Source organism: Setaria viridis, chromosome 5, assembly GCF_005286985.2.
Source record: "Setaria viridis chromosome 5, Setaria_viridis_v4.0, whole genome shotgun sequence".
In the NCBI taxonomy this organism is placed as follows: Eukaryota; Viridiplantae; Streptophyta; class Magnoliopsida; order Poales; family Poaceae; genus Setaria; species Setaria viridis.
This window is the reverse complement of record NC_048267.2, coordinates 33,583,945-33,653,562: the sequence shown is the minus strand read 5'-3', so window position 1 is coordinate 33,653,562 and position 69,618 is coordinate 33,583,945. Positions and strand designations below refer to the sequence as shown.

The following is a 69,618-nucleotide window of genomic DNA, read 5'->3' as shown; positions in this document are numbered from 1 at the left end:
ACTATATTGTTAAACACCTTAACTGCGCCTCATAGATTTGTGCTTTAGTGCTTGAGTTTTTCCCATGCAGACAAACAAATGCCAAGAAAGTATACACAACTAGCTTCTGCGAACTTTTCTTATAAAAGATCTCTTAAGTCAATTTTTTTTCTCAGCAGAATATCTCGTGCATGCACAAATTCAACAAAGGATAAGATAAAATGATAGTATTCAAAATAATTGGAAAGCAGTGCAGTACCTCCAATGTATTCACCTATTTTGGCTTGGCACCACAATCAGTTCGTCACCGTGCGGTGCTCCATCATTTGTTTGACCACTTAAACCAGCAACTGCAGAAGCACATGGGAAATGGTTATTAAGTAAACATCAATCTTTGCAACAGCTAGACAAAGTATCCGCTAAAACTCAGTGATACCTTCTGGGTCTTCCTGTAACCAATCTTGTGCACACACTAATCCCTGAACCGTTGAAGGGTCCATAGTACTGAGATACTCATTTAGTGTACGGGCTTCACTGTCCAAAGGGATGATAGATACAGGAATAGCTAAAATATCACGAGCCATTTGTGAAAGTACAGGATACTTGGCTGCAAAGGTCTTCCACCATCCCAGGATGTCAAAATTATCCTGATTTCCCTCTTTTTGACGATAAACTGCTTCCTCAAGATACATATCCAAGTCAGACTTCAAGGATTGGCCTGATGATGTCTCTTGTATATACTGATCAAGTCCTCGTCGAGCATCAGATAATGTGATACGAGAGAAGGTCTTCGAATCATCCCCATTGCTGTACATAGAGCCCATGCCAGAGCTACTGTTTCTAGAGTAACAGAGAACAGATGGATTCTTCCATGAATCTGATGACTGGTGTTTGTAATCATTATACAAATTGTTAAAAGTATTCTGGATGACATCTAGCATTGTCTTCGCTGTAAATTGCTCATCAGCATAAATGAGCCGAAAGAAGTATTCGAGGGACTTCATCTTGTAACGAGGATCAAGAATAGATGCAAATGCCATTACAGGCCTTGTGAGATCCCAGTAGCCCTCAAATTTAGAAAGCATCTGACCAGCGACTTTGGCAACAACAGGAGATGGACTATTGCGCCAGGTTCTCAAAAGCACATGGATCTCGCACATCTCATTAAAATAGAGGTTTGCAGTTGGATTTTCCACCGGAAACTTCTCCATAGCATGGTAGACTACATCTAGTATTTCAGTGAGGGCTTTCACATCAGCCCAGTCAGAAGCAGCCAGAAAAACATCATAGTGCCCTTCCTGTTCTGCCAGGCGCACAAGCACATCATGATAGTAACATGCTGACTCAAACATTATGTAAAGGGACGACCAGCTATCAGGAGAATCAACAACTAACAGCTTTTGATCCATATGCAGTAGCTTTGAGATATCTTGAAACTTTTGGAACCTTTCAAACTTGACATAGTTAATCATCTTGCGAACTCTATCGGTTATATCCGATGCATGTTCCCAGCTTTCTTGGACAGTGAGATTTAGAATATGCGCACAAGAGCGTACTTGGAACAAATCTCCATTTAATAGAAGTCTCCTGGGCTGCAAAACTCTGAGAAGCTCTCTGGCAACAAGGTCACCACCACTGCAGTTGTCTAGTACAACAGCAGCTAGTTTTCTGTCAATACCCCAACTATGCAACTTCTCTACAATGAGATTAGCAATCTGATCAACTGCAAAAGGTGCCTCCATATGCACAAAGTTAAGAATTTTTTTCCTAATTTTCCACTCATCATTGGCATGATCAATGTAGTGGCAGGTCAAGCACATGTATTCCATCTGTGTATTTGACTGCCACATATCAACTGAGATGCTAACCCGGCAGGGGATCTTCAAGAGAGAATCCTGTAGCTTAAGCTTCTCACCTTCATATATTTCCATGCTATCAGCCCTCACCATGTCATACGACACCATCCTAAACTGAGGCTGAAGGTTCTTGACAAACTTTTGGAAGCCCACATCATCTACCATAGAAAACCGGTAGCCATGCTGAACAATCATGTGCACAAGGTCTCGGCGGCTGAGTTCTTGATCAAAGTGTGTGCCCTCATTATCATTGTCCTCGCCCGAGGCATGGCCCTCACCAGATCGCCCATCAGCAGAGGATTTGTTGTGGTGAATACGGCGCACGACAAGCTTCCGGCGCTTACCAGCACGTCGTGTGGAGGTAGTCATGCAGATGGCGAGGTGGTTGCGGAGGTGCGTGGTGCCTGACCGGCTAGTCGCCGTGAGCTGCTTCTTGCAGTGGTTACAGACAGCGACGCAGTTTCCATCGGCACGGCGCTCCTTTGTGAAGTCCTGCCAAACCGCAGACCGCAGCTTGCGCGCACGAGGATTGTGAACCGCAGGCGCAGGCACCACCACATTGCTCACTGGGCCAGCAATCGGCACTTCCATTGCTACTGGCTCCAGCATTTTACCGCGTACACGATCACCCACTGCAGCAAATCCAGAGAAGCACATCATATAACAATAGCAAAGGAAAAAAGCTCTCAATTTTCTCTCTTTACCAGAAAAAGAAGAGCAACAAAATCCAATACTGAATGCATATATCCAACTGTACCTTTTGTCATACACTGGAACGCAATTGGTAGCCTTTCACCCATAATAACCAGACCAAAATCTTGCCGAGCTCCCTCCTAACTCACGCAAAGCTAGCTTGAATGCAAGCACATAGCTACGTCTCTGCAGAGACTGCTGGTATGCTTAGCAAGCACATTGCACAAGCACTACTGAACGCCTATGACACCAGAGACACCATTAATGTTTGCTCCAAAAATGCAAGCTGCCATGCAGTTTAGTGGAAGAGAAAAAACACAAGCACCCCCACCAAATACACCTTACGCATCCCGCGCAGATCCCCAATCCCACAAAGCTACCACACAATCAACTACAGCAAGCAAGCGGCCTCGCATTCCCCCGCCAAATCGAAGCCCAGAGGGTCCAATCCCCACACACTCGAACAGTCAAACCCCAGGAATCGGGCGTGAAATGGCCCGCAGACCGTGCCTTTTAGCTAGGGTTTATGGCCCGGGTAAGCGGATCCGGTAAGGGGGGAACAGGCAGGAGGAGGAGGGAGAGGATACCGGGTGGGGGGAGTGGGAGACTAACCTCGGCGGTGGCGGCCGGCGGCGAGCGGTGGTGGATCGGGGTCGGGGGGAGGCGACCCGTAACCCGATCCGGCGGAGGACTTAGCAGATCGGAGCCGGGGGCGAGGCAGCGTGGGTTGCGACCCATTCGGGCGTGCGGGGTCGTTGGTTTTGCTTGCGGCGGCGGGTTTCGGGTCCGGGCCTGCGCAAACGGACGGCTGCGATGCGACCCAGGCGACCGCGATGTGGTACGGTGGTTGGGTGCTCGGGTTGGGGCTGGGCGCACGCGCGGAGGCGCTGCAAACGGAATCCAAGCCCGTCGACGGAATAGTTTGGGTTGAATCGGATTCAACTAGGTGCATTTGGTTGGTTCGGAACTTCGGATGCCTTCTAGTTAATCTGTGCATTTGGTTGGTTCGGAACTTCGGATGCCTTCTAGTTAATCTGTGTTCGGTATTAGTATTAGCAGTGGACCCTAACAATTTCTTGTTAGTAGGTTATAATTGGAGACATGCCATTATAAACTGCTGTTGAACGCAGCAATTTCGTACCAGTTAAAACTGGTGTTGCACGCAGCAATTTCTTAACTAGGTAAATTATCGTCGAGTATCTACTGGATTCACGAACTGATGCAATGTTGCCTTCGGCAAACAGCATGAAATAGTTACCCGTTGCAGAAAGCCTTATCCTAGGCCATACATATCACTAGTTCAAACAAAAACATCATAAAAGCAAACCTACACATGCGGAAGACACAACAAGTCGAAACCACGTTTACATCTTCGCATTAAGATAAAATGGCCATTGAGAGCATAATAGGAAAACTTGAACCAAATACAATAGTGCAAGTAGGCTACAGGACAGAGACTTGAAGCAGAGGTCTAAGGTTACATTGCCGAGAACAAAATTTTGAAGTGTTTTAAAGTGTCTCTAGCAACATCGCTCTGATTTTGGCCCTCAGCTCACTCGGCACTTCAGTTACTCCCTGAGAAGATTGAGCAGTGTCACCAGGTCGCTTGTCTGATTCAAGCTTAGCACCTGATGTGCTCGGGGATACTTCTAAGCGACCTTGAGTCTGTTCACTCTGATCTTGCTCTTCCTCGTGTTTCCATTTAGAACCAGAGCGATGTTCCCTCTGGTGCCTACGTGACCTGTTATGCTCTTCATCATCTGAGTAGCGATCATCATCCCTGTGCCTATTCCTTGACTTGGAACTCCGATGCTCATGCTCATCTTCTGAAGAGCTATGCCGGTGCCTACGATGTCCGGATTCTCGGTCCTTGGAGTGCCTCTTGTGCTTATGTTTGTGGGCATCCTTACTATGCCCTCTTGAATGCTCCGAACGGTGCCTCTTCCTCGAGTGCTTATAGCTTTCTTCTGATTCATCTTTCTCCTCGTCGGACTCTTTGTGATGTTTCTTTCTATACTTCCGCACTCTGTTCTGTTCATCATCAGTGTCTTTCTCCTTTGTCACGTTTGAAACATCAAATTCAAACGGAGCAGAGCTACCTTCACGTTCCTTAGCCTCAGGTGGTGCATCAAGTCCAGAGGCATTTATATCAGCAGGTGTGGCCTCGGAAGGTTCATCCGTTTGATCAGATACTGCAGCCAAATCATTCATCTTGTTTCCTCCACCCTTTACGATTGCAGCAAACATCTTTGCACGCCGTAGCCTCTCAGCTTTCAGCTTCTGCTCCTTGGTCATGGAAGCTTCAGAAGAATCTGCCTCTTTGGAAGCTGCAACAGCAGCAGCTTTCGCAATAGTGTTTGCAATCCAATCATCATCAATAATTCCAAAACCTTCCTTTTTAAGCTGTCCACTACTTGTAAGTGAAGTATCTGCCTCACTATTTGAAATGTGTTTCGACAGTGCATCTCGGTCCTGTAAAGATGAGAAACTTCCAAAGCTGGAAGAATGATCATTACTACCACGGATGTGAATATCTTCCTTCTTTCCTTTTATGGTGTTAAGTGAGTCATTGGCAGCACCAAGCCCACGAGTAGCCACCATTACAATAGCAGCAGCTTCATCTGCAGTGACCCTCCGAGGAGGTTCCTTTTTGACCCCACGAACAGGATGGAATATACCCTTCTTCCCTTGTTGATCATACAACTGCTTCTCTGATGGCCCAGCTGAGCTTCCGTCAGAAGCACTGGAGACCATGCCAGTAGTTGGTCGTGCATTGCTTCTGGTTCCTTCCTTGCCATAACTGCTGCCTTTGTGCTCCATCGAGCTTCTTCTGTCGTCACGATCACGAGAGCTTCTGTCGTCACGATCACGAGAGCTTCTGTCGTCACGATCACGAGAGCTTCTTCTGTTGTCACGCTCACGAGAGCTTCTTCTGTCATTGAGCTCACGGGAGCTTCTGTCGTTGTGCTGACGAGAGCTTCTTCTGTCGTCGCGTTCGGAAGAACTTCTTCTGTCCCTTCGGTCAGAAGAACCTCTTCTGTCATTGCGATCAGGACTTCTACCATGTGACTTGGACTGCATAATAAATAAAAGATAGAGAAACAAACCACAGTTAAAATTTGCGAAGGGATTGTAGCCAAAAGGATAGATTGCCTAAGTAAAAGAAAACAATACTCATTTGAAAACCTGACAAGCAAAGTAAAAAAGAGATGCACTAAAGCAACAATTAACCAAGGGAATTGATTCTAGTAAACAAAATAGCCTGTGCAAATCATGTCCATCAAGATGAGGAACCTTCCCAAAACAAACAGAAAATATTTCTTATGTAGTGCTTCAACAAGTATGGCACAACATAGCTACACTAAATCATGAGCTGGGTGTCCACGTTACAAGTGCCCCATAAGACATGGGAGAACATTAAAAAAATAGACATTATAAACTTGAAAAAGCAAAGCAATAGCAAAGAGATGCAGAAAGCAGCAATTAAACCAAAGAAAATGATTGAAGTGAACACAAGACAGTAGTCAGCACAATATAGATGACCGATCTTGTAGTTAAGATAAATATTTTTGTAGTTTGTGATGACATCAACAGAAACGAGAAGAAAAAGGCTAAGTGGTGCATCAGTGATTAATACTTTCCACATGTGAACTTACCTGAAGTTCAGAGATCAAGTGTAAGACATCATATGCACTCTGGGGTAAAAGAAGGCACTTTTGGCAAAAACAAACCCATCAGAAATTGGAACAGCAGTACAAAAACATATCTCAATTTTGAAGATTTCATTTTTTATTAAGCAACCAGGACCAAAAAATGAAAACCAATCGCCGGACAAAAGGGACACTAGAACAATAGCAGAGTAACATGACATTTCTGAAGATGAATGCACATCAAGGGTACTCAAGATGGATACAAAGCAGCTAAGCTTACCAATAAGGCAACTATTTAAACAGGAAAGCAGCTTGATTAATGAAGAATATAGGGCCATTTTTTAAAAAAGTACAATATTCCTATCAATTGTGCAATCTTTCGAAGTAATTGTATAAGAAATAGCAACAAAGAGGGTACAATAAATTTCTTTTGGGAACTTCTACAACATGCTAACAGGAAAGGGGGTAATAATACAAATCTTTCAAGCTTAAAGCATAAGCAAGTATGCTTCAACTTACCTCTTGTGATTCCTGGAGGAATCTGAGATAATAAGAGTGGTATGGATTAGATGACAGGAGAAACGGGAACCTCCCAGTAGTTTTGTCTTGCTCAATGAGTTTTGCCTCGAACTCCTTCCCATTTGTCAGAATAAATTCAACTATTTTCTCCATCGTGCGCTTCATGAAAGATGGTGGTTCAAGGATCATTTCTTTTGTTTCAGACAAGCCTGAATTGGTGATTTGTGACTTGGCAGTAGTTGATGCTGTAATTGCATCTTTAACCTCTTCCTGCTGAGCAGCAACAGTGATGTTCCCAGTAAGCGCTGGATTCTTCTTTGCCAATATTGGTTTGCTCTTAACTGAAGCTGCTGCTTCTGAGAATGCATTCTGATTTTTCCCAAGTTCTTTGTTATCAGGTATAGTGGATGCAGGTTTTACATGTCCCAGAGCATCAGGTGTCATGCTATTTCCAGGATCCGTGCCTTTCGAAGCAGGCAGAAGTGTGCCTTCATCCTCATCTCCTGAGTCATATGCAGTCCCAAGCAATGATAAGGCCCCGCCAGATGAAGCGTGCTCACCCTCAACAATTTTATTGCCTTTATTTGTGTCAAAAGAATCAGCACCATCTTTCAGCAGTTGAGGATGATCAACAAGGTACCGGAAGTAGCTGTGGAGATTATGATCAGGCATTAAGAATCCAAATGTAGGATTATTTCCCTGCTTCACCCTTAACACAATCTCTGACTGCCCCCCATGTTCACTGACAAATAAAGCCGTTCTTGCAATTATCTGATGTGCCTTCTCAGAAGGAGGCTGTAAATTTAAAACATGGTAGAAAAACATTGCCTCAGTAATGGCTAGAGAGCACAAAAGCACAAAATCATGTCTAAGCAGAATGAATTAGTTTATAAAAAAGACAGAATGAATTAGTATAAAAAAACAGGTATATTGTATAACAACCATCCCATTCAGTTTGTTATAGGTAGCATTTGAATCATTCTAATCCCACCTGCCTATTCCTTACGTCAAGATACATTGCAAGGAAACAATGTGGATCACTAGTAGGAACTTCATCTCTGCTCGAACCATCTGAAACAGGCATTTAATCCTTAGAAGAACATATGCACCTTGGACAATTATTGCTGGATCAACTGAAGAAAATTAATAGAAGGGTCGAAGAAATAAATTTCTATCATATTTGTGGGAAAAAAGAGAAGTTAAAAGTGAGAGACCAAAGCATATACTAACCAGCTTATTCAACAAGCTGTCTGGCACATAAAATGATGGGCGATAATACGATCCCAATGAATTTGGATCGTCTGAACCAGCAGAACTCCCATATGAGAAAGGAACAGAACTACAATCACTCTGTCTGGTATCTGTCCCATTTCCTGGATAAGCAAAATATCTCAGCTAAACAATTGCTATAGAATAATAAAAAACAAAAAATCAGGAGTGGGGAAGAAAACATGCAGGCACAAATTACATCTTTCAAGCAATAGAAGAAACAAGAAACTCTTACTTGAACTGATTAAAAGATGCTCATCAATTAAATCAAAGCATCCTTCCTGCAAACTTGCAAACATGCACTTGGGGAAAAAAAATATGGGTACAGTAAACAATGCTAACCTTAAGCGTGTGCCTGTGTTACTGCTAATAGGCACAACTATGTACTTTATGAACTCTTTTGCTTGCATATTACTTTTAATTTTAGGTGATCAGCTTGGAGGTCATAGAAGGGAGTAATATCTGAGAAATTCCTTCTACAGTTTGAAAATGTTGCTTTCATTCAACAGGCTTCGATCGGAACGATGTGATTCGAACAAATTGCATGGACTTATTTTGCGTTGCATTGAGGCTTCATTCAGATGAGTCCGAAATGGTAGCGTTAGGAGTCACTGAAACTGGGCCGCGACAAAACATAAAAAAGACTAAAAGAGAAAGATTCAGTTGCCAAATCACATGATTCACACCCAAACAATATTTAGAACATGGGCCATGCGTGTTCTTAAACGTTCGTTAGATATTTGTGTACTGATATTTTAACATCATTGTGCGTACCACCTCTGTTCCTACTAGATTCCAAACCAATCTCTTCTATCTCGAACAAAAACTCATTCTACCACATCACAGACAGATGACAAACATAAGACCTCCAGCTTCTGCAAGGTGCACCAGGGCTAAGCGTGCATTCAGAACAACATTTCAAAATGTAGAACAATACATACTTCTGAAAATATAGCAAACACACAGCGAAGGGCAAGGCAGAAGCTGACAGTTACGGATACAGTAGCGCAAAATACAACAAGAACAGAGAGTAGAGGCAGGACAAAAGGAAAGATATAAATACCTGAGGGGGCCGCATCTCCGGAACCCTCGTCTTCGCCGTCGCCATCGGCGTCGGGGAGGTCGAGGTAGCGCTCGCGATCGAGCTCCGCCTCCGAGACGCCGTCGGAGGAGGGGACGTATAGGATGGCCGCGGAGTAGGCACGGCGCGGTCGAGGGGGCACACAATCTAGGAGGTGGCGGACATCGTGGCGGTCGAGAAGGAGGTCCGCCGCGCCGATGGCCGCCCAAGGGACGAGGGAGCCGCCGGAGTTGACGACCTCCGCCGTCGCGTCGTCGTCGAACAGTAGGGCGTGCCGACCCACTATCTCCAGATCCATAGTTGAGGTGTGGCTACCGGCTTCCTCGGCCTTCCGCTTTTTCCCCGAGGCGGCGACTCTGGGGATCGGAAGCTCGGCGGAGCAGTTCTAGGGTTTCGGTTAAGAATGACAAAGGCGGAGGAGATTGGGGCTTGGGCGCCGCTGGCAATCCAAGTTTACGCACGCCTTCATGTTTTTGCATTTGACCCCCTGCAGTATCTGAAAAATAGAGGAAACGTGTCCTGCCCATTCAGACGGGAATTGAAAAGCTAGCCCGGCCCAGTCCAAACGAAGGCCCACGAATGAGATGCATAGAAATTGGGCTATCCAACTGGGCTTAGAGCTAATCGAAGCCTCTTCTGTGGCCCAATCACGTGCATTTCCAAATTCCAACGAGCCGGCCACTTGCTATGCGGGCCCACAAGGCGCAAACCACGCCCATGCCAGCGCACTACCAAATCGCGGAGAATCTGGTGAGTGGGTGACGCCGTCCGTGCTCCGTCGCCCTCCGGCACCAACTTCCTCGCTACGAAAGAGCTAGCCCTCACACTGACACCTGGTCCCACCAGGAGAGCACGCCGCCCATCACGCTGGCGCTCCCATCAAACGGCTCCTGTGACTGACAGGAGTGGCCGCGGCGCGCAACCTACCCCACCCGTCATCGGCGCAAGGCGAAACCACCCTTCCAGATATTTCTCAACCCTCCTCACCAAGCACAAGCAGAGGAGGAGAGGAGAAAGAAGCCTCGCCTTTCTCTCCTTTTCCATTCCATAACCTTTCCAACCCGCACCCCGCCGCCGCCGCATCAATCGCACGCGCAGAAATCACAAGCGCAAAACCCACCACTTCCCAATGGAGAACGGCGACGAAACCCTCGCCTTCCCCACCCCCGCCGCCGCCGCCGAGAAGACCGCGCCCAACGGCGGCGTGGCGGAGGAGGAGCAGGCCCCCGTGACCCACCCCGCCAAGTCCTACGCCGCCGTCGCCGCCGAGAATCCCGCGCCCAACGGCGGCGTCGCGAAGGAGGAGGAGGGGGCCGCCGGCACCCACGCCACCGCCAAGTCCTACGCCGCCGTCGCCGCCCACGCCGAGATCGAGGACCTCCGCGCCGCCAAGCTCGACCTCGAGGGGAAGCTCGCCGAGGCCCAGCGGGAGAACGAGGCACTCGCCAAGGAGGCGCACCGCATGGAGGGGATCTTCACGCAGTCCCGGGAGGAGGTCACCAGCGCCGAGTTCGCCGCCGACTCCGCCGAGAAGGAGGCCGCCTCGCTCCGCGCCGAGGTCGAGCGCCTCCAGGCCGCCCTCAAGATCGAGAAGGGTGAGCACGAGCTGGACAAGCGCAGGCACGAGGAGCTCGCCAAGGAGGTGGAGGCCGTTCGCCAGGAGAAGCTCAAGCTCGAGGAGGAGATCAAGGCCCTGAAGGCTTCCGCCGCCACCACCACTACGAAGGAGAGGGAGGCTGCTCCGTCGGCTGAGGCCCCGAAGGAAGTGGAGGGCGTGTGGCAGGCTATGGCGGTGGCCGCGGCTATTGGCGCTGCCGGCACGGCTGCCGTCGTGCTGATCGGTCTCCGCCTCATCAAGAGGTAATCTGGTGCTCGGTTCCGCAGGAAGTTTTGCTCGGTTGCGCAGGAAGTTTTTGCGGTGATGCTGCTCGAACTGAACTGGGAGTGATGTGACTTCTATGGGTAGTTGCTTATTAGCCTACAGAAACATAGGGATCTGGAGACTGGTTATGTTTCACTGCTGTTTTTCTTCTACTAGTATCATTCTACATGCTTTTGGTGGTGACATAAAAGATGTTCGTGCGACTGAGTAACACTGTATGGTTGGTTATCTTCACGTTTATGTTACTGCTGCGGAGCAGCCCCTTATCTCTGTTTCGATCTAATAGTTTGTGCTCTGCTGGTGAGTGTGCTTAATTGAAATTATTGGCTTGGTGATGCTGTCCCTTTTGTGTGTTGGTGAAATCATGAAATTACCTCAGCAGTTGACATGTAAGTTTGTTTTCGGATTATGCTTCTTGAGGCTTGTTGGAGGACGTCTATTATGCTCATGGATTCTGGTCGTGATTCTAATACTAGTAGTATATGTTTCATCACTCGTTCCTCTGCATAGACACAGTTTCATTATTTAGAGAGTATTTGGCATGGGTGAAAATGGTTAAGTGGGCGAAAATGCAGCGTATTTTCATTCTTTTTGGCCAGTTCAATCTATAACAAATACCATTTTACACTCATGGTGTTCTTTTAATGTGGTTTTAAGTGAGGTCATAATCTTTTCATCCATTTGGAATCAGCATCTATGAAGAATGAAATGATGCGACTAATTATGCGACTAACAAAATGCAGCATATTTTTTTGTATTCTTTTAGGGATCTGATGTTCGATTACATTTCGTTCCTTCACTAGTATCATTCTTTGTGATTCTGGTGGCGACGCTAAAATGTTTGGGATGCATTGTTGACTGAGGAAATGGTCATCTTCTCATTTAAGTTATTGCTTCGGCTCTGTTTTCGCTCTATTTGTTTGTGGTTTGTAGATGAACGTGCTTATGCACGGAATTGCTTCATGGTTTGGTGATTTTGTCCCCTTTTAATCTGTTGTTGACATGACGTCAAACTTTTACTTGTGATGCAATTCATTACTGCCCTAGTGTGCAGAAGCATTTTATGATACTTATTCGTGGTTGGGGCAGACTTGGTGAATTTTATGATACTTATTCATAGTTGGGGCAGAGTTGCGGTGAATTCACCCCGTAACTACAATGTGATACTTACATCATGTGGTATATTGTGTGGAAAGTTTATGTCTGAGCAATGTGTATGCCTTGTATGTTCTTTTGGCCTGTGCAAGCTGACAGCTAAAACCATATCTCGAATAATAAGATGATGTTGGCAATAGGCGCTATTTCCTTTTGGAAATATTTAGTTTGGGTGCTATTGTTTTCGTAGGCTCATGTTTTAAGAGGTATTAGCTTTATTGTTCTTTGATTTTGCGAGCAACATATTTGACGAGGAAGTTGCGGTTGACAGCTATAGATTGGTTTCCTCTTTGGTGGGTCCATAATTTGTGTGGTTTCCATTGCTGTTCTCTGTCCACATCACATTCGATGCTCGAGACAACCGTGCAGTATGTTTTGCCATCATTGATCTAACAAGTGAGTGGATTTTGTGAACCTTCTACACAGGGTTAAGGAGGTGTCAAAAATTTAGATCCATTTCTGCTTATTATGATCCATTTCTTTACAGTCCGTACTTGTTGGTTTTATCTAAACAGTAGTACTTGTTGGTTTTATCGCCTCTTCTGAACCTGGTGACCTTTGCGGAATTTTTTATTTTAATATTTTGCAAAAATATATGGTCCAACAAAAAAATTGCAAATCTATACATGTACCGCGGTTTGGAATAGGGAAGGAGCATAGTTTGTTGCAAATCTATACCTGTACCGCGGTGAAATGAAGGAGGACGGGAATCGGCAGAAGGAGTAGCACTTTCCTTCTCTTGGCGGTACACTTTCAAAAAATCATAACTAATTCATATGAATTCGGATGGATTTCAAAAAATCATAACTAATTTATATGAACTCGGATGGAGATAATTTTATATGAAAATTGTAGATCTCGACGAGATTTATAAAGTTATAGTTCAAACTTTTTTTATTTGGTGTCATCTTAGTGCTCAAATAATTGATACAAGTTTCAGATCTAAAATTCAAATTTAAGATCTGAAACTAGGCAGCATACATTTAAAAAGTTATAACTAATTCATATGAACTCGGATGGAGATGTTTTTTGAACGACAAAGTTGTAGATCTCGTCAAGATCTATAGTTTTCATATAAAGTTTATCTCCATCCGAGTTTATATGAATTAGTTATGATTTTTTTAAAGTGTACTGTCCAGAGGAGGAAGTTACCGTCGCGGTAACTTGCTACAACACACCCTCCGCTGTTATAGTATAGATTTGCAATTTTTTTTGTTAGACCATATATTTTTGCAAAATACTAAAATAAAAAATAAAAAAATTCTTCATGGTTGAGAAATGTTTGTTCGTGTGCAACTAGTGGTGGGCCAAAGTTTGATGTGAATGTGATCAAAATACTTCATAACTAGAATGGACTGTTGCGAGGCTGGCTGCGTGGGCAGTGATGCTCGGGACGGCATCAGTCGTGGCAGGTCAGGCTGATACACTTTTTCACAGGATACAGTATATCTCGGAGTGTCGTGGGCTCGTGGTCTTTCTCCATTTGATGTCCATGCAATGTGCAATTGCGGCATTACATATTTGGCTCCAACAGATTACTTTCCCAGCCGAAATTACAAGTTCTACATCAGACGGGGTTCTTTTGGTGACAGCGAGTAGCCGAGTACGATCCGAGACTATCACCTTCTTGTAATTCAGCCACTAGCCGCTGCACTAACTCAGCCGCTATCAAATTACCCTTGCTAATCTAACTTTCCGCTCAAGTCATGCCTGCCTAGCTGGTACAATTCTGATTCTCTGACATTCTGGCCCTACTGCCACAGCTTCTCCAACGTTCCTACAGCATTTCCAGTACAAAACCCCACGAAAACCCCCTCAGCCCCCCACCCCAAGGCCACCTCCAATCCAAGCCGAGCGCGGAGCCCACTCGGCCACTCCAATGGAGGACATCTTCGAGAACCCCATCGTCGTGGCGGTGATCGAAGTTTTCAGCGGCCGCCTCGCCGACGCCGACGCCATCGAGGCCGTGCAGCGCTTCATCGACCTCGTCCGCGCCGACATCCACCGGAACGCCGCCCTCCACAACGAGGCGGCGGCCCAGCTCGCGGTCGCCCGCGAGCGCTACGCTGCGGCGCTGCTCGAGGCCGCCTCCGAGCTGGGCACGGAGGACGTGGCGGTGGTGGGCAGCCCGGAGCTGGCCGCGCGCGCGGCCGCGTACGCGGAGCTCAAGGACCGCATCGAGCGCGCACTGCGGCTCCAAGCGGTCCTGGTCCAGGCCTTGGGGTTCCTCATCTTGCTCCGTGCCGCCGCCTACGCCTGGTCCCGCGCCCCGCTCATCCCCGGCGTGCTCGCGACGGCCGCCGCGGCCTACGCGCTCGCCTACGCCGCCTCGGGCGGCGCCGTGACGCCGGGGCCCGCGAGTCTCGTCAGGATCGCCGTCCTCCTGCTGGTTTTCCTCTTCGGGTTTTTGGGTTGATGGCCCGGCGCATCCGATTCGACCGGCCGTTGTTCTTGCCTGCTAGTGCCCGTCTTGGTGGTGGTGAGTAATGTGGCTTAGGAAAGGGTAATTGTCTTTAACTGATCGTTGCTTGTGAAGTTCGATCATTTTTTGCTGATATGCTGATATAGACATTGGTTGTAATTGCTGGCGTATGTGCTCCGTAAAAGTTGATGTAGCTTTGGGGAAGTAACGCGAGTGAGGCTTTGTGAAATGTGATCTCGTTGATTAGTACTGTTTGTTAAGCTCATTAAATTTGCACATCTTAGTTTTGCGCACTTTGTATACAGATGGTAAAATGAAATAATCCTTGTACGATCCACTGATTTTTTTTTTCCTTTTTGGAGATGGATCCACTGAGATTGTTGGGTTCATGGTTCATGAACCTGGGTACTGTTCGGCGCTCATGTCTATGTCTGGTTGCTGTTTTTTTTGAGTTCTCGTGTTATAATATCGTGGTGATTGTGTGTTTTGTTGTGTGATGTTAATATCGTGGCGGGTTATGTGTTTCGTTGTGTAATGTAAGCTTTGGCGATGCGCATGGCAGTATGGCACAACTGAATGCCATGATGTTCTTGTTTTTTGCTTGTTTGTTATGGTGCGGTATTTCAGTAACTAATGCTGAATGGTTAACATTTTAAAATTTTATTTTGGTGCATCAAGACTTTTGAGTTTCGGGGACATATCGGGCACGTCGCAATATGTATTTGCTATGTTCCTTGCCTCCTTGGCTCCAATTGATCATTTAGGTCCTGAATTTTGCAGCAAGTGCACGGGACTTTGAGAAGGTCACCTCCTTGTAAATCAGTCATTAATTGGTCGGGGTATAGTATGACACAATTACTGTAGCTAATCTTACGTCTCTTCCATTTCCAAGTCATGCCACATGCCCACATTGCCAGGTAGTACCAGTTCGCCGATATCCAGGCGGCCCCAGTGCCCCACGATCCCAATCTCCGTCTCCAACCTTTCGTACTACTTTTCCAGTTCCAAAACCCACCAAAGCCCCCCAACACCGAGAACCGCCCGCTCCAATGGCGAACCGAATCCTCCGTCGGGACCCGTCATCGCGGCGGTGGTGAACAACCTCAACGTCACCCTTGCTAACGTCAACGCCGTGCAGCGCCACCTTGACCTCATCCGCACCCAGATCGTTGAGAACAGCGCAATCTACGCTGATGCGGTGCCCCAGCTCGCGCAGGGCAGCCGGCGCCTCACCGAGGCGATGTTCGCTCACTTGTCTACCGCCGCCCGCCATGCGCCACTGTTGTCGGAGTCGAAGTCGGAGGAGGAGCAGAAGACACCCATGCTACCGGCGGAGGAGCCCGATGAGGAGGAGATGGCAGAGCTGGTGGCCGCGCTCACGACGAAATTCGCACAGGTCACGGCCGACATCGTGCAGGACATGCAAGAGGAAGGGAGGCGGTGGTGTGGTTCGAGGTGGAGGATCCTGAGGTGGCCGCGACCGCGGACGACTACCTGGGGATCGCGATCCCCATGGAGCGCTGCCACCGGAAAGACCGGATTCTGGTCCAAGCCCACGCGTTCCTCCTCCTCTTCCGAGCTGCTGCCTTCGCCATCACCCGCGTCCACCTCCTCCCCGGTGTGCTCGTCACGGTTGCTGCCGCCTACGCGCTTGCGTACGCCGCGTTGGGGGGTGTCGTGGTGCCAGGGTCCGCGAGCCTGTTGAGGATCTTATCAGTAAACGCGGTACGCTACTCACTAGCGCACAAGAATATAACCGCATAAATAGGATCACTTGTGAGTAGATGATCATAGATTATACCTTCACTTCTCGCGCATCACAACGGAAGTCTTGATGAAGCATGAGTAGTCGATCCGATTGACGTCGAGAAAGTAGTCGTACGATCTGACGAAGTGCGCAACCTAGTGACACCTCTACGACAGTCCACACGTACAGGATGGGACGATGAACCGAAGCGTGCTAGCACTCCACGGCATGTACTCGGAGATCCCCACGATCAACCTTTGATCCGGGAGGGAAGACTGCAAGTGCGTGCGGCGGCGGTGCACTAGAAGGCGTGCGGCAGGAGCCTGGCTTGCAGTTGGAGGCTGTGCGGTAGGGTGGATTGGCCATTAGGGTTAATCACCTGATTAGCATTTATAACCCTTGCATAATGGGCCAGCACATCCTTATTGGGCTAGGCCCTCTTGGGCATCTCCAACTGTCTCCCACTTACACAAGAGTTAATTATGCAAGTATCCATGTGTTCCAATCCCTTAAGTGTGTGGTCCCGTAGGTTCATGCAGCCAACGGACATGACTCGGAAACCATTTCCAATCAATAGTTAGCATTGGCCTCTAGCAAGGTGTACTGACTTCCGAAGGTTCACGAAGATCATATCTTGCATAACCTTTAACACTCCCCAATATTATATCCTTCTGCCACACGACACCTAGCCAAGTATAAGGCGAGTGAAGTGCTACCCTTATTCTTAGCCATTTCTTGCTCAGTGAAGAACTTTTCTGATCGACTAACCTTTAGTCGAGGCATGGCCATGCGCTTTCAGTTCATCACATCGAGAGGGCCCAGAGGAGTCTCTCCCTGAAATGGGAGGGGCAGATTCCTTCTTGACTCGGTACACCCTGCGACTTGCTTTAACCATATCAGAAAGTTGTTTTTATAACTACCTAGTTATGGAATAGCATTTACCAACCTCAAAATGTGATGCTCCACAATCCGGGACTCTACACCGATCTCAGGTCAGAGGATGTAATATGCGTATCATTACGAGACTCACTGATAGCAGTGTATTCGTGGTGTCTCGTAGTGGGTCTATCCGGCACTGTGTTCCTAACATGTGCCTACATTGTTGGCGCAATATCCCATATTGTCATGACTTATGAAACAAGATCATCCACCCAACACATGTACCAGCTTATCTCTATGTCACAGACCCGCATTACGGATGGAAACTGGGGATCATTTTTTGTACAATGTCAATATTGTGTCATGGAGTTTTACTAACGAATCACGTATTTGCTAATCATGTATAATGACAAAGTCTGGGAACATATAACTGAAAAATGCAGATTACAAACATTTACATGATGTCATCATCTTATGACTACCTTTATGGAATACATCATCATAAGCCTCCCACTAGTGCTAGTCAGTTATGCCAGCATCTCATGCCCATTGACTTCGTATGCATCTCATGCTTTGCTTGTGGGAGTGGCTTAGTCAATGGATCTGCAATGTTCAGGTCGGTGTGCACCTTGCATATCTTCACATCTCCTCGATCGATGATTTATCGAATCAGATGATATCGTCGTAGTATGTGTTTGGACTTCTGGTGCGACCTAGGCTCCTTTGCCTGTGCAATAGCACCACTATTGTCACAATAGAGGTCTATTGGACTGGAGCAACTAGGGACCACGCCCAACTCAGAAATAAATTTTCTGATCCATACAACTTCCTTTGCAGCTTCCAAAGCTGCAATATACTCAGCTTCTGTTGTCAAATCTGCAACTGTCTCTTGCTTGAAACTTTTCCAGCTCACTGCCCCACCATTGAGGCAGAAGACATATCCTGATTGAGATTTGCTACCGTCCTGGTCAGTTTTGGAGCTAGCATCAGTGTAACCATTTACAATGAGCTCCTCCGAACCTCCATAGACTAGGAACATATCCTTAGTTCTTCAAAAGTACTTACGGACATTTTTTACTGCAACCTAGTGACCATCACCCAGGTTGGATTGGTACCTGCTTGAAACACTTATAGCATACGAAATGTCTGGGCGCGTGCACAACATGGCATACATGATTGAGCCAGTAGCCGAAGCGTATGACACCCAACTCATCCTTTCTTGCTCATCAGGCGATGACACACACTGAGGCTTGCTCAAGGTTACACCATGTGACATAGGTATGAATCCTTTCTTGGAATCATTCATGTTGAACCTATTCAACACCTTGTCAAGGTACATGCTCTGGCTTAATCCAATTAAGCATTTAGACCTATCTCTATAGATCTTTATGCCCAATATGTAGGCTGCTTCTCCAAGATCCTTCATAGAGAAACTGTTTCTCAATGAGGTCTTGACATCCTCCATAAGCGGAATGTCATTCCCAATTAATATTATGTCATCCACATACAAGATTAGAAACACGAGTGCGCTCCCACTAGCTTTCTTGTAAACACATGCCTATTCTTTATTCTGTGAGAAGCCAAATGATTTGACTACCTCGTCAAAATGAAGATTCTAGCTTCGGGATGCTTGCTTTAGCCCGTCTATAGACTTCCTAAGTCTACACACTTTTCTCGCATTTTGCTGATCGACAAAACTTTTAGGCTGTGTCATGTCCACATCCTCACTTAGGCTTCCATTAAGGAAAGCCATTTTGACGTCCATTTGCCAAATCTTATAGTCATAATATGTGGCAATCGTTAGAAGGATCCGAATAGACTTCAGCATGGCGACGGGCGAAAATGTCTCATCATAGTCAACACCTTGAATTTGATGAAAACCTTTCGCTACCAGTCGTGCCTTATAGATGTGAACCTTTCCATCAGCATCTATCTTTTTCTTGAAAATCCATTTACACTCAATGGCTCTCACGCCATTGGGTAGATCAACCAGGTTCCAAACCTGATTCTCTCTCATGGACTCCATGTCGGATCGCATGGCATAAAGCCATCTCTCAGACTCTGGTCCCATCAATGCTTCTGTGTATGTTTTAGGCTCCTCATTGTCCAACAATAAGATGTCCTGCTGCCTGTAATCAGTAGTGTGTGCTTATCAGGTGCGCGACGTGCCCGTATTGATCTTCGTGGTTGAGGTTCATCATGTTGGTCAACGACCATCGCTGATTCATCATGCTGCACCTCATCAATGGGAACAGAAACATTTTCTTATGTTTCTTGAACTTCTTCAAGTTGCACTATGCTCCCACTAATTTCTTTCGAGAGAAACTCTTTCTCAAGAAAGACAGCGTTTCAAGCAACAAACACTTTGTTCTCTTGACAGTTATAAAAATAGTATCCTTTGGTTTCCCTAGGATACCTCACAAAGACACATTTATCAGATCTGGGCTCGAGTTTAGTGGGCGTCAAATGCTTCACGTAGGCTTCGCAGCCCCAAATCTTCAAGAACGACAAACTGGAACGCTTCCTAGCCCATTTAGATGGCACACGGTTTAGTGTGAACGCGGCAGTCTCTAGTGCATAGCCTCAAAAATAAAATAGAAGATCAGCTTGACTCATCATAGATCTCACCATGTCCAACAAGATTCGATTCCTCCGCTCGGACACACCGTTCCACTGCGGTGTTCCTGGTAGATTCAGTTGTGGAACAATTTCGCAACTCTTCAGATGATCGCTAAACTCATGGCTCAAATATTCTCCACCATGATCTGATTGTAGGAATTTAATTGTCTTGCCGGTATGATTCTGTACTTCATTTTGAAATTCTTTGAACTTTTCAAAGGATTTTACCTTATTCCTCATCAAATAGATATATCCATATATACTCAAGTCATCAATAAAGGTAATAAAGTACTGAAACCACCTCTTGTGACCGAGTTCATTGGACCACATACATATGTATGTACTAGGCTGAATAACTCGCTTGCTCTCTCACTTTTTCCAACAAAGGGAGTTTTAGTCATTTTTCCAAGTAGGCATGACTCGCATGTCTCAATTGATTCAAAATCAAAAGGATCGAGAAGACTATGTTTATGGAGCCTCTCTATGCGTTTCTCGCCTATATAGCCTAAACGACAATGCCACAAGTAAGTAGGATTTGAGTTATGTACGCGAGTTCTTTTAGTACTAATGCTATTGATTTCTGCATCTTCTAGATCAAGAATGTAAAGCCTATTCACAATGGGACGTCTCCCATAGTACATGCCATTCATAAAAGTGGAACAACACTTGTTCTTTATTATGAATTCATAACCATAATCCTCTAAACATGATGAGGAAATGATGTTCTTATTCAATGCAGGAACAAAATAACATTTATTGAGTTCTAGCACTAATCCAAAAGGCAATGACAATGGATAAGTGCTGACGGCCAACGCAACAACCTTTGCTCCATTCCCGACGAGCAAATCTACTTCGTCTCTCGCAAAGCGTCTAATTATTTTCAACCCCTGCAACGATTTGCAAGTGTGAATCATTGCACCAGTATCAAATACCCATGCATTATTAGAACACGTAGCATGATTAATTTCAATAACATTAATAGCTTGAGCGGAGGTTGCACCTCCTTTCTTCCTTTTATCTTCCAAGTACTTCTTGCAATTCCTCGACCAATTCCCCTTTACACCACAGTGAAAGCAAGCATCGTCAGGAGAGGCACCAACTTTCTTTTTGGCCTTGGACACCTGCCGGGAAGTCTCACTTTCGGCAGGTTTCTTAGCCTTCGCTGGGCGCTTACGCTTCTTACCCTTCTAGACTGTCATCACATGACCAGGAGTCTTTCTAAGACTCGCCTCTACCGTCTTTAGCATCCCATGCAACTCAGTCAGCGATTTTTTCAAACCATTCATGTGATAATTCAGGATTAATGGCTCAAAGCTAGTAGGCAGGGACTGCAGTATCACATCGGTGGTGAGATCGTCATCGAAGGGAAAACCCAGTCTCTGCAAGCTCTCAATGTACCCAATCATCTTAATCGCATTGAGGGCTGACTGGAGCACCTTCAGCAAGCTTGCAACCAAACAGGACCTTTGAGGTATTAAATCTATCAACCCTTGCCTGGTTTTTTAACATACCACGTAACCCCATGATTATATCGTACGAGTTAGTGCTCTCAAATTGCTTCTACAGCTTAGAGTTCATGCAAGCAAGCATCAGGCACTGCACATCCACTGCATCATCAGTATGCTTCACATAAGCATGATATGCACTAGTGGTGTGCGCGACATTCTGAGGCTCTTCTGGTTAAGGCGTATCAAGAACGTACTCTTTTCTCTGTTGTCTGAGAACAATTCTCAGGTTCCGATTCCAATCAACAAAGTTTGTTCCATTTAGCTTTTTTTTTTATCTAGGATCGATTGCAGATTGAAATTTGATGCACTTGATATTTTCTACAATAGTAAGATATGCAACAGTTAGCACTTGTTTTATTAACACTTTTAATAAAAGAATTCCTGCCATGTTGTGCGAACGTCCCCGGCGTTGCATAGCAGGACGAGATCCAACGTTCCCTGTGATACTAGTGAGCTTTGGCATCACCGGTAGCATCATAGTGAACAAGGTAGGCAACACTTGCCAGTCACATCCAATGCTACTCTCGTTTGTTGGGCGACATCATATGTCTAGGCTCCCAACACTTATGCCCCAAAGCCCAAGTCCGACTTGATAGCTCTGTCAAGCAAACCAACACTATGCTGTTGTGTTGTGTCCGACACCACCTAATGAATCAAGGTAGAAGATGACACCCTGCTTTGGCAAACCCATCACCTACTAACAAAACCCCAAAGATGCAGCTTTTGGAAGGGCATAAAATCTTAATTTTTCATGAGGGATTCATCATTCGTGAGGGATTTATCATGCTCATCACAGATAGTGCATAATAATAATCATCACAAATAATCAAATTATTGTGATACTATGGCCTTTCTTCGTCTAATGAAAATCAGTACATGTCGACAACCGCTAGTGTGCACGCCTACACCGAGACATCGCATCTTGGGCGCCTTCTCCAATGTACGACGGTCGCCGAGTCACTTCGCTCGTGTCGATGAATTACATAATCTAATTCAGCTAATACACGCTAGTAGCTAAATTAAAATTATAAATTACATCACAGGAGTGGCACGCATGTCGAAAATGAATAGCCTCAACCCGGCTGTAATAATTTGTGACACGCAAGCCACATGAATTTATTACACACAGATCATCATATGATTTTGAGGCTATACCATCACATCATTCTCTGCAAAAACGAGTTAGGCATTTCTACGAACGATGCAATGCATCCCTTTTTTTATTTAAAACACGATATGGTCTCGTCAGCTGATAACGAATAAAACGGATTTTTCGCATGCTGCCAGCAGGCTAACAGACATGACGTTATAGTCGACTAGCCATTCAGCCGCGTATCGATTGTTTCGCTACATGAACTCACAACCTCGTGGTCAGCCGCGTGACGCTCGCACGTCATCATAAAGACGGCTAGTTAGCCAGTCACATAATAAGGAAGCAAGAACGAAGTAAAACAATCCAATTCGCGCGTAACGCTATTCGCCAAAACGATTTGATGTACAACCAACCATGCAAAAATTTTAATTAGATAAAAAACAGCACAAGCACAACTCTGATACCACTATCAGTAAACGCGGTATGCGACTCGCTAGCACACAAAAATATAACCGCGTAAACAGGACCACTTGCGAGTAGATGGTCATAGATTATACCTTCGCTTCTCGCGCGTCACAGCGAAAATCTTGATAAAGCGTGAGTAATCGATCCGATCGGCGTCGAGGAAGTAGTCGTACGATTTGACGAAGAGCGCAACCTAGCGACACTTCTACAGCAGTCCACGTGTACAGGATGGGACGATGAACCGGAGTAGGCTAGCACTTCATGGCACGTACTCGGAGATCCCCGCGATCAACCTGATCCGGGAGGAAAAACTGCATGTGCGTGCGGCAGGAGGCTGTGCGGCAGGGTGGATTGGCCATTAGGGTTAATCACTTGATTGGCATTTATAACCCTTGCATAATGGGCCAGCACATCCTTATTGAGCCAGGTCCTCTTGGGCATCTCCAACAGATCTCCGCCCTGGTGCTGTGCTTCCTCTTCCGGGTCCCCGTGCTGGGTAATTTGGCCTAGGGAAGAAGTAGTGCAGGGACCTGACAAGTGTTGTCTTCGCTTGATCACGGTTTCGTCAAGTTCATCTGCTCATCGTCTTGTACTCTTGTTGCACCTTTGCTCCAGATATACGCCGTCCAAAGGTAATGTAGCATAGAGGAAGTAAACCATGGCAAATGTGATCTCGTTTGATCGCTGTTTGTAAAGTTCGGCGTTTGCTTATCGATCTTGCGCACTCTGTTGATACTGATGATGAAATGGAGTACACATCTGGGACACGAAGGTTGCTGAGTTCAGAGAAATTCGATGTGATCTTTCTTCTAGCCTTATCGTGGCATATCAGTAGGTAACCATTCAGCATGCTTCTGTATATCTCTACAGTTTTCAAGTATCTTCTGCACTTATGTCTGAGTGCATCGCGTCATTCTACTCATGCTACTGTTTCTGTGGATACATTTAGTTGATATATTTGAGCATATATTGGTGGTATATTTCCCATTACTTTTTGGTTGAAGAGAAGCTCCAGTTGCTTTCTTTGTATCGAAAGCTCCTCTGGGTTCAGGGTTCAGGCCAACTCCATTATTGCTCAATGCTCACCAATATTTCTCCCCTATATATTGGGCCGTGCTTTTTGTTGGGCTGAGCCCAGATGGCGTGCTTTCAAACGTCGGGCTTTCTTCATTTACCCGTCTAACAAGGCCCGCAAGGCCGCAAGTTCATGGCGTGGTGGTGACATTTTTTTTGTTTTTTTTCGGCTCTTTAAATTCAAATTTATTTTACTGCTCACCCATCCACGTTAGTCCACTCAAAGAAATACGAGGAAAAATAAAAGAAACCCCCCAAACCCGACCATGTTTCCCTTTTGTTTTCACGAGATCGTTTCGTCATCAGCTTAATCTAGCCATGGTTTTTCTTTCTAAAAATAAATCTATCCATGTTAAATCCTAAAAAAACTATCTTAGTAACGGTACAAATGTTTGAACTATCCTTGTTCAACTGGCCTACTCGTAAATTTTTTTATTGAACTGGCCCATCTCTTTATGTCGTGCCCTGCCCACAAGGCCACGTGTTACGTGTCAAAGGCTCTTGGGAAAGCCGGAAACGGGCGATTGGTAGGGTGGCCAGGCCCGAGAGGTGCAAGTTGGCCTGATTGGTAGAGTGGATGAGGTCATGGGCCAGGCTGACGAGGTGCAAAAGGGAGCAGGCTAACGAGGTGCAAAAGAGGGCTACCAACCTGCACCGCTGGAACGCTCGTTTCACGCGGTGTGGTGCAGGAACGCTAAAATCGATCGTTCCACGCGATGCAGGTTCGAATCATTGGTTGCGATGACCACCGGTCGCTTGTTTTTACCTCACTCAACGTGCGGAGGCCGTAGCGGTGATCGGCATGCGGGGACTGTGGCAGCGCTCGAGGTGCGAGGCCTGCGACGGAGCTCGGAGGTGCAAGGGCCGCGGTGGAGCTTAGAGGCGCTGGGCGAGCGGAGGCGTGCGGCGGCGCGTGGCGAAGCGCGGAGGCGCCCAAGGGTCCGCAACGGAGCGTGGAGGACCCATCCCCGTGACCAGCGTTCGTGACCCCCTCCTCCCTCGCTAGCACCCGCGGCCCTCCTGTCCACTATGGAAAGCATCCGTGGAAGCTAGAAAACAAATTTACATCCCTGAAGATGCCGAAATTCATTTTGATGCTGGGGATAGTGGAATTTGAGCTCGCCTTTTGTCTCGACCTGCAATGGAATGCTGACCATGAATTCTCAAGTCATTTAGCGCACGTAGATCGAATCAAATTGCTTTAGAGGAGCACCAGAGGCTATTGCTACGGAGGCAGAAGCTTTTGGCATACCTGCTTAAAGTGAACGAGAGGATTTCCAGGATGGGGCTGCAAGCAAGCTTGGAGTCGAGGTCGACGTGGTGGCGCCGTGAAGGGTGGGGGTGACGGAGGACGACCGCGAGCCTGTTCACTCCGTGAAGGGTGGGGGTGACGGAGGACGACCGCGAGCCTGTTCACTTCAGCTTATAAGTCGGCTGAAAAGCTGAAACGGCTGATTTGTTGTGAGAGGAAAACACTGTTTGGTGGCTGATAAGCCGGCTGAATAAGCTGAAGCGAACATGCCCCGCGTCCCTCGTGCAGCGCTGCGCCGTGCGTGACCTTGAGCGCCTCGCGACCGCCATGGCTGGCGAGACGTCCAACACGCAGCTCCAGCCTGAGGCCCGCATGAAGCTCGAGGAGATGGAGCGGCGGGTGTGGGCGGAGTGGCGGGAGCGAGCTGCCGCAGCCGGGGGCAGGCAACGCGACGCAGGGCGAGCGTGGCCTCGGTGGCACGGGCGAGCGGTAGTAAGTCCACCATTGACAAGGTATGCCCACCCATTTGCAGTCTGACAAATACAATCTCAACGTAGCCAGTACCATAGGTTGCAGATTTGTCAATCAACATCTCTACTGACTTTTTTGTTTTTTAGCCCTTTTTCGAAAGATTTCACAAATACGTCCCTGGCGGAACCAATTCCAAAAATGGACCCTTAGCTTGGATGGCGCCAAGCTTACACGTCTTGGCGCCAGCCATCCTGGCCCCAAGGTCCATGCGCAGCTGCTGACACGGATGCCGACGTGGTGGGGCCTTGGCGCCAAGCTTGGCGCCGTAGGCCTTGGCACCGAGCAATTTACCCCATGCCTCCTGGCGTTTCGAACGAAACAAGTATAATTATTCCGAGGAGTGTGCAACAAACTACGCTCTAGTTCAACTGGTTACGAAACAAGTATAATTATTCCGAGTCTTTGGGATAAGAAGCCCATCGTCATAACCAGTTGAACTAGAGCGTAGTTTGTTGCACACTCCTCGGAATAATTATACTTGTTTCGTTCGAAACGCCATGAGACATGGGGTAAATTGCTCGGCGTGAAGGCCTACGGCGCCAAGCCCCCGCCACTTCGGCATCCACACCAGCAGCTATGCATGGACCTTGGCACCAAGTTAAGGGTCCATTTTTGGAATTGGTTCCACCAGAAGCGTATTTTTTGAGAATCTTTCGAAAAAAAGCTAAAAACAAAAAAAGTCGGACATCTCTGCACCTGATTAGCTCGAGTCTGGCTGAGACAGTCCAAGCTGCCAAACGCGCCCTGTATGCACGTCAGCACCCCTGCGTGGGATTTTATTGCTGGATGAACAAAGCAATGACATAATACACCAAGGCACCAACCATACAAAAGCACTTTTTACCTTTCCTTTCCAAAGAAAGGCTTTACTTTTAATTTATCTTTTCTACGGCCAGGTTCAACATAATGGCCACCAAACCTAACCTGCTATGGCGATCCTCAGGTTCCGGAGCTATTCGGTTTGTAAATACTACGTAACTGGCTTTATAGTTGATTTAGATCTTTACTCCCTCCGTCCTAAAATATTATAGTTGATTTAGATCTTAACTTCCTCCGTTCCAAAATTCTATTGATTTTAACTTTTCTAGATACATAACTTTTACCATATATCTAAACATAGTACATATCTAGATGCATATTAAAATCCACGTATCTAGAAAAACCAAAATGAATAGTAATTTGGGACGGAGGGAGTAAGATCTAAACCAATATCTGGCATGTTTGAATCTAATCTGCTAAATTTTTAAAAGTTGGAATGCACAATTTTGTAAAAATTAAAAAAACTAAAGAGAGACAGATCAGCTCGTGTTTTTTAAGCAAGATTCCACACTAATCTTGGTGGATTGAATGGACCTAATCAACCTAGGGAGCAGCCGAGCATACTACAGGAGCTGAGGGACAGACATGCAGCGATCCCATTATGTCATCGATGACATACGCCGCGCATCTCTCCCACTAATGTTGAAAAAGATGTGGGTTGCTATCGATACGCCGGCATGTTGTAATTCCACTCCATGGCTGATGGCTCGGTCTGTGCTACTTCTCCTGTACTACTACGTGATGTAGGACCAGCGGAGTGACGAAGTGTGTTGCTCACTTTTCCTTCCACTAGCAAATCCATACCATCATAACGCTACGTGCCATTGTGGCAAGATTGTCCACGCAAACGCAACCATATAATATAACACAGGAGACTCGGAAAAAATAACGTAACGAGCAAGAGCAAAACAGTCGAATGGATCCGGTGAGGTAGCGGCCGCGGACGAGCCATGTCTTTCTCGGCCCCACGAGCTATCTCTATCTAGGAGAGCTACCCCTGTCGCAGCCACCCCGTGGCGGTCGGGCCTCGCGCGCGCCTTTAGCGTTTGGTTACGGGAATAATTGGAACCGGTTAGGCTCATCCTATTTGTTTGACTGGATTCAACCTATGTTTGACTGGATTCAACCTATCTTGTGGTTGAACGAGAGGAATGGATTCGTTCCAGTCTTTTGTTTGGTTGAAGAAGTTGAAAGGTTGAACGAGAGGAATGGATTCGTTCCAGTCTTTTGTTTGGTTGAAGAAGTTGAAAGGGATAGAATGGATGTCATTGTATCACCGTTAGCAACGGGTCCTACCTGTTAGCTGTAGGGCTATCTATCATCTTTTTTTACCTCACCTTATCTACCATAGAGCTTTTACAAAAATTATAGTCCTATCATCCAGCTACACTTCTCGTTTTAGCTGAATTGTTACTTGCCAGTGTAAAATTTGGAGGAAATTCGAGCTGAACTTGTTGAGTTTCGCAGCTAAGGCACCGAACTGATTCAGTTCACACACGCCCGTTGCCCGACCTTTTCAGCACAACATCGCGCAGCCGTCAACCTCCAGCGACCGTCCCCATCGCGAATGGCCGCGTAGATCGGCCCGGAGCTGCCACGTCGCGCACCTGGACGCACTCCTATCCACAATCACGTGCTCTAGCTCTTTAACTAGCGCCCCCGACCTCCTCTTCTTCTTTCTCTCGCCATTTTCTTCCCCACCAACAAAGCTCAATTCCTCCCGCTCACAACTTCATCACCTCCCCTACTCCGCCCCTGACCCAACAGCACCGGACCTCGGCGACCCTAACACTGGGAATCGCGGTTCCTGCACCCGCCCATGGCCATGCGCCGCCATCACGACCTCACCATGGAGCGCCACCTCCTGACCTTTCCCAATGCCGCCCGCTCCTCCACGCCGGCCTACTCACGTGACCTTCCCCGCGCCGGCCTCCGCCACGCCACCTCGCGCCGTGTCGGAGGCAGAGGCACACGCCTGCGCCTGCTCGGACAAAACGGAGCAACACGGTGTCCCAAGTAGGTTGGATGCGTCCGTTCGTTTTGAGTGGACGCACTCGACCGCATGGGGAATATTTCTCTCACGGACGGATCCAACCCACTTCATTTTTCAACCAAACGCAGGTCCACATGGATCGAACCCGTTCCAACACACTTGTACCCTGGAACCAAACGCACGCTTGTAAAGCGCCATGAAACAATCCAGGATATCCCCGCTCGCCCGGTCGCTCCCACGGCAGTCGGCAGATACGCGCTGTCCAGCACTCCTGGGCGCACTCGCCAAAGCACACGCCAATCTTTCGGGGAGGAAATGGAGGGCGCCGGCGCAGCGGCACCAACGATCACCGCCGCCGCGACGGGGCGGCGGCCGGTGGTGATGTACCCGTCGCCGGGGATGGGCCACCTGGTCTCCATGATCGAGCTCGGCAAGATCCTCGGCGCGCGGGGGCTGGCCGTCATCATCGTCGTCATCGACCCGCCCTACAACACGGGGGCCACGGGCCCCTTCCTCGCGGGCGTCTCCGCGGCCAACCCGTCCATCTCCTTCCACCGCCTGCCCAAGGTCGAGCTCCTCCCGCCCGCCGTCCGGACCAAGCACCATGAGGCGCTCACCTTCGAGGTCATCCGCGTCTCCAACCCGCACCTCCGGGACTTCCTTGCCGCCGCGTCCCCGGCGGTCCTCATCGTCGACTTCTTCTGCAGCATCGCACTCGGCGTCGCCAGGGAGCTCGGCGTGCCGGGATACTTCTTCTTCACCTCCGGCGCTGAGGTCCTCGCTTTCTTCCTGTACCTCCCGGTGCTCCACGCGCGGACCACGGCGAACTTCAAGGACATGGGGGAAGAGCTCGTGCACGTCCCCGGCGTCCCGCCGTTCCCGGCGACGCACGCCATCCTGCCGCTCATGGAGCGCGACGACGCGGCCTACGACGGCTTCCTGGACGCCAGCCCCGAGCTCTGCCGCTCCCACGGCGTCATCGTCAACACGTTCCGCCAGCTCGAGCGGCGCGCCGTCGAGGCAGTGGTCGCTGGCCGCTGCACGCCGCCAGAACTCCCGACGCCGCCCGTCCACTGCATCGGCCCGCTGATCAAGTCGGAGGAGGTGCTGGGCAACGGCGGCGAGGAGTGCCTGGCGTGGCTGGACGCGCAGCCGAAAGCCAGCGTGGTGTTCCTCTGCTTCGGCAGCATCGGGCGGTTCAGCGCGGAGCAGATCAGGGAGGTGGCGGCGGGGCTGGAGGCCAGCGGGCAGCGGTTCCTGTGGGTGGTCCGCGCCCCGCCCAGCGACGACCCGGCGAAGAAGTTCGACAGGCCGCCGGAGCCGGACCTGGGCGCGCTCCTGCCGGAGGGGTTCCTGGCCCGGACCGAGGGCAGGGGCCTCGTCGTCAAGTCGTGGGCGCCGCAGCGGGACGTGCTGGCGCACGCGGCCGTGGGCGGTTTCGTGACGCACTGCGGCTGGAACTCGGTGCTGGAGGCCGTGATGGCGGGCGTGCCGATGGTGGCGTGGCCGCTCTACGCGGAGCAGCGGATGAACCGGGTGTTCCTGGAGAAGGAGATGCAGCTGGCCGTGGCCGTGGAAGGGTACGACGGCGAGAGGGAGCTCGTGGCGGCCGAGGAGGTGGCGGCCAAGGTGCGCTGGCTCATGGAATCCGACGGCGGGAGGGTGCTCCGGGAGCGCACGCTCGCGGCCATGCGGCAGGCGCACGACGCCCTGCGCGAAGGCGGCGAGTCGGAGGCCGCACTGGCCGCGCTCGTCGACCAGTGGAGACGCGCTTGACCTTGACGTGGTAAAGTTCAAAGGTGCGAGATGATGCGGCTTCTGTGGGGAAGAGATGGGTTGACGCGACCGGGGTTGGCGCACACTTGTTCACTAGGGCAGGTGGGCCAGCAGTCATCACGACATGGTCGTCGCTGACTCACTGTGGCGTCGTTGTGTGTTTGTTCTGGGGTCAAGACTCAATAGTGTAGCAGCAGCAGACATGGCTATTCCTCTGTTTTGGATGCGGAAGTGAATAAACATCGGTCATTAGTGTTAGTGACTTGAGTACCTTCCTCTCTGCAAGAAAACTCAGAAGAGCTTCCGGAGTACATTGGCGTAAATCACCAGAGATCGATGATATCCACCGCCAAAAGACGATAATCTTTCAATTATATTTTTTGGTAGGGTTAGCATACTCCCTGCAGTCAAGTAAACGTTTCAGACGAGAAAACAAAGCAGGAGCAGAAAAGGCACAATAGTCATCTTGGTCCCTCAATTTTGCTTTGAGGGTCAAGTTCGTCCATGAACTTTCTAATAGGCCAATCTAGTCCCTCAAATCTTATTTTTTGATAGGCCAATCTAGTCCCTCAACTCTTATTTTTGAGTCAAATTCATCCTTGTGCTAATTTTGAGCTCCAAATTAGCATGAGACTAATGCGAAAAGTCAAATTTACCTTTAGCTCTTTCTTCCCTTCATTTTTCACACAACGTGATGAATTTGGTGTAGGTTTGAACATCGTTCTCAGTTAAGTGCTATGACTTATGATCGACCCAGCTAAATATATAACATTTGTACTGATGCCATGTACATATATAATCTGAATTTTTCATGTGATTTGTTGTGGCACGTGGACTACGGATGTATCATGCCGAACTTTCAAATTAAGCAAAATTATTGCCAGGTACCTTATCATTTTTTGTGGTCTGTGAAATGTCAAGTGATGATTCTCTACCGTGTCCCCTCTACTAGAGATCGCTTGCTACTAAATTCTGTTTTCATCACAGCTAGTTCTTTGTTCTATTAAGCTTTGGTTCCAAGGTATAATTTGATCAAATTGCTTGTTTTTTTTTATAATAAAGAAGATCTCTGGAAACAACCGAGCATTAGTCTCATGGCAAGAGTAAAAAGATAAGAAGGAACCAAAGGTAAAAATGACTTTCTACGTGAGTCTAATGCTAGCATGGAGCACCACATCAGCATAAAGATGAGTTAGATAAAAATAAAAGTTGAAGGATTAGAATGACCTATTTAAAAGTTAAGGTATGAATTTGACCCTGAGGTGAGGCATGCCTATTTTGCCGGTAGAAAACAACCTGGTTTTGCTGCATGAAACGTCACGGTCTAATCTTGGTGTAGTACTTACGTCACGGTCTAATCTTGGTGTAGTACTTAGTAGTGAGCCAGTGGCATTGCACCCCACCTGAAGTAATTCTTTTTTTGATACGACCCATGAATTCGAGGCACGTTCATTCACAGAACAAGTGACTAATGCGTTCCTTTTCATTGAAGAACAAATAGTGTCGTCTTCCCTAGTCAGCATTTTTCGTTGCACGATGTTCTGTTGGGTAATCAAAATTGTAGCACCAAAGCACTTAATTCTGAGGCAAATCAATTGCAGTACCTGCAAGTAGAATCAAGCCTGAATACTCATTGGTGGCCGCATATTTTAGCAGATATGCAATTTACTTAGACCTTGATACGACTGACCAAAGGGGATTCCAGAACCAACTGAAACACTAGTTCACAGAACCACCAACCATGTGGAACGACGGCCATTGTATTTTTCGTAGATTAGCCCTGTGATGCGGCATCTTCGGATGAGTAGATGACCATGGTCCATGTCTGCTGCTAGACCCGATTCAACTTGCGCTTGAAAAGGGGCACATGGAAATTGTTGATTCTATACCAATGACTCATGGATATAGTGGTTGCCACTGCCAAATGAGCCCTTCTGGGAAACAACGTGATGTCGCTCGCGTTGCACGGTGCAGACTCTCCAACTCTCCAACTCTCCAAGAACAAGAAATATGGTGAAACCTGGCTCCATGGTGGAAATAGTTGCAGTCGGTATCAATCCGGTGCAGCGGTTGAGTAAGGCGTTGGCACGCGATGGCAATTCCTCGAACACCCGGTGTGCGCGCAGGCTGGCATACACGAGAGATGCCAGGCTCAAGATGTCAACCACGAGCCCCGACGAGGTCGGCGATGGCACTGCGACAGAGGCTTTCATGGCTGCAGGCGCCGGGTGTTGACGTTGGGGATCGATCGTTTCGTCGATCAGTTGGAGGGCACATAGGTGTTGATGTTGCTGGGCACGATGTCGTTGGCTGATGAACGCACTATCCTCGGTTCGAGGACGGACTCCTGCCTCCCTAGCGATGGTCGACGCCTCAGGCGCTTGAGCTCGGTACGGGAGGCCTCTGGAAGCCGAGGTCGCCGAGGGACCCGTTCACCCAAGTACCCAACCACGAAACTTTTCCAAGCTGCTCAGCACGGTCCTTCGACATGGGCCACTCCAGTACCGGTGAGCAACGTCAATAGCGCGACAGCCTCGACGCCAGGCTCCGCGGAGGTGCTGGAGGTGCTTGACGAAAACCACGACATCAACTCCCCTCCGCCATGGCCATCGCTGTCGAGTGGCTCTCGACCGACCACGCAGTCACGCACAACCACGGCGAGCTGGAGCCTGGAGGTGTCCTATTCACAATATGAGCACGATACACAAGGCCACGCGCTTCCTCGACTGCTGCGCCGCCGATCAAGGTCCGGTCGTCGAGCGCGGCAGCCGCGAGCGCGCGACACCTGGCAGGAGCGGTGGCAGGCCTTGGTGGTCCCAGGCATTGGCGACTAGGGGGCGTTGGATACCAGGGCTAAACTTTAGTCCTGTTACATTGGATGTTCGGATGCTAAACATGAGCTAATTACAAAATAATAGCAGAACCCTTAAGCTAAATCGCGAGACGAATCTATTAAACCTAATTAATCCAGCATTAGCGAATAATTACTGTAGCACCACATTATCAAATCATGCACCAAACATACATCCGAGGTGAGGCTACCAGGCGGAAGCGGGAGGTGGGCGGGGCCGGGTCAGACAGCGCAAGGGTTGCAGCGGGCGGCCGTGCCGCCGACGCACACGAGCGCGGGGCACAAGGCGAGCAACTTGTGCGAAACTGCGAATCGGTTGAGAAAGAGATTGCGTGACATCATGTTCTCTCACATGTGGGCCCGTGGGTTCTTGAGCCCACATGTCAGCGAACATGTGATGATGCACCGTCAAGCCCGAGGACGCAGCTGCTGCTTGCTGGCAAGAGGCGGTTGCCACTTGCCAGGAGCGGTGGCCGGCCTTGGTGGTCACAGGCATTGGCGACTAGGAGGCGTTTGGATACGAAGAGCTACATTTTAGTCCTGTCACATCGGATGTTCGGATGCTAATTAGGAAGATTAAATATGAGCTAATTACAAAACTAATGGCAGAACCCTTAGGCTAAATCGCGAGACGAATCTATTGAATCTAATTAATCCATCATTAACGAATGGTTACTGCAGCACCACATTGTCAAATCATGGACTAATTAGGCTTAATAGATTTATCTTGCGATTTAGCCTAAGGATTGTGCAATTAGTTTTGTAATTAGCCTATGTTTAATACTCCTAATTAGGGTCAAACCTCTGATGTGATAGGGATTAAAATTTAACCCCTATCTTCCAAACGCCCCTTAATGCAGTCGCAAGTCCCTTTCTAACAAATCAAAAGGCCAGGGCAGCATCCCTCTCCCTCTCTCTCTCGGTTAGCCGCGCGCGCTCCTGCTCCTCCAATCGGATCGAACCGAATGGCGCCGAAGCGCAGCCTCCGCAGGAAGAGAGCGCGACCGTGTGCGTACGCCCATCTCGAATTCTGGATCGCGTGTTCCTGCTTTGATCGAGTTGTCCCTTGTTGCGTGGTGATTAATCCTGTTGAATTGTTGACGTGCATTGGCTTCCTGTCATGTTTTTGTCGTGGATCGATATCGGATAGGTGAATGGATTAAATTTGATGTGTGAGAGAATTTGCGTGCGATTCGACCCTTTATTTTGCTGCTCGACTAGTAATCAGTAATCACCCCTCTTTTTTTTTTTGTTCATCGCATTTCCTGGATCGTGGCTCGCTTAATGATTGGTAGGGGTGTTTGGAAAGGGGTGCTAAACTTTAGCATCTCACTTTAGCACCCTTTTAGCACATGGGTTCCTAAACAGGGATGCTAAAGGGTGTGTGCTAAAGTTTAGCACCCCCATTTTCTTTAGCATATCCAAAGGGTGCTAAAACTTGCTAAACCTGCTAAAAGTGGTCCCCCAGTCCACATTTTCCATAGTTCCCCTCTCTCTCCCCTCCGCGGCCTCTCTTCTCCCTCCTGTGGTGCGTGTCTCCCGCAGCCGCCCTTCTCGCATCTTCCCTCCCGCAGCTGCATCTCCCGTCGCCATCTCCTCCCCGGCCATCCATCCCACCGCCATCCCCGTCCCGCCGGTCGTCCCCGTCGCGCTGCAGTCAACTCCTCCCGCCGGTCCTCCCTCCCCTCCGGTCCTCCGCGTCGGGCTGCCAATCCCTTCTACCGGTCATCCCCTCAGTCCCGCCGGTCCTCCCCTCCCGGCGCCTTCCCCTCCCGCCCGTCCTCCCCTTCCGTCGCCATCCCCGCCCGCAGATCCGCCCCTCCTGTCGCACCTTCGTCTACTCCCCGCGCCGCCCCCTAGATCCACGACCTCCTCGCCGCCAGTTGTCCGCCGCCGTGCCCCCAATCTTCGCCTGGTGCTCATGGACGGACACGGTGATGATGGGTTGCATGAGTTCTTCTCCCTGCCGGATCCACAATTCCCCCCCCCGGCAGCTTTGATTTCTTCTCGCACCTGAAATCTTCCCGAGCTCCCCATGAGGGCATGCAGGCCCTGGACCTCAACTCGCGGGTGGAGGATTTCCCCGACCTCAACTCCTACTTTGAATTCCTTCTTGGAGATGGAGTACCCCGGGGCCGTGGAAGCCATTTCCTCAGCTTACGCGTGCTTCGCAATGGAGGATGAGGCAGTGGCGGCAGCAGAGGAGGCGACGGCCGCAGAGGTGCCGGTGGCAGCAGATGAGGCGGTGGCAACAGAGGCGGCGCTGACAACAAAGGGGGTGGAGGGCGTGCAATGAGGTCTTTGTTCTCAGGTTCCTTGCCCGAAGGTGGTGCCGACAGCGGAGGTCGTGGTGGAGGACGTGGTGGTGGCCGCGGATCTCGTCGACGAACAACCAGTGCTGGTGATGTAGTGGCCTTTGAGGGAGACAATGTGGTTGATATTGACGAAGAAAACGGTGACGATGGTGCAAAAGCTGTGGAAGTTATTTTCCCCGGCTCCAAGGTATTTTGTTGCACCCATCCTCTTCTTCATTGTTATGCAATTTTGATGTGGTATATATGTGAAATATGTGTGCTACGTGGATGGTGATAGTTCTTAGGTCCAGTCCATTGTTTTATATGATACTGAGTAAGCTGCTAAGTCAAGATTTATAGGCAGGCAGATTTCGTTAAGTAGCAGGTATTTTCATTTGAGTTGAATTGCACAGCTTGTTTCATTTCTATGACCCATTAACCAGTAGATCAGCCATGGATTCCTAATTACTAGTAGATGAGTCAGAGTCTTAGCAATTGTGCAATGTGTGGCTGATTTGAGAATATGTGTGGCTGGTTTCATCAGTAATATGTGATTTACTTCCAATGCTGATTTGAGAATGTGTCTTGCCTATTCTTACTAGATAAAAAGTGACAAAGCACAATGGACAGAAAGAAGTACTGGTTTGTTCTGTGATTTGTGTGTAGAGCAAATTAGATCAGGAAACTATCACAAAGGTACCATGTCTGCAAGAGGTTATAAGATAACTGCAGAAAAATATTTCATGGTTATTGGTTTGATGCATGACAAGACGCAGTTGAGGCACTGAATATGTCAACTGAAATCTCTGTATGCCTTCTAGAAAGAACTGCAAAAGTAGAGTGGCCTTGGCAGGAAAACTGATGGTACTATTTCTGCCCCAGAATGGTGGTGGGACCAAAATACTAAGGTGAGAGGCATAGGATTTATTTCCATGCAGTATACATTCACTATATTTGCTGGGTTGACATATCTAATCTGAAAATGCAATTGATTTGCAGTGCAAACCACACTATGCTAAATTACAGGATGGTGCTCCTGAGTACCTTGATCAGCTTGAGGAAATGTTCCATGATGTCATAGTGGATGGGTCGACCTCATTTGTGGCTGGAGTTGAACAGGAAGAGTAACAAGATGGTGAAGATAAAGAAGATGAGGATGCTGACTAGGATGGATCTTTTTATGACCTTGATCATAGCCCACTGAGCTCTAACAGCAGGAAGAGGTCAAGTACAAGCACCAGGTCCACTGCCACTAGTCCTGGAAAGAGGTCCAAAAGCCCAATGGTTAAGATGATGAGCAATCTAGTTGCTAAGTTGTCTGCCTCTGATGATGCTACTCATAGCATATTCAAGAATGTGGAGAATCCTACTCAATCTATCAATAAGAGAAGATAGAAGACGAACAAGATGACAGTGGTGGCAGAGGATGTTAAGAGGTGCAAGCAGTTGGCTCTAGAATGTGGGGCAGCTCCTGACAGTAGGAAATTGTATGCATGTAATGACATCTGTAGGGACCCGTATAATAGGGAATTCTTCTGCCAACTACCTTCTCCTGAAGCAAGGATGGAATTCTTGAAGAGATGGTGCCAGAACCACAATATTGTCTAGTTAGGACTCTTATGTGGCTGTTTGAACTATTGTGTTAGGACTCTTATGTGGCTGTTTGAACTCTTATGTGGATGTTTGATGAATATTATATGTGGCTGTTTGATGAATATTATATGTGGCTATTTCAATTATTATATGTGATTACTAACATTTTTTGTTGTTGCTGAATTAGGATGGGGATGACTATTTTTCAAGTGATTCTGATGGGGATTATTCAATTGAGGCTCACACTGTCATGAAGATGGAACTCATTCGTCGTAAGAGGAATTGGGAAATCTTGAAGACGGCACTCATGATCGGTATGTACTATGATACTTACATGCACAAAGCTTCAAGGAGGGTAGCCACTGTACCGGGTATAGAATGGGTTCAGAAAACACTATTAAATAGAACCTCTTCCTACAATATGTTTAGGATGTCTTGCCCATTATTTCATCGACTTCATGACTTGTTGGTCGAATCATATGGTTTGAGGACAACAACGATGAAGGCTTTAGGAATGTTTCTATGGATAATTGGTTCACCCCAGTCACTTAGACAAGTTGAGGATCGGTTTGTACGATCATTGGAAATAATAAGCCGTACATTTGATAGTGTTTTGTGCAGTGTTCTTAAGCTAGCAGTACAAATTATTAGGCCAAAGGATCCTGAATTTAAGAATGTGCACCAAAGATTGCAAAATCCTCGGTTTGCTCCATACTTCAACAATTGTATAGGAGCTATAGATGGGACACATGTACCAGTTGTGGTGCCAAGTGATAAGGTGGTTTAGCATATGGGTAGACATGGATATACCACACAGAATGTGCTGTCTATTTGTGACTTTGACATGAGGTTCACATTTGTTGTTAGTGGATGGTCTGAATCGGTACAAGATATGCGGGTGTTTAATGATGCCATAACCAAATATGGTGACAAGTTTCCACATCCTCCTCCAGGTACACTACTTTGTATACGATATTCTCTTCATTTGTACAAATATGGTGTCAACTTCATTTACCTCACAAAATTGTCTTCATTTGTAGGCAAGTTTTACCTGGTAGACTCGAGGTATCCTAACCGTCCGGTTATCTTACACCGTACAAGGGTATGAAGTACCATCTCCTAGAGTTTCGAAGTGGTCCAATGCCAAAAGGTATGAAAGAGATCTTTAATTACGCACATTCGTCCTTTAGAAATGTTATCGAGAGGTTCTTTGGAGTTTTGAAGATGAAATGGAGGATTTTGTTGGGTATCCGGGATGAGGAGAGGCGGCTGCTCGCGAAGGTTCATCGAAGCCTAGGCCGGCTGTACGTGCTCGACGTCACCATCGCATGTCCAGTTTGCCTGGCGGCGCGCACCGACGACGACGCCTGGACTTGGCACGCTCGGTTGGGCCACCTCCACTTCACCGCGCTACGCAAGATGGCGCGTGAAGAGCTGGTCTGTGGCCTGCCTGTGCTCAATCAGGTGGAGCAGGTTTGCGAGGCTTGCCTCGCTGGAAGCACCGTCGCGCGCCATTCCCACAGAGAGCGCTAGGGCGATCGACTGAGGTGCTCCAGCTCCTCCACGGGGATCTTTGCGGACCAATCTCGCCAGCACCACCCAGTGGGAACCGGTATTTCCTTCTTGTCGTGGATGATTACTCACGTCATATGTGGGTGTCCCTGCTTCCCTCCAAGGATGCGGCTGCAACGGCAATCAAGCGCATCCAGGCGGTAGCAGAGCGCAAGATGGGGAAGAAGGTGAAGGCGCTCCCCACTGATTGTGGAGGAGAGTTCGCCGTAGTAGACTTCGTGGAGTACTGCGCCCAACTCGGCGTACACCGCGAGCTCACGGCGCCGTATACGCCCAAGCAAAATGGCGTCGTGGAACGCCACAACCAGACCGTTGTAGGCACACGGCGCGAAGCATGCTGAAGGCAAAGGGCCTACCTGGCGTGTTCTGGGGAGAAGCCGTCACCACCGCTGTATACCTGCTGAACAGGTCGTCGTCCAAAAGCATCGGTGGGAAGGCACTGTACGAGTTGTGGATTGGGAGCACGCCGGGGGTACAGCACCTCCGCACGTTCGGGTGCGTCGCCCATGTCAAGGTGACCACGCCGAACCTGAAGAAGCTAGATGACCACAGCCGTTGCATGATCTTCGTCGGGTACGAGCCGGGCTCCAAGGCGTATCGCGTCTACGACCCCATGACCCAGCGCATCCACATCAGCCGCGACATCATCTTCGACGAGGCTGTGCAGTGGACATGGTCCGCTGAGCGTGACGGCGAGCCCGCAGACTTCGTCATCGAGCAGCCTGCACCAGTGGAGCCTGCGGTGATCACCACTACCAGTACGATGACGACGCGTACATCGGCATCTCCTTCTGCGCCGAGCTCATCCTCACCAGCACCGTCGACATCCACGTCTCCACCGGGCATGACCTGGTCTGCCGGCTCTACGTCCACGACATCACCGCCGCACCACGACATCGAGTTCGCCTCACCACCAAGTGCTGGAGCCAGCGAGCAGCTGGACAACGATCACAACGATGACGCGCCACTCCGTTTCCGCCGCGTCGACAACGTGCTTGGCCCGACCATGGCGCCCGAGCTGGCTGCACGGGACCTGGAGGAGCGGCTGTTGCTGCCAAGTGACGCCCAGCCGATGTCGTTTGAGGAGGCGCTGCACCACGAGTGTTGGCGTCATGCTACGCTGGATGAGATGACATCCATTGAGGCGAGTGGCACCTGGGAGCTGGTCGAACCGCCGCCGCGCACGAGGCCGATCGGCCTCAAGTGGGTCTAGAAGACCAAGAAGGATGCAGCCGGGGTCATCACCAAGCACAAAGCTCGGCTCGTCGCGAAGGGGTAAGTACAGCGTCAAGGGATCGACTTCGACGAGGTCTTCGCTGCGGTGGCGCGACTCGAGTCTGTGCGGTTGCTACTCGCCCACGCTGCCTGCGAAGGCTGCGCAGTGCACCACATGGATGTCAAGTCCGCGTTCTTGAACGGCGTTCTCCATGAACAAGTCTACGTCGAGCAGCCTCCTGGTTTCGTTCTCCAGGGGCACGAGCACAAGGTGCTCCACCTCGTCAAGGCGCTGTACGGACCGCGTCAAGCCCCACGCGCCTGGTACTCCAAGCTTGACGAATCGCTGCTCAAGCTCAGCTTTCAGAGGAGCGCCTCCAAGCACGCCGTCTACCTGTGTGGGATGGGCGATCGCCTTCTTGTTGTGGGCGTGTACGTGGATGATCTGGTGATTACCGGGGCCAACAATGTCGACATCGACACATTCAAGGCGGAGATGCAGGCGATGTTCAAGATGAGCGACTTGGGGCTACTCCATTACTACCTTGGTCCGGAGGTGTCACAGACCGAGGCCGGGATCACCGTCAGCCAAAGCGCCTACCTGGCCAAGATTCTGGAGAACGCAGGGCTGACTGGATGCAACCCAAGTCACACTCCAATGGAGCCTCGTCTGCAACTCAGTAAGTTGAGCACCGCCCCAGGTGTTGATCCTATTCATTACAGAAGCATTGTGGGCTCGCTGCGATACTTGGTGAATTCGAGACCAGACTTGGCATACTCGGTGGGTTATGTTAGTAAGTTCATGGAGAATCCGACCACTGAACATTTGGGGGAAGTCAAGAGAATTCTCAGGTACATCTCTGGAACTCTCAGTTATGGCTGTCAGTACCAGAGGAAGAAGGAGGAGGCCAGTCTTGTTGGCTACAGCGATAGCGATCACGCGGGCGGCATCGACACGTGGAAGAGCACTTCCGGTGTGCTCTTCTTCCTCGGCAACAACATTGTCACCTGGCAATTCCAGAAACAGAGAGTCGTGGCTCTGTCCTCTTGTGAGGCGGAGTACATTGCCGCAGCCACTGCAGCCTGCCAAGGAGTCTGGTTGTCACCTGGCAATCCCAGAAACAGAGTTGTGGCTCTGTCCTCCTGCGAGGCGGAGTACATTGCCGCAGCCACTGCAGCCTGCCAAGGAGTCTGGTTGGCGCGTCTTCTCGCAGAGCTCAAAGAAGAGAAGATCGGCGCCATCACATTGAAGATTGACAACCAGTCCGCCATCGCGCTCAGCAGGAACCCTGTCCTCCATGACCGCAGTAAGCATATTGATGTCCGATATCATTACATTCGCGAGTGCGTTGAGGAGAACAGGGTCCAACTTCAGTCCATCGGGACCTCGGAGCAGCTGGCGGACATACTGACTAAGGCTCTGGGGCGTGAGCAATTCTGCAGCTTGCGTTCCAGGATAGGAGTGCATGATGTACAGCATACACACAAGGATTAGGAGGAGATTTGTTAGATACTCCTTGTGTGCTAAATTTAGATAGCACTGCATGTTTCTTTTCAGCAACTGCAAGCGCGCGAGCACCGGCCTGTGGTTGTCGCGCGCCCGTAGGAGGTCGTGGCGCAGATAGCTGCCCACGAACCTGAGTGCACAGCATGGACGACTTTGCGCGTGCTGATCATGTAAGTGACTCTTAGTAGTCTAAGTTTCCAATAAAAAGAAGAATAGAAGTACAGAAAAAGCTGCGCTTCCAGGCAGCACCAAAATCATCTGTGTCCAGTTGTCTTTCGCGTTGAGTTTCTTGAGCTTGTCTTCCTCGTTTCCGGCTTGCTGTGCTCCCCGTCGGCGTTCATCGCCGACCCGAGACTAACAAGGAGAGGTACGGTGGCGCCGGCACAGCCCGACACTGGCATCAGCAAAACGGGGGCCCGCTCCAATGGATTCGCCGGCCGGCGGCATTGATGTAGTATAGTACTACTGGTGACCGCTGCAGCTGGCCCGGTGCTCCCGGAATAGCGATTCCGACCTCGAGCAGCGGCGGTGGAGGCTTGTCCACGCTGCGCGGCTGCGGGCGTCGCGAGCTCCCCCGGGGATGTTGACGCGCGCGGCGTCTCCGCTCATCCGACGCCAGCATGCCATTCCTGGCGTGGTGGTAAGTTTGCCATTCTCATCGACTGATTCGACAAAGTAGCAAAGAAATTTAAAAGATGTATGTTCGGATGTGGCGGGTTGATATTCGAATATTTAGCCTTTACTCCAGATTCATAGCAAATTCGAAGGATTTGGAGTTCTTGTCATAAGCAGTAGCCCTTCAGTGATGGGTATGTGCACTTGTGCTGTTGTTGTGCACTTCTTTGATTTCTGCAAAATAGTAGCAAATCGCTTGCGGAATGAACTGGAGTAGGATTAATTTGTTTACTCCTATGCACAGTTTAGATATAGCATTTTGTTGTGGAATTGCAGGCGCTGGATTGTGATCTTAAATGAACAGCATAAGCTATGACAACAGAAAACAAAAATCCATGTCTCCCTTTGCATATCTACACTGCAATGCACATTACAAAATTAGCCAAACACTTGAATACTAAATACAGCAAATAAAATTTTACCTCTTAAATTATTCTTCAAATTCCAGTGATCTCACAGCGAATTTCAACCATATAAGCAAAGAAAACAGGCAAGGGGGATTTACAATGCTTGTCCCTAGTAACAGAGGCTCAAGTTAGATCCTATGGTGAGCTCGAACGAAGTTCGACTAGTGAAGTGTAGAATCCATCTTCGATGTTCATCAGTGTCTCATGACTTCCTTTCTCCACTATCATGCCGTCCTTGAGAACCGCAATGATATCAGCACCTTTGATTGTTGACAGGCGGTGCGCCACGATAACCGTAGTCCTGCCAACCATCACATGGTCCAAGGCATCCTGCACAATGCGCTCAGACTCAGCATCCAAGGCACTCGTCGCCTCATCAAGCAACAATATCCTAGGATCTTTCAGTATGGCCCTTGCAATAGCTACCCGCTGCTTCTGGCCACCGGATAGCTGCACCCCTCTTTCCCCAACAGTGGTCTGATATCCCTGGGGAAGGCTTGATATGAACTCGTGCGCATCAGCTAACTTTGCGACCTTGATGAGCTCCTCCTCAGTGACCTCCCCTTGCTTCCCATAGGCTATGTTGGCACGGATTGTGTCATTAAAAAGCACAGGCTCTTGACTCACCAGTCCCATTTGATTCCTCAGCCAATTTATTTTTAAGTTCTTAATTTCCACTCCATCCAGTGAGATGGTACCTGAATCAGGTCTGTAGAATTGCTCTAACAAAGCTATTACTGTTGACTTGCCACTACCACTCTCCCCAACAAGTGCTACTGTCTGTATAAAACCATAAGTCCATAACGTGAGTGTTGATTATGTTGTCGTACAAATAATGACACTGCAGTGCAGAGGGATAGAACATAGAAGTATGCTAACCTTGCCAGTGGGAATATGCAGTGTGAAACTACTGAAGATTTGAACATCTGGGCGGCTTGGATACTTGAAGCTTACATGTCGGAAATCAATGTCACCCTTGACCTCGTCTAATGTCAAACCTTCATTGCTACCTGAGTCAATTTTTGACTTCCGGTCTAACAAAGCAAATATGGATACAGTTGATTCCTTGGCCTTTTTGGAATCAGAAGCCAAGGCACTTGTTTCAGATATTCCAAATGTTGCCAACATCAAAGCAAAGAAAACCTGCAAGACATGAGTTAATCTGTCTAATGTTTAAGAGGAAGAAGTGAGACTGTAAAGATAAAAATACTATTGAGAAGATCCATTTTTAACCTTGAAAACAGCACTAAAAGTAGATTTGTCATGATGTATGAATTGTGCCCCAACATAGAAACAAAGACCATATGTAAGATTCAACAACAAGTATGAGATTCCAAAACCAAGGCCTGCAATCATTCCTGTTCTGACCCCTTGATTTTTAGAGGCTTCACATTTGTGATTGTATATTGTCATCACTCTTTTCTCACTGCAAAAGGATGCTACAGTCCTGATGCTACTGACTGCATCTGTGGCCATTTGACTTGCGTCTTCATATAATAACTGCAGAATCAGCAATCCAGTGCTATTACCTTAGCAAGGTGTGAAAAGGAGGGTCTATAAATACGTTCTGACTCTCATAATTCGTGTCAAAATCAATAGAGGATGCATATGTATTTCAAAACTCAAACATACATCAGAAACTTTACAAGACCAAACTTTAACTTGACAATTAGAAAATGAATGCATATGTATCTTCAGTAATAGTTTCCAGATTTTGTGTCTTAACAAAGTCCCGGTTTCAGTTATTATTACCTTGGCATCTTCACTGAACCCCTTTAAGAACTTTATTTGTGCATAACCTTGTAAACCGACCAGTGGAATCACACAGATGATTATTAAACAGAGCTTCCAGTCTGCTATCATAGCAATGACAAATCCTGTTATAAGTGTTGAGGTGACCTCAACTGCCAAGGCCAAGCTATCACCTACTAAACGTCGAACATTCAAAGCATCAACCGACAATCTTGCACTAAGTGTTCCACTGTAAGATATATTTTGATCATCAGTACCCAAGGCCTAAAATTTCATAATCCTAAGTAGAATGATAAAAACCAACAAAGGGATAGAAACCAACCTGGAATTTTTCGGATCATCAAACCAAGCAACATCTTGGTGCACAATACTCCGAAATGACAAGGCACGAATACGCTCGATCAACTTTCCTCCAGTTACTCCAAAAAGGAAGTACTCCAGCGGTACTGCTATTATTGACACGATACCCAGCACAACACCGAGCAATCCCCAAAACTGAGAATCCTTTCTTAGTTTGTCTGCCGGCTCAAAGAAAATAATGATAGCATTTGATATTATTATACCAGAAACTGGTAAAAGCATTCCATGAACTGCTGCAGCAAGTGACCCTAACAAAATAAATGGTAGCTCTGGCTTGTTCAGATTAGCCAGCCGTCCAAGATGAGTCTGCTTTGGGATCCCGCTGTCACCAGCCTCCTCTTTCAGATTCTCATTTGTATCATTGCCTTCAAGCAATTCAACTGAGCTAGGCAAGCCAAAAGGGAGGATGAAAGAGTGCCGACTGCTGTTCCCTGCAGAACTTCTGCCTATCAATTCTATCGATGTGAGCCTTCTACTTTTAGACATTGTGTCATATATACGGCAATCTAATTTTTGTTTGTCTTTTGGGCTTTTCTGGAGCCGAATAAGTTGAGAATAAGCACCATCAGGGTTTATTACTAATTCATCATGGTGACCTGTGTATCCATTCACGCAAGAAGATGTTCAATCAAGTTAAACATGTCGAGCATGTAATAAATGGACATAAAATTATGGGAAAGGGATCCTAACCTTGTTCAACTATTTTCCCTTTCTGAACAACTGATATGCAGTCAGCATTCCTCACAGTGCTCAAGCGATGTGCAACCACAAGGGTTGTTCTGTCCACCATGATCCTATTCAGTGCCTCCTGAACGGTTCGCTCTGATTCCACATCCAATGCACTAGTAGCCTCATCTAACAAGAGGATTTTGGGATTTTTAATGATCGCTCGGGCAATAGCAATCCTTTGCTTTTGCCCCCCAGAGAGCTGAGCACCCCGCTGACCAACCGACGTGTCATAGCCCTGGTACGAGGCAAAATGAAAATATTAGCACTTCGCAGACAGAAGAAATAGAATACTGGAGTTAATTTGTTGGTTTTTTAACATACATTTGGAAATTTATCAATGAAATTTGCTGCATTAGCAAGCTCAGCTGCCCTTTTGATCTCTTCGATTGTTGCATCCTCTTTTCCATATCTGATGTTATCCTTGACAGATGCCATAAAGAGCAATGGCTCTTGACTAACAAGACCAATCTTCCCTCTTATCCAACCAAGCCGCAAACTCTTGATGTTAATCCCATCAACCAAAACCTCACCAGCCTGTGGATCATAGAATCTCTCTACAAGACTGATCACAGTTGACTTTCCACTTCCACTCTCCCCAACTATAGCCATTGTGGTGCCGTTAGGAACATGTAATGAGAATCCATCGAATATCAGTTGTTCAGGCCTTGCTGGGTAGCTGAAATATACATCCTTTAGCTCAACATCACCCCTGATGTCCTCTAGCTCCTTACCAGATGCATCATCTGGATCAATCTCTGGTTTCCTCTTGATTGTAGTGAACAATCTGTAAGCTGCAGATTGTCCTGCTGCAAAAGCTGCAATGCAGGGGGTTGCATGCCCTAATGACCTGCCAAAACAATTTGAAATTAATCGATACAACCAACTATGTAGCATTGAGCATCATAACAGAAGCTACTTTTTCCATCTTATAAAGAGAGACTCACAATGCCCCAACCATGACAGCAAACACGATGCTAACGATGTCTCCTCCTGAGTATCCTCTGCTAATAATTAACTTGCCGCCATACCATATTGCTAGACCATAACTAGCGAAGAATACGAAGAAAACAGAACCCCTGCCAAAGCCATTCGTTATTCCTTCCTCGACAGTAGCCTTGTATGCCTTGTGTGTGAACTTATTGTACAATGCAATGGCCTGCTTCTCACCATTAAAGGAGATGACCTGTGTAGCCACAAGAAATCCAGTGAAATGTGGAGATCTTTCTGATACTAGCATTATTCAAATCGTGGTATTGTTCAGCACACGGAACTTACTGTTTTTATGGCCCCGATTGTCTGCTCGACAACATTGCCTGCATCACTGTATGATGCTTGCCCCTTTCTAGATATTTTGGACAGCACTTTTGAGACAACTCCGCCTGCGATGACAACTGGAGGTATGCATGACAGCATGACAAGAGATAGTAGCCAACCTTTCACAAATGCTACAATGAAACCGCCAATGAAATTAGAAGTCAGTTGTAGAAACTTGCCGACCTGTAGAATGATTCACTAGTCAAATTATGCAAAACTTCTGATACAAATTGGTGATAATAATGGACAGATTTTTGCTTGTCCTCATCAGTTTACTTGTTGCAGAGCTATTACCTTCTCACCAATAGCATCCTGAACTATCACAGTATCTCCAGACATTCTTGAAACCGCTTGTCCAGTTGTCAATTCTACATCAAAGAATGCTACATCTTGTTTCAGGACAGATTTGAGGTACAGAGATCGAATGCGTGTCGCCTGCCTTTCTCCTGTCATTGTCCAGCATGAAACCTCTGCGCAAACAACACATTGGCCTCAACTCTTACACTGGTGTGAGCAACATATGTCTTCAACATGTAATAGAATTCTTTTTCAGTTTGTATAGTATCAGTTACTGGCTAAAAAAGCAGAGTCTCTGTTCCTCATAATAATCCAACAACTAGCAGCAGCAATGTCAGTTTGGTGTTGCAAATGTATATGAACACTGAAGGTTAACAAAGCCTATTTCTTTGTAATGAAATGAAACGCAGCTCTCCTGTCTTTTGGAGAGAGAAAAGATTAACAAAGCCTATCCATACTTACGAAGAAAGGCAGCAACCCCTGTCCCAGTGCCCAGGTACACAAAGTTCAGAACAACCTGGACAGAGAAAAGGGTGGACAATGAGGAGGGAAAAATGTATACATACCTCACAAAATTGTGAAAATGTAAGAAATGAGTTGTTTGAACTTTGAAGGTAACTTCTAGCTGAAATTCCTGAAGAGGATTGATGAATTTTATCACAATTTTATTCATGATCCTAATGGCAGACTGTTTTCAAAGGAACTGCAATCCAACAAACGTGGCAGAGTGGATGGTCCTCTTGTCCTTTTTCAAAAGGAAAAGGAAAAATCTATGGATTTCTGACCTATTATGTTGACATGTTGCTTCGATTGGAACAACATATAAGTTACAGTCTAACTAATCCACTTTTGAAACGTAGCTTTCATAGAAGAACACTGCAAAGGAAGACTTATATCTTTGTAAAAGTGAGTCCAAGACGAGTGAGAAAACTACACAACAATTGCTAACACATATGTAGTATATATGGAGAAGTGTATTTGGCGGCTGGTGGCGATCACAGTTTGACGACTACTGCGATGACCCAGAAGCCAGAAGTATACGGACTCAAAAACAGCAACAATAGTGTTATAAAAGCAACAATAACTTAGACGGGGGTTATTTTTCTTCAAATCAGGCTACTAAAGACCCCAGATTGACCTCTATTTTCACATCTTCAAATACAGATCACAACTTGACAAGTGTGGATGTACGACATGAATAAAAAAATCGGTTGGAAGCTATATTAGGTGATGGTTGCTAGATAAAATAAGAAAGAATTATGTATGATGTTTGTTAGAAAAAGACAAAAAGAATAAGAATTATCGGGTTGAAATACCCTCTCGTCTCCCTACCAAAAATAAGTAACTTGCCCGTGCATCCGTGCTTAATGTCCATACAACATGGTCACGTTTCATGGATAATGATAGTGTGCGATTTAATTTGGGGATGAATGCATGCATTTTTACTAAGGCTAATCCCAATCTATAGTATCGTACTCCAAAAATCTAAGATGATACGTAGGAATAAACACCATCAACAATACATAGTATATACTTCAATATCCAAGACAATTAATTTTTGTGAGGTTGTGTCTATGAGAGTGGACCCATAAAATTAAATTTCATGATAGAACATAAGATATTGTGCCAAAGCCAGGTCAGTCCCTAACTCCCAACCCATTGTGTCTAAGAGTACTGCCCATATTGCCATATCAGCAAGACACCAACTTTAGAAAATGCACTCTACAATCTATGATTCTTGGTGCGGATCTATAATAAACTTACACTATCTTCTCTCCACCAATCATATTTGTTCTTCATCTATCATGAAGACACTACACTCTTCCAAAACAAAATTTGGTAGTATCTACATAAGTTTTCGTGTAAAAAAAACTGAATCTTGCCACCGGGCCGGCCATCGCCGCGATCATCCCTCTATTGTCGGTCATCTTCTCCAACTCCAATAAGCCATGGTCCCAAACCCCTTTCTTACCACCGCTAGCCTTGACCGCCGTCCAAACCTCATAAACCCTAAATCCCTAACCCCGCTGGCCTCCACCACCGCCCGTGGCCGCACCACCTCCACCACCACCGGTGGCCCCACTCCACCCACCTTCCACCTGCAGCCACCTAACAAGAGGGCTCTCGAGTTAAGAGAGCTCTCAATCTTGTTTTTGTGTATGCTTATATATCATCCCCGAGCCAACGAACACGCGAAGACAAAAATGATTCAAACAGAGGCTGAGTTTTCATCAAATTAGGTGGCCATGAAACGGGGGAACTGATCGACCTTTGTCTTCGCATGTTCGCATAAGGATGGCAACTTCCCGAGTGTGGGAGATGCCCAAATAGAGTGGGGAAAACGGTCCGAATATGTCACCTTGATTACGCGGTCGAGGATGGTTTCGGTGGTGGCGCCGCCGAAGGCATTGATGAGCTGGCCAAAGATGAGCGTCATGAGCGGCTGCGCGAAGCCGTTGCCCAGCGCCGCCACCGTGCCGACGAGCATCAGCAGCACGTCCTTGCCGTCGGCGTACCCGAACAGCCCCACGAACGGCACCATCTTCCCCGCATCGCCGCCGCCGCCCTTCTCCTTCTTCTTCTCCTCCAGCCCTTTCGCAGCTGTCACCGCGGCAGCGTCCGCCATTGCTCGCGCGCGGCTCGGTGTGTACGCACACTGCACACGTACGTCTGCCGAAGGTTGCAGCCTTACTCTTACGGCTACAGTTTGCCTGCATATTTATGGGGTTGGGTTGGTCGTCGCAAGGATATCATACTAGTTACTGTACTAGCACGAGCTCAGCCTGCTGAAACATGTTTACGAAGATGGTTTCAGAAGAGAATGAGGAGAGAAGTATTCAGTCATGTGCATTTCTGAAAGAGCAAAGTGCAACTATACTCAGTAATCACAACCATGCCGGCTCTTCGTTGCGGAACGTGGTAAAAGCACAATTTGTCACTTTCTTTCTTTAATACGATATAATGCGCATTTCTTTTATTTGTGTATTCGGAAAAAAAAGAAAAACGTGAACTCGTAAACTTAGAGTTTGTGAAAGGCTGACAGCACGGCCTTAAGATCCTAACATACTATATGACTATGAGCATGTTGGTCTCAAAAAATAAAAAAATATTTTATATTGTTTATATGGATAAGTTCTACTCCTAATTCTGGACTGGTTTCTGCGACTCGTGCAAATCATATAAGCTGAACTCCAGCTAACCGAGCGCAGCTACGATTTTTTATGGTGAAATCTATCCACCGGGTTCAATTACTTGACACAGCATGGATACTCGTATTTTTCTGAATTTATTCTATAAATTAACTGGCACTATTCTTTTATAGGGATAGAATTGTGTGCGTATATTCATAGAAGTAAGTATGTGTACATATATATGAGTCTGCATTTGTACTTGTGTTTCATAAAAAAAGCTAGACTCCAGAGCGTTGAGCCAAACGGCACTTTAGAGCATGTATATGTGATCATTTGCATTTGTGTTTCGTAAAAGAAAATGATAAACTGGACTCCACGACATCTTAGACGACATCTTAGAGCATGTCTCCCAATTTCTAAAATTAAGTTTTCAACTAGTCCAGTAAGCTCTACACTATTTCTAGTTTTGGAAGTCTCAAATAGAGTAGTAAATTAGACGTCATCATTAGGTTGATAGCATATATATTGAGATGATCAAAATACATATATACAAAGTTCAATTTGAGGACGAGAGCCTTATGGTCAATTGGAGCTTTTCATTTTACTTGATACATTAAGGTTTAGTCGATTTTAAGTGTATTTTGTGATGTACTTGATCTCTCCATGAGGCAGGGCTTCCTCACCATATAAATGTGAAGGGCCATTTCTGGATCAAATCCATACAAATCATTTTTTTTTCAACTTTTACCATGTGCAAGTAGGAATTCGAATGCAGCATATTTAGTGCCGCTTCTAGTGGGAAAAAATATGGATGAATTTTAAGCATCATGTGAAATCTTCTTGCACAAATTAAAGGTTGTGTGGTAAAAGAGGAGACTAGCAACGAGATCCTATACTGACGAGTGGGCTCTCTCTCTCCCTCTCTCTCTAGCATTGTTGACCCATGACATTCATAGTTAAGACATTATTCCTTCATTTTTAAATACTCCCTCAGTTCCTCTTTAATTTATACACACGCATATCAAATTCAAAGTTTACAATCTTTGACCAACAAGTTAGCTAATATTTTTTTACCTTTGTAATGTGAATATGACATGGTTTGATTTCTAATGAAATGTACTCTCCGATGATTATCAATTTATAACCATAAACAATATAATATAAAATAAACAAATAGTCAAAGTCTAATTTGGGAGACCATACCATATTATACCACGCCTTATAAACGAATTTATATTAAGTTTTATAATGGAGGGAGTATTGTTTTAAAACCCCCTGTCGTCGGTGGAGTATATAAACAATTTTAAGCTAATTAATCTAGCTCGTTAGATGGAAGAAATTATATGTCCGATCCATATCAAATGAAAAATACGATAAACAAGCTTTAAAAATACTCAGAAAATTCTGCCGAGATACAAGCGCTATTGCAGGTACCATGACAGACGTAGGAATATCATATCGTTGTGTTCGTTGCGAGATTACGTCGTACTTGCATGGATAGCAATGGCTACTATAGACCATTGATCACATATTCACATTAACAATCTTTTTAGGTGTGAGAATATCTTTGGATTGGACCACCCTGAACTCAGCAGTTGCCCAATGTGACGGAGTGTGCTCAGTTGGTTGTCACGCTTGTATTTATAGTTAATTATTATTGTAATAGTAGATAATGTACTTGTTGATAGAGAGGCATCTGTGATAAATTCATTAATGATAAGAAAGCGGCGTCTAGCCTCTCGGATGCGTTTATACGGTTACAATGTGTGTACATTCACAGGGATGAGTGTGCATATATTTGTTACCAACCAGTGTGCATTAATATATCAGTTGGTAATATCAACAGGTACTAAAGGATCTTTCAGATGCATGGTCGTTAGACATGATACTAGTACCGTGTCAATTTCTGGCCGGTATATTTAAAATTTTGGAGTGTAGATCGAAACCCATTTCTCTATAAGCAAATTCCACAGTAGAAGATGATTTGGCTGACTTGGTCCTCATATTTTTTTCCTGATTGGGGAGTTTTCCATGTTAAAATTGATGTCTTTTTACTTGATGTGTTGCTTCGGTGCATATATGTTGTCCTTCGAAAAATATGTTGACATATTGAACTGATTTCTGCTGCCACTACCATGTATGTTGTGTTAGCGTGGTTATCCTAATTGTATCAAATAAAAAAAGGATTTTTACTATGCTTGGAAAAAATTAGAGCTCTGCATTAAAAAAGTTGTACCACCAAGAGGTATCAAATAGGTGGAACCAAGTAAAAAATAGTATGTACTCAATTTAGTTTGATTTTTAAGTATCTTCCTCTGATCGAAAAAAATAATAAAGAAAGTACCTGAAGTACTAACAAAATATAATAAGCACTTCCTTGCTGCTTTTATTGTTTGAACTAAACCGTGCCCCTATTTTTAAGTGGAGGTACGCATGGTAGCATTCTGCGCACCTAAAAATAATACAGATTTCTGAGGGTTCGGAGGCCATCCGTTTGTCATCTTGTGTCGTACATACATCTATGGGCCCACCAGAAGATTTGGACAGACCTATACATAGTACACCGAGATATGTCAGACATGGGGATTATGGTGCAGGGTGGCGTAGTCTGCGTGGAGGATAGGAACTAGTCGACGACTCGGAGACTACTCGTAGCAGTTAGAGTAGGACTCTCTGGTCGAATCCAACTAGTATTCTTGTAAAACAACCGACCTGTAACCCTGCTCCTCCGATATTTAAGGACGGGCAGGGACCCCCTCCAAACGAGTTCAATTGAATACAAGCAAACAACACACAGGACGTAGGGTATTACGCGATCTAACGGTCCGAACCTGTCTAAATCGCGTGCCTATGTACACCATCGAGTTCCTGATTTCGGCAACACCCACCAACCAAAAGTCTACCTTGGGTACTCCCTTAGGTAGGTTGCCAGGTTTAAACACCGATAGCTAGCGCGCCAGGTAGAGGAAGTCGTCAGGGTTTCCCTTGCGAGTTCGATGGCACAAGTCATCATCAAACCCGCAGTTACATTCGAAGCAGGCGCGACGTTCATCTTCGGCTCCTGGATCTGCATCGCAGAAGGCGCTGGAGGCTTCCACTACCACAACGCGGAGGCTCCGAAGGAGAAGCTTTACGACATCAATCTTCATCACCAAGCTTTGGAGGAATTCGTTGAGAGATTCAATGAAATTTTTAACCTGTTCCAAGGATCGAGAAGTGAGTTCGAGTACTACTCGGGCTCTACATCTACTCGGATTGATTCTCACGAGCCGGCATTCCAGCCATCGTGCGAATCGATTCAAAATCTGAGTCAATTCCCATTCGGACTCCGTAATGCAGCTGCCACCTATCAAGCAGGCCTGTCTAGATTGCAATCCAACTCGGGTGTGATCGAGAACTCCAATTACAATCACTACTCGGATTTCGACAAGGAGACGCCATTATCAGGTCCGAAGTAGGGTCTGGTGATCACTTCGACCCCCAAGGTATCTTCATCTACTGGCCTGGCATGAGGCCACCCGCCCTTGCCCAGGACGAGTCACACTTCATCACCCACCTCGACGTTCTCCCATACTAGGAAGGGACGTCCTTATCCCCTATCCGTGAAGGCGATGGCTCTACAGAAGTCATCATCTCAAGTTCTGGAAGTCACTCTCCAGACAAAGAACTCTTCGCCCTCGTTGCAGGGCAAGATTTGGAGGAAGACAATCCACTAGAGAGGAATCCTCGACACGAGCGTCACTCAGATGACGTCTCGCAGGATGAACTCACCGCCAACATTGTCGGGAAGGAGACCAAAGCTCAGAGAACCTGACGACAAGCAAGGAACACAATGAGAGTAGACCGTCGCCGCCGGCTTGTAGAAGGGCTCCTGATCATGAATCTGGACAACGCCTTCGAAGCAATCCAAACATGGCAACACCGTACGCCTCTCGCCACCATTGCTTCCATTGATCTCATCACTCACGCCATGCCGTAGGATAAATATACCAGACAGTTGGCAGCTCTGGCGGAACATGCCTATGACCAACTCGACAGGCAAAATCCGATTGCCTCAGTATCATGTACTCCATCCCAATAAAGTCAACACGGTAGTAGCTATAGAGACCCTGCAGCTCCTTCAGCTCGACAGCTCGAAGGCGCCAGACAAAATAGGGATGCACCCAAGGGTAGTCAGACACCTTTTATGGGAGGCCGCCACCACCACAGAGCTGATCCTGAGCCCGCGCGTCCCATGGGAGATCTTTGAGAGGTGATAAACATCAACCGCGATGCTCTTAATATCATCGAAGGATGACATCATGAGCGCGAACTCGAAGCCGACTTCAAAGGTGATGACAACGATAGCTTTTTGGCTTTTACAAGTCAGGTCAGGAAGACTATTTTACCCGAGAAATTCAAACCTCTAGGCATCTCCAAATACGATGGCAAGTAGGACCCATTTCAATGGCTTCGATGCTACTCATTATCAATTCAAGCTGCAGGAGGGAACATTGACACAAAAGTCATCTATTTCCCATATGCATGGAATCAGTGCCGCTCACTTGGCTCAAGTCATTGAAGTAAAATTCGATTGACTCATAGCAAGACCTCAAGAGGGCATTTACCAATAACTACGCGGGAGCAATGTAGTGTCCAGGCAACAGAATTGACTTGGCACAAATTAAGTAATAGCGAGACGAGACCCTGTGAAGCTACCTGTGTCATTTCTTCGATAAGAAGGCCACCATTGTAGACTTCTCGGAGCAAAATGTGATCGACTGTTTCCAGAATGGCCTTTACGATCGTCGTATGTTCCAAGACTTTGGTAGGCAGCACCCCCATGATGTCAAGTCACTCAATACTATGGCACAAGCATGGGCAGATGAAGAAGACCATGCATATGAAGAAGATAAGGAGCTTGAAAGGTTCAATTCAAATCACACCCGAGGCCAACACAACAACAATCAGGGCAATGGACAGGACAACGACAAGAACCGCAATGGCGATCATCGAAATAACTACTCGGGAGGTCACAATTACAAGCGCAAAACAAACAATACTGTCACGGTGATGTCTCAATCATCCAAGAAAGGAGGTGGCAGAAGCCAAGAGAGGCCTGCTTTCAGCGAGCTCTTGAAAAAAAATGCCCATGGCATCCTCACCACAAACGCGCTGCGATAGATTGCTACAGCCTACGTGGAGTAATGAAGGACTTGCCAGAACCATCGAGTCCCAATGACAAAGGAAAAGCCAAGGAAGACGATGACGAGAACGGCAATGGCAAGTTCCAAACCCCATCTAAGACTGTCAATGTCATTTTCGACAGGATCCCGGGTACCGCCTCGAAGCAGTCCCAGAAGCTAGTGCTACGAGAGATTATGTCCATTGAGCCTGCTATACCCATGTCCCTCAAGTGGTCTGAGGTACCAATTTCCTTCTCTCGGAAAGATCAGTGGACTAATTTCTTAGAACCAGGATGATTCCCTCTCGTCTTGGACCCGGTTGTTGCTGGCTCCAGGCTCACCAAGTTACTTATCAACGGTGGCAGCGGCATCAACGTCCTGTACACTAAGACTTTGAAGAAGATGGGCCTCAACATCATGGAGATGCTCACCCCGACGAACCCTCCCTTCTATTGGATCGTCCCAGGCAACGTGGCTATACCTCTTGGACAAGTAGTCTTGCCAGTTACCTTTGGGACCAAGGAGCATTACCGGACAGAGTACATCCGGTTCGAGATAGCGGATTTTGAGACTTCTTATCACGTCATCCTTGGAAGACCAACATTGGCCAAGTTCATGGCCATCCCACATTATGTGTACTTAGTACTCAAGATCATACGCATCCCTTCGTGGAGACTTGAAGAGATCATACGAGTGCGATATAGAAGCTGTCGAGTTAGCTACAACTTCTCAGGTGCCCAATTCAATGCAACAAGTCTTCGTTGCCTCAAAAAGCTCTCCCCGGCCGAACTCGAAATTCCAAAGAACAAGTCGGGGGCTACCAAGGTCAAGCTAGCAAATGACGTGGATATCAAAGCCATTGACCTCGAGACCAGCAATACCTCCAAGATAGCCCTAATCGGTTCAGGGTTGGATCCTAAATAGGAAAGCGCGCTCATCAGCTTCCTTCACGCCAACCGAGACATCTTTGCGTGGAAACCAGCAGACATGCTAGGGGTGCCCAAGGAGCTGATCGAGCATTCACTAAATGTGGATCCGAAAGCACTCTAAAGAGACAACGACTACGATGATTCGCCCAGGATAGAAGGGAAGCCATCAAGAAAGAGTTGGCAAAACTACTCGCGGCGGGTTTCATATAAGAAATCTACCATCCTGAGTGGCTCGCTAACCCCGTCCTGGTTCAAAAGAAGAACAACAATGAGTGAAGGATGTGCATTGATTACAAAGATCTCAACAAGCACTATCCAAAGGACCCCTTCGGGCTCCCGAGGATCGATCAAGTCATCGACTCCACTGCTGGATGCGTACTACTCTGTTTCCTAGATTGCTACTCGGGGTACCATCAGATAGCTCTCAAGGAAAAAGACCAGGCCAAGATCGCGTTTATCACCCCTTATGGAGCTTTCTTCTATTCAACGATGTCCTTTGGGTTGAAAAATGTAGACGCCACCTATCAACGCGCAATCCAGATGTGCTTTTAGAAACAGTTGCACCGCAATGTCGAGGCGTACGTATATAATATGGTAGTCAAAATCAGAAATCCAGACGACCTCATCGCAGACTTGGATGAGACCTTCGCTAGTCTGCGGAAATTTCGATGAAAACTCAATCCAACAAAGTGCGTCTTTGGCATACCATCCGGGAAACTACTTGGGTTCATCATTAGCCACAGAGGCATTCAAGCAAATACCAAGAAGATATCCGCCATCATCAATATGCAGGCTCCACCTAGCATCATAGACATTCAGAAGCTGACTGGGTGTATGACGGGCCTTAACAGATTCATATCAAGACTTGGGGAACGGGGTCTTCCCTTCTTCAAATTACTCAAGCAGCAAGACAAGTTCCAGTGGATCGAGGAGGCAAACCAAGCCCTGCAATAGTTGAAGGACTTTCTGTCAAAGCCACCGGTACTCATGGCACCTAGCCCTAATGAAGACCTGCTGCTCTACATCGCTACAACTACTAACGTCGTAAGTACGACAATAGTAGTCGAAAGATCAGAACTCGTCCATCTATACAAAGTGCAGAGTCCCGTCTATTTCGTTAGCGAAGTACTCTCAGATTCCAAGGCTAGGTACCCATCGGTCTAGAAGTTGTTATACGCCATATTACTCACCTCGCGAAAGTTGCGACACTACTTCCAGGAACACAAGATCTCCGTCATTGCTAACTTCCCCCTGGGCGAAATTCTCCATAATCGAGACGCCATAGGCAAGATTCCAAAGTGGGCAGTGGAACTCGGAGCATTGTCCCTAGATTTCAAGGCAAGAACAGCGATCAAGTCCTACGCTCTAGTCGATTTTATGGCAGAGTGACAGGAAAATCAACTACCAACGCCGGCTGAGCGCCAAAGCATTGGGTCATGTACTTCAATGGGTCTCTCAGGCTCAAGGGTGCCGGCGTAGGGGTACTCTTGATATCTCCCGAAGGCGAGCAACTCAAATACGTCTTGCAGATCTTCTGGGAGGCATCCAACAATGAAGTTGAATATGAAGCGCTACTGCATGGGTTTCGCCTGGCAGTATCGCTGGGAATCAAAAGATTGTTGGTCTATGGCGACTCACCGGTAGTGATCAACCAAGTCAATGATGAATGGGATCGCAACAAGGAGAATATGGACGCATACTATATGGAAGTACACAAGCTCAAAAACAAATTTTCGGGCCTGGAGTTTCACCATGTAGTCCACGACAACAATGTCGTTGCGAACGTCTTGTCCAGACTTGGCTCAACTTGCGCCCAAGTCCCAGCAGGACTCTTTGTCCGTGAACTACGCAAGCCATCCATAGCGGAGCCGGCACCCTCTACAACCACCAATAGCGTTCTTGAGGCACTAGATCGAGAGGTGATGATGATTGATGTGGATTGGAGAACCCCGTTCATCGACTACATAAGGGAGCAAAAAATACCCTCAGATAAGACACATGCAGAGCAAATCCTACGATGAAGTAAGAATTATGTTCTAGTTGGGGACAAGGTCTACAGAAGAGGCGCATCTTAAGGAGTACTCATGAAGTGCGTCATATGACAAGACGAGAAGGAGATATTGGAGGAGATTCACAAGGGCATCTGGGGCAACCACGCATCCTCACGCATAATCATGGGCAAGGCTTTCAGAACAGCGTTTTATTAGCCCACCGCCCTAGCGGTTGCTGAAGAACTAGTCCGCCGGTACCAGGGTTGTCAATTCTTCACCAAGCAGCAGCATGTCCCTGCCTACAAGCTTATTACCATATCGCCAACATGTCCCTTTGCATGCTGGGGGCTCGACATGATTGGTCCGCTTCCTACAGCGCCCGGAGGATTCAACCAAGTACTAGTAACCATCGACAACTTCACTAAGTGGATTGAGGTCAAGCGAGTAACCTGCCCCAAGGCACATAGAGTACTCGATTTCCTCGACAAGATCATCCACCATTATGGATTCCCAAATCGGATAATCACAGACCTAGGTTCCAATTTCAACAATCACGAGTTCTGAGAGTATTGCAAAAATAGCGGAATCGGCGTTCGGTACGTCTCTTTGCTCACCCGCGGGCCAATGACTAGGTTGAGCGCGGCAACGGGATGCTACTGGAAGCCTTAAAGAAAAGATTGCATGACATTGGCAACACCAAAGGAGGCAAGTGGCTCAGGGAACTACCCAACATTCTCTAGGGGCTACGTATTCAGCCGTGTAAACCTACGGGGCAATTGCCCTATTTCCTAGTCTACATATCAGAAGCCATCCTTCCTGCTAACGTGATGTGGAAATCTCCAACTGTCGAGCAATACGATGAAGGAGCGGCAGAGGAGACAAGGCGTCTAGAACTTGACAGCCTAGAAGAAGCCCGTTGTGCAGCACTTGTCCAATCTGCAAGGTACCTTGAGGGTCTTTGCCGCTATCAGGATCATAATGTCAAAGAGTGTTCTTTCAACATAGGCGACATGGCCCTCAGCGAATCCAAGACACCACGGGGCTGCACAAGCTTAATTCGCCATGGGAAGGGCCGTACATCTTATCCAAGGTCACAGGCCTAGGATCGTACAGGCTCCAACACCTCTCTGGCGAAGATGTCGACAACTCGTGGAACTTCGAGCATCTCTGTCAATTCTATCCATAGTCAGAAGACTACGCAGCATTGTAAATAAGCTCCTAGCCACTGTTGTCAGTTTTTAACATAATAATGCAGTTATTTTTTGTTGAAATTTGACTACCCATTCTCGCCTCAATTGTAGCTCGCAGAAGTGGGTCAGCAGCATCTTAACGAGCCATTGAGCTCTTAGGGCCACAACGCCCTAGTATGACTTTTAATTACAAGTCTACATGAGTTATTCAGTTCACCCAGCGGTTCGCTATGCGAACTAGCGACGCAAGAGCCATGAAATCGTCTGGGAGTCCATAAACTACCCGAGTGACCACTCACTTCTGACAAATTTGTCTTAAATGCAGCTCGTATTAACGAGGTTCACAGTTTCAGGTTTCCAGGGCATAGCGTCGACCCCACTCAGAGAAGTCGAGGAGACAAGCCCTAGTCAGTGGAATCCTGAAGAGATTACTCAATGCCTACTACCGGAAAGCTCGGGTACCCGAGTACCCAATAAATCGCTTTCGAAGAGGCTCACAATAGTAGCCTTGTGCGCAAACACTCACCTCGGTCGTACAAGTAAAATCAAGACCAAGTGTGAGAAGCACTAAACATCAAAGATACACAAGTCACCAGCAATGAATTTGCATTAAAGACGTAATGTCATTTGTACATCATCCTATTATAAAGCTACTGTTTTTCCTGTTATAGAAGATAGGAAATTCATTGCAGGTCCAGGTGTTTGGCGACTTCCTCGGCGATGGGATCCACCTCCTGCAAATGCTGCTGGAAGATTTCGTCCAAGCAATGCCCCGCTATCCCTTCCACGACACAGGACAAGTCGGTGTTGGGATAGAAAGACTTCATGAAAGCCAACAACTGCTTCGAGATGGACTTCGCCATCTTCTGGATGTAGCCGGCTATCTTTCCCAGCGCATCTCAGAGTCTCTCTGCCATTGGGTGAGGATCTGCACCATCGACTGGAGGCTCCACCATGTCAGCAAGGGCCGGACCACCGCAGATAACTCTTGCAGCTCCAGCTTACAGGCCCCAAGATCGGCCTATTGCGCTTGGATAGTTGTCATGATGTTGATCAGATTGACCTCGCCATCCCGGCGCATCTTGATTTCTTTCTCCAAGTCATGCACCAGCTTGGACACCTGCTGCCCAAGCCTGTCATGCTGATTAGTGGCCTGGTAGTAGGAATTCTTCCAATCAGTTATAGAAGCCTTCAACTAGGGTTCCTGATTCTTATACTCTGCACAAATAGAGACCCAATGTCAGTCAAAAAGACTACAGGCTACCAGCAGACGCACACAACAAAAAGAGGAGTACTCACCTTCAAGCTTCTGATGTAGTGACTTGTTCCGGGTAGCAAGGCGCTCTTTCTCCTTTTCCAAGTCCTGAATCTACACCTAGAAAGTCGCCGTCGTGTTGTCGAGCTTCATGACAAGTTGGGAAGTTTGTTGTTGCTCCTCAGCCAGCTCCTTCTCCAACGCCTCAGTACGCCACACGGCCTCGCCATAGTCCCGCAGCAATTGGGACTTCTAGAGGGAGCGGTTGATCAAGTCCTATTATCCAGAAATCAGTACTCGGGTGCCGCACAGAGTACAAATTGTGAGCATCCATAAGTGAAGTAAAAGGCTAAGTTCAAACTTATCTTGGTGTAGGATGCAACGCACCGATTCATCTCGATCATGGTGGCTACCATCTGTGCATCCAGCTGAGGATCTTCAACCAATTGGTCTTCCTCAGGAATCACTCGAGCTTCAATGGTCGATTCAATCCTCTCCTTGGGCACTAGGATAATCTCTAGGCCAGACGATGTGCCGGCCTCGGAAGACGTCCCGACAGCAGCGGCCACGGCTTCAAGGGCTTGGGCGGCTTCAAGCTCGTGGGATGCGGGAGCAGCAACGTTGAGGGGGATAGCTTCCATGGCCACAGGTGGGGATGGAATCTCCCTGGGAATTGCCATGGGAAGGGCCTCGGGTACAGCAAGCTCGGGGGCTGACACTGCAACAACAGATATTGAATCGAGTACGTCATGCATCAGCACAGCAACGGGTGATGCGGCACCTGTCTTTGCCGCCAGAGCTGGATAGGGCTGCATTCAATAGGGTGACTAGTGCTATCGGTTGTTGGCCTTGATCCCGATGACCCAAGGCCTATGCCAGAAGATGCCCTGCACAACACAGAGTATCAGTGACAGAAGTCAACCAACTACTCAAGATAGAATTGGTACTCGACAATATCAAATTACTTACCTAGTGGACTGTCGCAACTTTAGTAGCGGCTCCCCCACCAAGCGCAAAGTCCTGATGGTGGGGGAAGGCTCCCCTGGCGAGGCTTGTTTTGGCGCAATCTGACTACCGCCAGCCAGGGTAGTCCTCTCTTCCTCCTGCGTGGACACCTCGCTACCCGCAGGATCTACTTCAGTAGCGGGAGGTTCTAGATCACCTTCAACCATGGCGACCTCCCCGGATACTGGAATTCCAGGTGGGACGGCGCCAGTAGTCGCCCCCGTCGCCTCAACCACTTACGCGATTACCTGCAAAGACCGAAAATCCTGATAAGTGGTCGTGGCATCAATATACACATATAATGGTACCCGCACCTCCGGGTCTTGCCCTTCCTTGAAGGTTATTACTGGCAGGGGTGCAGGCTCAACGATGCGCATAGTACTCGGAGCGCGCGTCCTACTGACCGTCTGCTTCTTCTTCAGTGGCGGGGCCAAAGCAGTCACAAGCTCATCATCCGCAGGGCGCTTCAATGAGCCAGAGGATGCCCTAGCTTTGTTCGAGGCACGGACCTTCACACAATATGCCCCAACAGCATCAGAGTTTGAGCTGCTGAGGGACTCAAGATTTTTCTTCTTCCTCTTCCTCTGCGGCCCCCAGTACAGCAAGCTGCCGTCCAAAAACTCACGAGGCGCTCTCAATGTCGTCGGAGCCAGGAGGAGGGAGCGAAAAGAACACAAGTATATCTTCCTGCATAAAGATAGATAAGTCATAATAACAACGGCTTCAAATAAGTACTCGGGGGCTAAGGCCATGGGTACTCACTGCTCTTGGAGGATTGGCAGTGAAGAATTCCGGGACTACCCGGGGGATCTCATTAGCGTTCTTAAACATATGCTTCAACCTCGCCATCACCCCATCAATGGAGATTTCCTCAGGTGTCATCGTCGATGGGTCATCGAGGCCTGAGTACTCATAGCCCCAAGTGTGGCGGAGCTATAGGGGTTGAACTCGCCATGAAGTTGAAGGCTACTCCAACTTCTATCAGCCCCTGATTCTTTAGTTGGGTGTCTTGGCTAAAAGTTCAGGTACTTGTGTTGATGCTAAAAATCGGACGATGGCCCTAACTTCAGCGTCGGACACACGATCCGGGAGAATCTGCTTAGCTCTCGTTCGGGTTGTCACCCTGGTGCGGTTCGCACGGCGTGCCAGTCAATATGACCTGTTGATTGACAAGGGGAGAAAAGTGTTAAATTTAAAGGTTTCGATCGGCTAAAGTTCCGATCTGTTTCAAAGGATGTATCAGCAAATCGGTCGAATTACTGTAGAGATGACTGGCTATAAGACAACCGATGATCACGTAGCAATTGTAAAAGAATCTGCTAGAGTAATCTAAACAATGCTACAGAAGCAACACTTGTTCCCGTGCATCGGCTCGTCAATCCATCTGTTGTTCCACTCTGGGCGGTGACCAGTCACCTTTGGCAGCTTCATCGTGGTTTCCAATATAGAACCACTTCTCCTTCCACCCAGAGTGTGATTCCAACAACTTGTACTCCAAGTACAAGCTGCTACTCTTCTCCCGCATCTGAATTCCGGTGCCCTCGACTACTGCAGTACACTCTAGTTTCGGCTGCAGCTTCACACGAAAAATCTTGTGGAACAATTGAAAATGGGGCTGAATCCCCACGAAGGCCTCACATAGGTGCACAAATATAGCGATGTGGAGGATACCGTTTGGATTGAGGTGGACCAGTTGATGCTTGTAAAAATTCAAAAGACCCCGAAGAAAATCAGAAGATGGGATGGCAAAAGCCTGCTCGACAAAGTGGGCGAAGGTTACCGTCTCCTTGGGGTACTCTTTAAGTGACCACGGATTACCAAAGGCACATCTCCAGCCTATGGTTGCTTGATCTTGCAACAGCTTCGCTTTCTCTAACACGTGGATCTCTTCCTCCTTCATGGTCGACCTCTTCCAAGCACAGGCAGGCATTGGCGGCGCGGTTTGGTTTGTCTTCCCAAATTTGGGTGGAGGCAGCTGCGACTCTTTCCCTTTTCCAAATTTCTTCCTGGAACCCTTAGTGCCCCTGGAAGCAGAACCTTTTTTTTCCTATCTTAGATGTCACGAGCCTCTTCACGCGCATATGCTCGGGGGCTCATAGGAGGGAGGTGGTGTTGGAGCTCTTAGATTGGATTGCGGCAGCGCTAGGCAGTAGGGTTTTTTCAAGCGCAAATGGTAGATGGCAATAGCGGAGTAAACGGGGCAATGGCCCCGATGTTTTCACCTTTGGCCGTTAATTTCGCATCTGGCCGTCAGTTTCCAAAGTTAACGCAGGAGATAAGGTTACTATTGGCCACGGTCACGATGACTAGTGGTTGATTCTTATACCTCCTGATACTAGTTGGGTAATGGCTCGGGGGCTGTGTGCCACGTGTCTGTCGGCTAAAAAGTTTTTTCTCCGGAATTTAAGGTGAAAAAAACGCAAATGCAGATTGACCCTCAGCCTGATTCTTCGATTCAACCTACGACTTGGGGGCTACTCCATATGGAGTGCGATTTTCATCGCACTTCCATATATAAATTCAAGGACAGATACTCAAGTCAGCGTCAGATGAGGATTGAGCACATTCTAGCCGTATGGCAGTACTCCAGTTACTTGAAGGTTCAACTTTGACAAAGTACTCAGAAGAGCACCAACAACTAGTCGCATGAAGCCTGTAAATGTACTCGGGACTGCTGCATTTGACTAAAACATACTCGAGTGCTTATCGTACATACATCTATGGGCCCACCAGAAGGTTTGGACAGACCCATACACAGAGCTGTACACCGACACGGGTCAGACATGAGAACTACGGTGCAGGGTGACGTAGTCCGCGTGGAGGACAGGAACTAGTCGAGAACTCGGAAACTACTCGTAGCAGTTAAAGTAGGACTTTCTGGTCGAATCCGACTAGTACTCTTGTAAAACAACCAACCTGTAACCTTGCTCCTCCGATATATAAGGACGGGCAGGGACCTCCTCCAAACGAGTTCAATTGAATACAAGCAAACAACATACAGGACGTAGGGTATTACGCGATCTAGCGATCCGAACCTGTCTAAATCGCGTGCCTACGTACACCATCGAGTTCTTAATTTTAGTGACACCTACCAACCAAAACTCTACCTCAGTACTCCTCTATATAAGTTGCCATGTTTAAACATCAACATCTTGCTCCTCTGTTTGTCGGCTACTGGATTACTGAGTCGGATCAAACAGGTTTGGCTTGCCATGATTTTGTTCTCATCGAAACATGAAGATTGAAGGGGATCATCATTTATTCTTGGTGTTGCGTACCACGCTAATACAGTAGTTCGTCGATAACGAAGCGTAGCTGTCTGCGCTCTGTTCAAGCGTCGACAACGAAGCGTAGCTGTCTGCGCGTCTGCGCTCTGTTCACGCGTCGATAACAAAGCGTAGCTGTCTGCGTTTTCACGCGACCGCACGCTATTTGCACATGCTTATGCGCATTTCATTTTCAATTTTCAAGTGTCACAAGTCAATTTTTGTTAAAGCACGACACAGAAACAGAAGCTCCTCACGAGCGTACGCTCACACATGCTGCGTTTGATTTTAATTACCTTTAATTTTATTTTATAAAAATAAAGTCTAGGATGATTCATGACTTCATTAGTCCAGTCTTAGTGCACAGTTTCGTTGCAGCTGGGTGTCATGGGGATAAAACACCTCTCCTCCTCTTAATTACCTTGCTAAGTCAATAATTTTGATATGTGCTATTAAATTTAATGCTATGAAACTCTCACAAAACCCTCCATTAAAACTGGTCTTATGTTTTTGCACGTCAAGAATTAAAGATGCACACTAGTACCACTTCTACAACAAAGATCCTTGAGTTCTCGAAAACTAGGATGAGGTCTGAGAAAACTTCCATTTCGTTTCACTAAATGATACATGTTACCTGGTGGTGTGCCTAAAAAACGTAGAGGCACGGTCCAGCATGTACCATATGCTTCCGAACCGTCGTCATCGCAGGCCGCCTATAACCGTTATCCGCTAACCACTTCACGGCCACGATTCTGACTGTGAGCGAAGCCAAGCGTGACAAAACTACAAGCTAGAGGTGCTAGACTAGAGTGTCCAACTAATCGACGAGCGTAGCTACACGACCGGTGGCTGTATGGTCGACGACGCATAATGCAAAACTATTTTTTTCCCTGCAGGTAGTAGTCTGAGGAAGCAAGCTTGTTCGTTCAAAAAGTACTCTTGAGCAAAAAGACATTTTATGGGCAGTCATGATGTCTTCGAAACATAATTTTGGCTACATATTTCCTTGAAATGTAAACTTGGACCATTCTCAAAGAAAAACTCAAAAATGCATATGGTGAAGGTATATATTGATGACAAGATTTATTTATACAACAATTTTATCAGCCTAATCCAACGACTTGCAAAGGCATGTTCTACACACAATAAGATGTTGATGATTCTCTGAGTGTTTTTTTAGAATGGCTGGCGATTATTGGTCTTCTTTATAATTTTCTTTAAAATGAACATGCAAAGACTTATTTATCCTAATTGAGACAATCCCCTAGACTTATTATAAGTGGCTGATGGTTTTTTGTTTGCTAGGAAATGTTTATTGCGATTCTTTGTCGCTAATTTGCTTTCGGGAATATCTAAATTAAACTAAAAGACCTTGTCAGGTGACAAGAAAATGGTAAGAAAAACGATAACTCCCAGTCATTTAAAAAGGACACTTGAGAAATCTTTGATACCAGGAGCCTTGTGCGCAGTTCAATTTTGCGTTTCAAAATACACAAGGCTATTCGGGGCCCCGGAGAAGCCGAACATGAGCTGTGCAAACCGGCCCATAATGTCTTTCGCCGCGCGGCGACCACAACAACAACGTAGGTAGACAAATCCAAAGCAAATGGGCTCAATTGTCTTCCTACGTGAACAGCCTACCATGACGTCGTTGCTATGTCGGTATGTTTGGCATTTTCTCATCTGGTTGCTTAAGGCAGCTCAAAATTTTTGGTAAACGATTTGATGGGTGATTTGGATGAGGCGCCCTAATGCTCACGGAAAATCTGTCTTGGATAGCTATATGAATTATTATGATTTTTTCAGATTTATAATAAATCTTAAGGATCAGGATCCAAACTGCCCTTCCAAACAAGTTTGCGTTGTACTTCGGGGATCAGTAGAGCCACATAGTTGCACAAATCATGACCTCTTTGCGTATCTACACAGAGTCCATAGTTCAAAATGTCAACCAAAAGCTTACAGTGATGCAAAGAGAAGTTTACTTCTCGAAGTTCTTCTGTAAATCGGTAAATCCCAATGAATTCGTAGCACACCATATAACTATATAAAAACAAAGAGAAGAATCAAGGAAGATGTACAATGCCTAGTGATGCGAACAAAATTCTTAACCTAGGTACTATGACGAAGCTGAACGAAGTTCAACTAGCGAAGCGTAGAATCCATCTTTGATGTTCATCAGCGTCTCATGTCTTCCTTTCTCCACAATCACGCCATCCTTGAGAACTGCAATAATATCAGCACTTTTGATCGTCGAGAGGCGGTGTGCCACAATAACTGTGGTCCTGCCAACCATGACATTGTCCAAGGCATCTTGCACAATTCGCTCAGACTCAGCATCCAAGGCGCTCGTTGCCTCATCAAGAAGAAGAATCTTTGGATCTTTTAGTATGGCCCTTGCGATGGCCACCCGCTGCTTCTGGCCACCAGATAGCTGAACCCCCCTCTCTCCAACAGTGGTGTCATACCCCTGGGGAAGGCTTGATATGAACTCATGCGCATTGGCTGCCTTTGCGACCTTCAGGAGCTCCTCCTCAGTGACCTCCCCGTGCTTCCCATATGCTATGTTGGCGCGGATTGTGTCGTTGAAGAGCACAGGCTCTTGGCCCACCAGCCCTATTTGGTCCCTTAGCCAATCGACCTTTAGGCTCTTGATTTCTACCCCATCTAGTGAGATGGTACCAGAGTCAGGATTGTAGAATCGTTCCAGCAAAGAAATTACTGTTGATTTTCCACTGCCACTCTCTCCCACAAGTGCAACAGTCTGTGTAAAACCATAAAAGGAGTAAGCAACTGATTATATCACTGAGAAGATATTGCATTGCAGAGAGATGTTAGGCTAACCTTCCCGGAGGGTATGTGTAGGGTAAAATCACTGAAGATTTGAACATCTGGACGGCTTGGATACTTGAAGCTAACATGTCTGAAGTCGATGTCACCCTTGACCTCGTCTAATATCAAACCTTCGTCACTGCTTGAGTCAACTTTCGACTTTCGGTCCAATAAAGCAAATATGGAGACAGATGAATCCTTCGCCTTTGTAGAATCAGAAGCCAATGCACTTGTTTGAGATATGACAATTGTTGCCATCATCAGTGCAAAGAAAACCTGCAAGACACGTGTTAAAATCAAATCTTCAATAGGAAGTTGAAGGAAGAAAATACTATTGACATGATGCATTTTCTAACCATGAAAACGTCTGCAAAAGTAGATTTGTTATGACGCACGAATTGCCCTCCAACATAGAAACAAAGGCCATATGTAAGGTACATCATCATGAATGAGAAACCAAAACCAAGGCCACCAACCATTCCTGTTCTGACCCCTTGATTCTTTGAAGCTTCACATTTATGATCATAGATTGCCATGACTCTTTTCTCAGCACAGAAAGAAGCTACAGTCCTGATACTACTGATAGCATCAGTGGCCACTTGACTTGCATCTTCATACAGCATCTGCAGAAACAACAATACATTGTCATTTAGCATGTATTCAAAATATAATATCTAGAGTGATCATTATTCTTATGTAATTTGAAGACCTCAATGACAAAATAAATGCAGATCTTAGTTTCAATTGTTATTTCATATTTTGTATAATGACAAGAACAACCTGAAGGCCTGTTTTTTTACATATATTACCTTGGCATCTTGACTGAAGCCCTTCAAAAACTTAACTTGTGCATATCCTTGAGCACCCGATAGTGGCATTGCACAAAGGATGATCAATGTGAGCTTCCAGTCTGCCACAAAAGCAATGACCAATCCAGTGATTAGCGATGAGGTGACCTGAGCTAACAAGGCCAAGTTATCACCCACTAATCTTCGGACATTCAGAGCATCAACTGACAACTTTGCACCAAGTGCTCCACTGTAAGATGGAATTTGGCCATTAGTAATCCCTTAAGTAGAAATAAAGAAAATACTACATTGAACAAAACGATGGTAGTCAACCTGGAGTTTTTGGGATCATCAAACCAAGCAACTTCTTGGTGCACAATGCTCCGAAATGACAAGGCACGAATACGCTCGATAAGCTTCCCCCCTGCGACACCAAACAAGAAAAACTCCACTGGTACTGATATTATCGATACAATACCCAGCACAACACACATCAAACCCCAAAAGCTTGAATCCTTTCTTAGTTTGTCAGGCGGCTCATAGAAAGTTTTGATGGCATTGGAGATCAATAGCCCAAACATTGGAAAAAGCACTCCATGCACTCCAGCAGCTAGTGCTCCTAACAAAAGAATCGGTACCTCTGGCTTGTTTAGAGCAGCAAGCCGTCCCATAGGAGCTTTCTTTGGGGCCTCACTATCATCAGCCTGCTCTTTCTGATTCTCCCCGTTTGTATCATTGTCTTCGAGCAACTCAACTGAACCAGGCATACCAAATGGGACCGTCGAAGAATGCCGACTGCTGTTTCCTGCAGAACCTCTGCCTATCGATCGCTTCAGTGAGAGGCTTCTACTTTTAGACCTTTTATCAGACATGCAACGTTCTAATTTCTGTTCCTCTTCTTCTTGGCTTTCTTGCAGACGAATAAGTTGAGAATAAGCACCATCAGGGTTCATTATCAATTCATCATGGGGTCCTGTGAAATATTTTTAGATTCAAGGAATTGATTGCTTAGTTAAAACATGGTGTGCATGTAATGAATGCAAATGTACTATGCACAATGGAGAAGGGATCCTAACCTTGCTCAACTATTTTCCCTTGTTGAACAACTGATATGCAATCGGTATTCCTCACAGTACTCAGACGATGTGCAACCACAATTGTTGTTCTATTCACCATGATCCTATTCAGTGCTTCCTGAACAATCCTCTCTGACTCAACATCCAATGCACTAGTCGCCT

The 69,618-nt window shown here is 47.1% G+C and overlaps 7 protein-coding genes and 1 non-coding gene across 14 annotated transcripts in view; 3 read left to right on the top strand and 5 right to left on the bottom strand.

Moving 5' to 3' along the window:
- Positions 1 to 3,495, bottom strand: part of LOC117857548 (zinc finger BED domain-containing protein RICESLEEPER 2-like) — a 4,712-nt gene extending 1,217 nt beyond the window's left edge. The window contains exons 1-4 of one of the 3 annotated variants that reach the window (XM_034740272.2): positions 3,141 to 3,257; positions 2,593 to 2,769; positions 416 to 2,467; positions 239 to 329 (exon numbers count right to left, since the gene is read on the bottom strand). In XM_034740272.2, the coding sequence (XP_034596163.1) occupies positions 250 to 329; positions 416 to 2,467; positions 2,593 to 2,635 (2,175 nt within the window). In that variant the 5' untranslated portion in view covers positions 2,636 to 2,769; positions 3,141 to 3,257 and the 3' untranslated portion in view covers positions 239 to 249. Of the gene's footprint in view, positions 1 to 238; positions 330 to 415; positions 2,468 to 2,592; positions 3,106 to 3,140 lie in introns of those variants that run through there. The other 2 variants (XM_034740270.2, XM_034740271.2) reach the window with 2 other exon arrangements.
- Positions 3,496 to 3,905: 410 nt separating this feature from the next.
- Positions 3,906 to 9,485, bottom strand: LOC117857547 (uncharacterized). 5 transcript variants are annotated; one of them, XM_034740264.2, is made up of 4 exons: positions 9,030 to 9,485; positions 7,928 to 8,070; positions 6,698 to 7,492; positions 3,906 to 5,603 (listed from the first exon to the last, which is right to left on the bottom strand). In XM_034740264.2, exons 1-4 carry the CDS (start codon positions 9,343 to 9,345, stop codon positions 4,038 to 4,040), a joined length of 2,820 nt encoding a protein of 939 aa, XP_034596155.1. In that variant the 5' UTR covers positions 9,346 to 9,485; the 3' UTR covers positions 3,906 to 4,037. The 5 variants fall into 5 exon arrangements, with proteins under 5 accessions (XP_034596155.1, XP_034596158.1, XP_034596160.1 ...); XM_034740267.2 differs by lacking the exon at positions 9,030 to 9,485 and adding an exon at positions 7,689 to 7,821 and having other exon boundaries at positions 7,928 to 8,069; XM_034740269.2 differs by lacking the exon at positions 9,030 to 9,485 and adding an exon at positions 7,689 to 7,768 and having other exon boundaries at positions 7,928 to 8,069.
- Positions 6,148 to 6,211, bottom strand: LOC117859361 (small nucleolar RNA snoR101). The gene has a single exon (XR_004641160.1). It is a non-coding gene; the product is annotated as a small nucleolar RNA snoR101 (small nucleolar RNA).
- A 559-nt stretch (positions 9,486 to 10,044) lies between the features above and the next one.
- Positions 10,045 to 11,212, top strand: LOC117859030 (uncharacterized). The gene has a single exon (XM_034742200.2). The coding sequence runs from the start codon at positions 10,177 to 10,179 to the stop codon at positions 10,909 to 10,911; it is 735 nt and encodes a 244-aa protein (XP_034598091.1). The 5' UTR covers positions 10,045 to 10,176; the 3' UTR covers positions 10,912 to 11,212.
- Positions 11,213 to 28,479: 17,267 nt separating this feature from the next.
- Positions 28,480 to 30,520, top strand: LOC117855195 (UDP-glycosyltransferase 88A1). Its single transcript, XM_034737493.2, has one exon. It carries the CDS (start codon positions 28,556 to 28,558, stop codon positions 30,260 to 30,262), a length of 1,707 nt encoding a protein of 568 aa, XP_034593384.2. The 5' UTR covers positions 28,480 to 28,555; the 3' UTR covers positions 30,263 to 30,520.
- A 9,442-nt stretch (positions 30,521 to 39,962) lies between these two features.
- Positions 39,963 to 41,282, top strand: LOC117855461 (uncharacterized mitochondrial protein AtMg00810-like). The gene has a single exon (XM_034737818.2). The coding sequence runs from the start codon at positions 39,963 to 39,965 to the stop codon at positions 41,280 to 41,282; it is 1,320 nt and encodes a 439-aa protein (XP_034593709.1).
- Positions 41,283 to 42,371: 1,089 nt separating this feature from the next.
- Positions 42,372 to 49,574, bottom strand: LOC117855460 (ABC transporter B family member 11). Its single transcript, XM_034737816.2, has 12 exons — positions 49,188 to 49,574; positions 47,291 to 47,345; positions 46,826 to 47,001; positions 46,493 to 46,714; positions 46,162 to 46,400; positions 45,539 to 46,064; positions 45,179 to 45,452; positions 44,451 to 45,084; positions 44,129 to 44,357; positions 43,610 to 43,876; positions 43,256 to 43,519; positions 42,372 to 43,156 (listed from the first exon to the last, which is right to left on the bottom strand). Exons 1-12 carry the CDS (start codon positions 49,452 to 49,454, stop codon positions 42,512 to 42,514), a joined length of 3,798 nt encoding a protein of 1,265 aa, XP_034593707.1. The 5' UTR covers positions 49,455 to 49,574; the 3' UTR covers positions 42,372 to 42,511.
- A 17,210-nt stretch (positions 49,575 to 66,784) lies between these two features.
- The window catches only part of LOC117854517 (ABC transporter B family member 4), a 4,498-nt gene continuing 1,664 nt past the window's right edge, over positions 66,785 to 69,618 (bottom strand). The window contains exons 5-10 of the mRNA XM_034736738.2: positions 69,457 to 69,618; positions 68,714 to 69,353; positions 68,402 to 68,630; positions 67,949 to 68,215; positions 67,605 to 67,868; positions 66,785 to 67,524 (exon numbers count right to left, since the gene is read on the bottom strand). The exon at positions 69,457 to 69,618 is cut by the window's right edge and continues 112 nt beyond it. Of these exons, the coding sequence (XP_034592629.2) occupies positions 66,880 to 67,524; positions 67,605 to 67,868; positions 67,949 to 68,215; positions 68,402 to 68,630; positions 68,714 to 69,353; positions 69,457 to 69,618 (2,207 nt within the window). The 3' untranslated portion in view covers positions 66,785 to 66,879. The remainder of the gene's footprint in view (positions 67,525 to 67,604; positions 67,869 to 67,948; positions 68,216 to 68,401; positions 68,631 to 68,713; positions 69,354 to 69,456) is intronic.

Coding starts and splice junctions, on each gene's coding strand:
- LOC117857547 (XM_034740264.2), bottom strand. CDS start 9,345: ATGGATCTGGAGATAGTGGGTCGGCACGCCCTACTGTTCGACGACGAC. Junction 7,493..7,927: donor ACAGCTTGTTGAATAAGCTG/GTTAGTATATGC, acceptor TTAAATTTACAG/CCTCCTTCTGAGAAGGCACA. Junction 5,604..6,697: donor TCCTCCAGGAATCACAAGAG/GTAAGTTGAAGC, acceptor TTTATTATGCAG/TCCAAGTCACATGGTAGAAG.
- LOC117859030 (XM_034742200.2), top strand. CDS start 10,177: ATGGAGAACGGCGACGAAACCCTCGCCTTCCCCACCCCCGCCGCCGCC.
- LOC117855461 (XM_034737818.2), top strand. CDS start 39,963: ATGGATGTCAAGTCCGCGTTCTTGAACGGCGTTCTCCATGAACAAGTC.
- LOC117855460 (XM_034737816.2), bottom strand. CDS start 49,454: ATGGCGGACGCTGCCGCGGTGACAGCTGCGAAAGGGCTGGAGGAGAAG. Junction 46,401..46,492: donor CAATCGGGGCCATAAAAACA/GTAAGTTCCGTG, acceptor GTGGCTACACAG/GTCATCTCCTTTAATGGTGA. Junction 45,085..45,178: donor AGGGAAAATAGTTGAACAAG/GTTAGGATCCCT, acceptor ATGGATACACAG/GTCACCATGATGAATTAGTA.
- LOC117855195 (XM_034737493.2), top strand. CDS start 28,556: ATGGGGAATATTTCTCTCACGGACGGATCCAACCCACTTCATTTTTCA.